The sequence below is a fragment of the Mustela putorius genome, unplaced genomic scaffold (genome assembly GCF_011764305.1).
Source record: "Mustela putorius furo isolate JIRA1106 unplaced genomic scaffold, ASM1176430v1.1 tig00000430_pilon_pilon_pilon, whole genome shotgun sequence".
Taxonomy (NCBI): Eukaryota; Metazoa; Chordata; class Mammalia; order Carnivora; family Mustelidae; genus Mustela; species Mustela putorius.
In genome coordinates this window covers 16,967,732-17,039,820 of record NW_025421377.1, presented here as the reverse complement: position 1 = coordinate 17,039,820, position 72,089 = coordinate 16,967,732, and the positions used below count along the sequence as shown (strand labels likewise).

The 72,089-nt window shown below is 35.0% G+C and overlaps 2 pseudogenes; one reads left to right on the top strand and one right to left on the bottom strand.

Annotated features, from left to right (window-relative positions):
- Window positions 1–37,239: 37,239 nt before the first annotated feature.
- On the top strand, window positions 37,240–37,644 carry LOC106007020 (annotated as a pseudogene).
- Window positions 37,645–37,920: 276 nt separating this feature from the next.
- LOC123392034 lies at window positions 37,921–39,832 on the bottom strand (annotated as a pseudogene).
- Window positions 39,833–72,089: the final 32,257 nt, after the last annotated feature.

Below are 72,089 nucleotides of genomic sequence, written 5' to 3'. Positions count from 1 at the left end.
AGAAAATATTTGGAGACATAGACTGAATTCAGGTAATTTGCAGGAAATGAAAATTTTTGAGGGTCAGAGATAAAGTACAGGGAGTCCAGGTATGATTAATGTTTTAAGGCATGCTATCAAGAAAAACAAGTCAAGGGGTGCCTGGGTGGTTAAGTGTCTGCCTTCGGCTCAGGATATGATTTCAGGGACCTGGGATCGAGACCCACATTTGGCCTCCCTGCTCAGTGGGGAGTCTGACTCTACCTCTTTTGCTTCCCCTGTGCTCTTGTTCACACACACACTCTCTCTCTCTCAAATAATTAAATAAAATCTTAAAAAAAAAAAAAGAAAAAATCAAGGTTGCTCTTTCTAAGTATGTATTTAAATGTAAACTTAAAATATATTTTTGTTTTCTCTGACAAAAACATATGGAAATCTTTTGACAGAAGTAACAGTTAAGGATTGTGGGAAGGTTCCTTGGATGATAATCTTGCCTTTTTGTTTGTTTGACACCCAGTTGTCATCTTGTTGCCCGATAAGTTTGAAGACTGCACTCTGTCTGATTCCCCATACAGACTTTCTTCAGTGAACAAACATGCCTTGGCATAGCTCTTACTTTCTTGAAGAAGTCGGCCGCCTTGTCTCCAGGTATGTGTCTAATGGGCAATTTTTATTTGAATAAATCCCTTACATTCAGTATTAAATATATATATAAATTTATATATATATATATATATATATATTTCCCAGCCATACATTGTGGGCCAGTAAAATTATAACTGCCCCCTTGAAATCTTAGGGTTATAACTAAATTGGGAAGCCCCTTTTGACTATAATTATAATAAAGGCAGCACCAGGATAGCAAGAATTTTGTCTTTTTCATATAGTCTCAAGCCTTTGTTAATGCCAGATTTCAGTCTGTGATCAAAATTCTAGAATCTGGCTTATTTTACTACTGAATAAATCACTAAATATGATGCTAATTATAAAAAAGATTGCTGCTATTTATGGCCAAATATATGTCTATAATCTCAACAGACTGAATAGAAAAATTTTAATCAGGAAACACTAAAAATATGTGACATATAAATAGACATTTTGTTAACATATTTTCTCCTAGGTTTTCCTTCAATGTCATTAAAGTTATTTAAGAGAAAGTCACAAATTTCTAGGGAATACAATTCCAAAATTTAGGACTAATCTTATTATTAGCAATGTGATCATTGCATTTCAAATTAAGATAGGCTTAAGTCATTTTGCTTTAATGTCAGCTTATCAATTTTTTTAGCACCATATGAGCATTATGTAATTACAGTGAATTATACAATTATGTGATATGAGATGCCTTGGTAAGTTTTACTTCTAAAAATGGCATCATTTAATTTGAATTGATTGTTGTTTATATACCACTTAACTACATGCATGAGCTGATCACATCATAAAAAATAGTGCTTGCCATGATGGCAATTAAAGAACATTTAGTCTGATATTGAAAGAATAGTGGCAAGTTTAAAATTATAGCCTTTAATGCAGCAGTTGTAAAATATGTGTATCCTGATTTCTGCCTCAGTTTCTCCATTATTCATGTGAGGATAAAAAATTAGTGACATTTATATGTCATGTCAAAATGTTGACAGTAACTATAGGGAAGAGAACTACTTGAAGCTAAGACTTTTTAAAACTCTTTTCTGGGGGCGCCTGGGTGGCTCAGTGGGTTAAGCCGCTGCCTTCGGCTCAGGTCATGATCTCAGGGTCCTGGGCTTTCTGCTCAGCAGGGAGCCTGCTTCCCTCTCTCTCTCTCTGCCTGCCTCTCCATCTACTTGTGATTTCTCTCTGTCAAAAAAAAAAAAAAAACTCTTTTCTGCATTTGAATGTTTACAAAACTCTAGTTTCAAGGGTCACTAATGATAACCTGATTGTCATACTCAACATTTCTGTTAGTTTTCTTAGCATGTATCCCACCGGATTTTGCATTGTAGGCTCCCATTCATGGACATTCTCTTCTAGATTCTGATTATCATATTTTTATTTCTCTCTCTCTTTCAGCACCTTCAGTTTATTGCAACTAATGTGTCTTAAATATCTACGACAATGTACCTTCCATGTCCATCTATATTAATTAAGTCTCTAAACACCACGCCCCAAGTTTCTATATGAAAGGAAGAGATGGTTAAAAACAACACTTTTTGGTAGGTCTTGCCTTCTTCCCTTCCTTTCTTTCCTACCGCTCTCTGGATAGTTCTGAACAACTTTCTTCTCTACAAGAGATCCAACCAATCTTACAACAATAATTAGCCCATCAATCTGGGTGAGTTTCAAAACTTACATTTTTAAATTTGTTCTCACCTAAACTTTCACTTCATTTTCAACTGGCTACCAGACATTTCCACATGAACGTTTTTCTACTATCTTCAAGTCCAGCACACCTGAAATGGAACTCATCCTCCGTGCACCAAGTCGAGCTTATCTTTCTGATATTCCAAATGCAACACATTTTAGATAGTCGCTCAGACAAGAAATATTAAATAGTCCTTAATCATCGCCTCTTCTTTATCTCTTATAGCAAGTGAGATGTCATAAACCAAAATACTCTCTTTTAATTATCAACCACAATTATTTTTGCCTTTTAACTCCTACCACTATATATTTGGCTCAGGGCTCTACCACTTTATGTATTCAGCTTGTTAAAGGACACCCAGACTTTATTCTTTGGCCCTACTCTTTCTTCTTGATCAACCTGTTGTGTAAATACATTTTTTAAAAATAATTTTCACAGAATGATTTTTGCATTACTTTTCTTAATTAAAACCCCTCAGTAGCTCTTCCATTGATTTAAGCATAAAATTTATCTTGTACACACTTGAACTTCTACCCTTGCCTGCAGGACACTTCCAAGTCCTTTACAAATATCATAACCACTCCTCAATATGAATCCTTCAATCCAAACTTGATAAAATAAAAAGCTTAAGTAAAAAAGATCAAAGACATAGATGTTGTATTAACCATGGATCAAAGTGGACCTATGGAAACCTAGATGAGAAATATAAAAGCATAAATCAAGAACAATTTTTATAAGATTTTGATGTAAGCACAGATTAAGAATTCAGGCTAAGAATTTGGACTCCAAAAGCAGTCAGAGAAAGAGAAACCCAACTTCCAAAGAGTAATGATCTTGAATAATGGTTAGAAATTCCACTTGTAGTAGACTAGCATTGACCAACACATATACAAAATGAACTCAGAGCTTCAGTCAGGTAGCCCAGGAGAAGTAAAGGTAGCATGGGACAAGAACATGACCAGGATGGGTTTCAGGACAACAAAGCAGGACGGAATCAAGTTGGAATGAATGAATACAAATGGGAAGTCTGTCTGAGAGTCAACATCTGGTAGTCAATGAACTTAAACAAATGGAAAGACAAGCAGAAGTGATGTCAGCTTACAAATGGTCAGAAGTAGAATATTTAAGTGAGAGACAGTAGTTTAAGCTTGCTATACTACTGTTATTGTGGCTTGCACTGCCTTTGGTATCCAGAGTATTTGGTTTGACACTCAATTTCTTCTATTTCCTATGTATACTAGCTTTATGTTTTGTATAGAAAGTGCTCAGCACAGTTCTGGGCACAAGTGAAATAATTAATAAAGAGAAGTTTTTAATATCATTTTTCCCTGCATGCTTCAATTGGAGGCTTTCCAATCTCTAAAGAACAGCTTTGCCTTCTGGCTGTATCACTTCTGTCCCACTGAAGTAGTCATAAAACTGTTTATGTGTCAAAAACCTTAAGTTAAAATCAATTGTCCGAAGAAAAGTTATCTGTAATATTGTTCTTACTTTGGGTAAGTAGTGATGTAATAAGGTCATCCTTCAGCTAATCAGGAAAACTTGTTACATTATGGAAGATACATTCCTTTATTCTGCTATATGCCTGAGATGATGGGCCGCTCAATGTTATGAATTTGTGTCAACTGATTGATTATGTGACAAAATCCTATAGCAATTTCCTCTTGGACTTTATGAAATCCAGCTGTATGGACTGCCACATATGAAATCATGGGGAGTAGTCAGTTCTTTGTGGTTTAATTTAAAATCACCCCATTCTTGAAGAACTTAAAAAAAATCTACATTTTCCTTTTAAATTACATAATGTATTCCAAATAGATAGGAAAACAAGTTACAAATAGGTAAAGAGCCTCAGTGTTTATAAGTATATATTTAAAATGGCTTTATATTTTGTTCTAAAATTAGAAATCTAAAATACATAGCAAAATAAAATATTTTTTTATAATTTTATATACTCAGTCTAATAAAGTATGTAAGCAATCAGATGAATTGTTGATATGCTGTTCAGAGCAACATTCATTTCAGTGTCTTCCATTTCTTGCTGTTTTGCATATATGACTTGGATTTAGACTGACATATTGATGTCTTTTCAGAGATTTGTAAAAATCCACGCAGTGGTTCCAGATATGGAAATATGCCTAATAAAGACAATTAACCCTGAAGTGTTTCCAGTGGTGATAGAAGTATGTCAAAAGGGCATGAAATACACCCATGATATCCTGGTGATAAAGCTTCTGTTACATTGTTATTGAACACTGTGATAATGTCAGCAGGAGAAATGCTTTTAAAGAGTTGGACAGAAGTACAGATGGCTTCTCACCAGGTCATTCTATATTCCTCACTAGTCTATCTAGTCAATCAGTGTATCATATAGAGCCAGCACAGGTAATTAATCATTTTTCTTATATTTAAATTTATTACCATTTGGATATGGTAGAGCTAATGATGCAATAATAACAAAAGAGACTGAAATTTCTTTATTTATAAGATTTTTTTGAAGAATAAATTTAAATCGACTCATTGCCGTTGTGGTTTCAAAAATCTTTCATGAAGTTATTATAATCCCTTTTATGCAAAAAGGAAATATTCTGCTTAAAATGTAATATGTAATATCCTTTTAGGTAGATATGAAGATGATTCCTCTAATACCAGCCTTGATACTTTTCATCTGAATTTGACTCATTCATGTTAACATTTTGTTATTAAGTAATTGGCTTAGATTGTATAAACTTCTGTAACACACACACACAATTTTTAATACTTAGGTAAACAATACAATATTTTAGAACAAATGAGTAAAAAAACCCAAATAAACAGACATTTGACATATTTCCTTTTAAAAGTCTTATGCATTTTTCTTTTGTATTTTATTTTAAATTTTTATTCATTTAATTTTATTAATTTTATTTTATCTTCATATTTTATGTATGTTTACTTATGCATGCATACATAGATATATACACAGATGCATAATTTAAAAAATAATAACACCCCACTGATTATTTTTGTTTTACATAGCTTTCATTCTAATTTCTGTATTATTAATGCTGTTTTACATTATTATGTATATTTATTCTACATAATTTTAATAGTTACTGATGTTTTCTTAAAGTATTTTCTATAAATTGTAAATAAAATTAAATGTTATCTACTACCTCCAACCCATATGTTCTCTAACCCACAAGGAATCTTTATTTCCCCTTATTGTTCTTTTGAACTCTGGTGGAGACTACTCACTGCTTACCTCAATATGTGTTCTCACCATCTTTAGGCTTATCCTTGGTTAGACTTATTGTGAAACAAAAAAGATCATATTTTGTAACTTGCCTTTATAGGAAAGACCATTTAATTAATATTTGGTCTCTGAGATATAAATAGAAATTTGTGATAATTCCAAGAGACATTCTTAATGGGAAGAAACACATTTATCTCTGTCACTTCCATTTTCTTAGAGAATTGGATTCAATATTTATGCTTTCATATTAGCATATTCATTATAACTAAAAAAGCATTTGTCTTTACTTCTTATAAAAGCAGAAAATCTAAAGAATAAATATAAAAGCAAAGATAAATAAGATTTAAAAAAAAAACATAAATCAAAGGAATGAAGCCAAAATTTAGTTGTTTGAAATAACATTTGTAGGTTCACAGTCCTCTTGGAAGCTTTCCTGGTGTACTATGAAACCAGTCCTCTTATGCAGATCAGGAAGAGACCAAAGAGAGGCACGTGACTCCATGCTACCATGCTACTAAGTGGCAATTTTGATCGTAGCAAAGGGAACTTAGGTAAGAGGACTGTCTTGGGAGACAGAAAAACAAATGGATTCCCACACCTGCCCTCCTAATCTTAAAAGCTTATTTTCTTTAAAGATTTTACTTATTTATTTGTCAGAGAGAGAAGGTGGATGAGAGAGAGAACACAAGCCCGGAGAGCGGCAGGCAGAAGAAGAGCAAGCTTCCCACTGAGCAAGCAGCCAGGTAGAGAATTTGATCCTAGGAACCCGGGATCATGACCTGAGCCAAAGGCAGATGATTAACCGACTAAGCCACCCAGGCATCCCTTAAGAGCTTATAAAGAGGTCCTACGTGGGCTTAGTTATTTTTACCATACAGGTGTTTTCAACCCTACATCAATATCTCTATGTTCTTGGAGCAACCTCTGGGAGCAGAAAAGGCAAATGAAACCCACATTCTAAGGACAGAAGGGGGTGAAGAGCCTCCAAAGTGCCCAAGGCCAGCTCACTGGTCTGTCGTGGTCCTATCTTTTTTGATCACATTCTCCAACCTATTATTAAAATTGATAAAAGATAACCAAGTCTGATATAATATGAAAAAATGGATGGTATTACTGCAATATTGCTACAAATCTTCAGATATCAAAAGATATTTAATCTTTTTTTAAAGATTTTTATTTATATATTTGACAGACAGAGATTACAAGTAGGCAGAGGCAGGCAGAAAGAGAGAGGAAGGGAAGCAGGCTCCCCACTGAGCAGAAAGCCTGATGTGGGGCTCAATCCCAGGACCCTGGGATCATGACCTGAGCCTAAGGCAGAAGCTTTAACCCACTGAGCCAGCCAGGTGCCCCCATCAAAAGATATTTAAAAGAACATTTTGAATAATTATATGGCAAACATTTTACAATGTGTATAAAATGGAACAATTTCTAGATAAATACAACTTAATAAAGATGATAACAGAAATAATCAGTCTGATATCTATTAAAGAAATCAAATCTGCTGTTAAAGACTTTCTACAAAAAGTAAAAAAAAAAATAGAGAGAAGAAAGAAAACAAAACAAAAATATGACATCTATAGGCACAGATGAATTCAACTACAGCTTCTTCTAAACTAGAGAATTGCCCAAGTTTTGTCAGAGATATGGGAAAAGAGATAAGGTTCTTACTTTATGTTCTTCTTGTAAACCAGTTGTGTAAGTAATAACCAGGAAAGGAAGTGTTCTGTAGTCTTTATATATTCAACTGTGTTGTGAGAATTTTCTAGGCTTGCTACATTGCAGTCTCTTCCCTAAGAAATATAGGAAGCCAATCTTCACATGTTTGAAATGAAAAAGAAAAATTGTAATATGGTTATCACTGTTGATTATTCAGTTGAAGGAGACTGGTCACCACAGAGAGAAAAAATAGTAACGTGATTCTTTGCAAAGAATTTTGACTACAGATGAACTTATTATCTCTACATCCCATAAATGGAAGACAGTGGGGGGTAGAAAAGCTTTTTGCTTTCTTTCTCCTACAACTTCAAGGCCTGAAAAAAGAGTACCCCAAATTCACTGCAGTTAATATCTAATTAAATATGTAACGCTGCCTTAGGTAGAAAATAAAGCTTTTGATGAAAATTTCTAATTGATACCTCTTGGATTTCCAAACCTTTCACAAAAGCTAATGAAACACTTTTAATTAATTTGGGACTTGGAGGGGACATTTGCACAAACATTTGCTTAAAATAATCAAGAGGTATAGTGTGGACTAAGGTCATAACAATAAAGATGAAAAATAAAATATATTTCCAGGTTCTGTTTTAGAGGATGAGTCAGCAAATCTAGCCAGGAATTTGAATGACGAGGTTGACAGCAAGAGAGGAAGATAGACCTCTCCCTAAGTTTTTGACTTTTCTAAAGCCACACATTCTAGCTTTCTTCATTCACCTGGATCTGTTCATACATCAGCCCTCTATATTAGTGTTCTTTAAAGCAAACAACAGAAAATGGCTCTGGCCCATTTACACAGAACACAAATTTATTGAATGAAATTTATGTGGATGGCTAACAGTGTCACTGGGAAGGTGGTGAACCAAGTTTAGGAACGGTCAGAAACAAGAGACACTAGGCAGCAGCTAGGCCAATAGAAATCAGATCCCAGAAGGAGGCCCACAAGGACCGAGGTGTCCTGCGCCAGCTGCTCCTGCCTTAGCAGCAGGGATAGGACCGTGAACTGCTGTTCCTGCTCCCCCTGGACCCTGGATGCTGCCACTTCTGCAGCCCTCACCACCAGGATGTTTTCTTTACTGTCTCTTTTCTTTTGAAACTAGCTCCTCATTCACAGTTTGGAAGTAGGATGGGGTGGGGGGCAGATCTGACCAGTTGAACCTACGTCATGTACCAGTCTCCTTGCTTTAAGGAAGAATGGGGGAAAACAAACCTGTGGCTGGTCTTTTTACTTCTCCAGTGAGATATGGGCTTAATCTCCTTGTAAGATTTATATATTGAAAAATTCCCCAGTGATAGGGTTGCAGATGTTCCAGAGGCGAAGCTGAAAATATTTGTAAGACTCCTCTTCCTTACCTATATGAATAGTGTTTTGGTCAGGAAGTCACTTGTAGACTGTAACTCTTTCCTTCCTCATCTTGTTTTTTTCTAGACATTCATGAATTCTAAAGTCTCCATGCTGAAAACTGTAGCCCTTATTCAAAGAGTTTTTTCTGAATATCTACAAGGTGTCAGCCTACAAGTCTTTAGATAGACAACACTCTCATTTAGGATGCTGGAAAGACAAAAACAATACAATTATCAGAAGGAATAGTGGTAATTGTTACATGTTCAACAAACACTATGGAAATAGAAGAGACTTTAGTGCAACTTCAGAGAGAGAACAACTCAATCAAGGTAGGTAATACTAAAGTGAATCTAGAAGGATTAGTGGGGTTAGGCAAGAGGAGAAGGGGATAGGGTAACAGTTTTTCCAATATAAATCTCGTCCTTAAGAAATTAACACTATGAGTGTTTGTCATAGTGACTGGTAAAAGACATTGGAGGAAGCACAGTATGATTGCACAGCTGCAAGATAATTTTGTCAAAAACACTCAGTGTTTGCACATGATGGCAGAGTGGGCCTTCTGTGGCACATTAAAATGTTCAAAAGTTACACGAAGAAATTTTGGTAGTCTATAGCAGAAATATTAGTGAAAGTAGACTGGATTCAAGGAGACCAGATAGGAGGATATTGTACAATGTAAGTGGGAGAGTCAAGTTTTAAATGCAGTTTATGTCTGATTCCCAAAAAGTTTTCACTCTCTCCTCTACATCTTCAATTTTTATGTTTAGTTTAAACAATGAGTTAGTGTTTTGGGTGTACTCAAAGACATAGTTTATATGTTTTATTTTTAAATCACTAAAACCACAAGCCAGTTCAATTTAGTTTTAAGTGTCTCAATATGTAAAAGATAGAAGTCACACTTGTGTCTTCTGTCCACCTTGATCCTATTCTAACTTCTACAGATCAAATCTCACTGGCCCACATCAGTGTTCTTATTCTCTAACAGAAAACAATGACTTTCTGAACCTTCTGAACTGAATACTCACCATAATATTTTCTCAAATGTTGCTGGCAGTAACCATCATACCTTAGTTCTGGAATCTGTCTCACTGTGTGAATTTTTCTGTTAGTTTCTTAAGGGCAAGATTTTTATGGGAATAACCAATGTAGACAACAGACAGCCTTGAAAAAAATCTAACTTTATACTTTAATTCTAAAAAAGAAAAAAAAAAACAAACACTTATTTCGATATGTATAGAAAAAAAATGAATGAATGAATGAATGAGTGAAAATACCATAAAAACTATCTGCAAGAAGTAATGAACATTTATTTCAACTGATTATAGTGGGCCACTGAAATTAGGATTTTTGACAAGCCAATATTGAGACAAAGTTGGTAGGACAAAAGGTTTATTGAGGTGTAACTTGTAAAATGAGAAAGAAAACGCAGCATGATCAGAGGGATTATCAGATCGAGATAAAGACCTAACAGAATCTCTACCAACACAACCATGAACTGGAAGGAAAAAGCCTGTTAGATGAATTCCGTGTTGGGTGGGATCTCTATGTCACGGTACCACCCCCTCGCTCAGCCGTTACATGGTTACCATGCTAAGATGAGCTTAACACTGGCTACCTTGACTTGATTAGTCTGTCATTGGCCAGAGGTTGTCCCCAGGAAACATGGCCTCATCTTTTCATTTTTTGTTTTTTAATAATTTTTTAAAACATTTTGTACCTTTTTAAAAAAGTGTTATTTATTTGAGAGACAGTATGACACAGAGAGAGAGAGAGCGCATGAGCCGAGGAGCAGAGGGGAGAGGGAGAGGGAGAAGCAGACTCCTTGCTTGCTGAGCAAGGAGCCTGAAGGCAGATGCATAATTGATTGAACCACCCAGCCACCCATGGCTGTCATCCTGAATACTGAAGCAGACTCTGAGGGAACTAAAGGCTAGAAACTGTCAGGTAAGTGTATTACTTGTAGCTGAGCAGCAAGTCCTTAATTATTTTAACCAGATCCATTTTTTCTATCCACATTTAAAAAGAATCCCCTCCAGAGCGAGTTTTTCTTCCTGAGGGAAGATTTAGAATAGGGATGTTAGTAGGATAAACTTCAGTGCTCATCACTGTAGTTGGTCTCAACTTCTTTTTTTTTTTTAAGATTGTATTTATTTATTTGACAGATGGAGAGAGATCACAAGTAGGCAGAGAGGCAGGCAGAGAGAGAGAGAGAGAGAGAGAGAGAAGCAGGTTTCCTGCTGAGCAGAGAGCCCGATGTGGGGCTTGGTCCCAGGACCCTGGGATCATGACTGAGCTGAAGGCAGAGGCTTTAACCCACTCAGCCACCCAGGTGCCCCTGGTCTCAACTTCTTAAGATGGCACTGTCATCTCTCCATTCTATTTCTTTCCAAATTTTGCCCATTCTTAGCTACCATCTTTGTGGTTTTATTTAGTAGTGTGGAATAAATTCCTAAGGGATCTGATATCCTGATATCCTTCAACCTCTCAGGTAAAAGCTGATGCCCCTGTCCACTCACATATTGGCTTGGAGCACCAATAAAAAGCCAAATGTATCAGCTGAATTAGGTGCATAATCCTCCATGCTCCCGCTGTGAAAGAGGAGTTCCTCGTGTTCCCAAGGTGATGACTCCTGTTGTCTGCTGCTGATTGGACATAAAGAACTCAAAATGACAGGGTGACAGTTACTGCTGGTAGTTTGGTGACCCCCCCGATAGGAATTATAACCATGCAGAGCCCAGAATTGCAGAGACAGGTGGCACAAAGTCTTAAAGTGAATCATTAGGAGAAATGGTACCTTTGCTGACTACTGCTTCTGCCCCTTGGTTCCTGAACTCATGTGTCCATCTTTTTTGGGGCACGAGATCATGCACAATTCTCGAATTCAGTGTATGCACATGCCCTGGGGGATGGCATCCCATCTTCTAAGAGTCTGGCTTCCAAACTGGTGCTTCAGCCTTATTTTCAAGGGGTCTTCCCAGGGCTTTATTGGGTTAACAGATACTGGGTGGTGTGATATGCGATAGGATCAGAAGATCCCACAGTAATGAATCTACTGCCACACCTTCTTCCCTGTGAAGTGGTTTCTCTCATCAAACATTATTTTGCATCTGATTCCTTTCATGTGGATCCGGCATTCTGAACACGCAAAGTGAGTGATACTGACCGTGATCTTAAAGGCTGTAATGTCAAATCCATATGAATAATATGTATCCATTTTTGTGAAAACAATTCATAGACCCTTGATGTTGAAAGAATTCCAAAGAACTCATCTTGTCATCAATCGGCTAGTTACACTTTACAAGGAATTCTGTCATCCTGGGAAATCAATAACCTGCTGCCAGATAATCAGAGGCAGCAGTTGTCAAATTGGCCTTGCTCTGTGAAAGTCCATGCTATAGGGCCTATGTATAACCTCTGTCACTGTCCCTGTGGCCATTTTTTTTGTGTGTGTGTGCCCATTGCATTAGCCCTGGAATGTTTGCTAAAAAATACTGGTTAAAACCAACGGGCTAAGTCATTGTGTCTACTTGCATGTGGTACTTTCTGGTGGGTCTTAACATACGATTCAAAGATCTCCACACTTTGTGCCCACTTTCATATGTTTATTCACATTCCTTTAACAGGGGCCTTCTTTTCCCTGTTCTTTCAGTCTTGTCCTGCTCAGGCTTCAATCTGACCAGGCTACACACTACTGCCCATGGACCATATATATTTTCTTTGGAGGCTGTTTTGCCTGTTACACAACATGGAAGATCAGATGCACCTTCCAAAGCTCCATTCACTATAAAACTTTGACTTCATCGCTGTCTTTCAAGGCCATTTATGTGCAATGCTATAATATAGTCCTTCTCCATTTTGGGTTTATCCCATTTAATGAGAAATTCATGTAGAAATCCATTTAATGAGAAATTCATGTAGAAACAAAGCTCAGGTTTTTTTTTGTTTTGTTTTGTTTTGCTTTTTCCCTGTGGAACCACCAAGGGAACCACACCCTAGGTGGAGTCTGAGAAAGGGCTCTTGTGCAGCCACATTATGACATGTGACATGGAGGTCACATAGAAGATATGTGATATGTAGTACTACTCACTCGTGTAGCTTACTTATACTCTCCATTCCTGCTTTTGCTTGGTATTGAGCACTCCACTTACATCTTATCTTATGAAGAGTCACTGCAGGGCTGGCCCAGAGATAAGACTCGATGGGTTTCAAGGACTGAGTTCACATTGGTCAGTTCCAGAACCACAGCCACGTGGTGTTCCACGTCGAGTATTCCATTTCTGCCAGTGCTCAGTCACGTCCCAGTAGCTCTCTTTGCTACAGATTGGATAGCTTTGCTCTGGGGGCCTATGTTTTCAGTCATCCTCTAAGGCCTGTCATAAATACCACACAGGCTGTTTTTCAATAATGATTCCTGCAACACAGAATATCACATTCTGATGGACCATAGGCCTATGGGGCAAGGCTGCTTTCATCAGAAGCTGGGAGTGTCACAGAGCCTTCCCATTTCCTGGCACACAAGTCAGAGCAGCATCCCCATGCATGAAGTGTCACCTTCTTTCTTTTTTTTTTTTTTTTTTTTCTTTTTTAATAAGGGAGAGAGAGAGACAGTGTGCACACATTCGCATGAGTAGGGGGGAGGGGGAGGGGGAGAGAGAGAATCCCAAGCAGGCTCCACACCCACCATGGAATTGAATGTGAGGCTCAATCTCATAACCATGGGATATGATCTGAGCCAAAGTTGAGTTGGATGCTTAACTGACTGAGTCACCTAGGCACCCCTGAAACATTACTTTCATGAGGTATAGGCATCTATTAAGCACTGTGCCTTCTTCTTTGTAGTAGAGGATATAAGGTGATGCAGTTTGTCGTAATTTCAAAGGGATATCTGACATGCTTCTAACCACTAGATCTTCAAATAGGTACTGAAGCATCAGGTTCCTGAATTGTTATTGGATTTAATCCCACCCTTTGAATCAGACGAGTCTCAAAAGTCTTCCAATACTGTAGCTACCTCTTTCTCTTCTTGTACAATCAGCATGAGGCCATCAACATAGTGGATCGGTGTGATGTTTCTTGTAATGTCTGGAAGATCCGGATTTCTTTGGAATGTGGTTTAACTCGGTTTATAAGCCTGATGTCCACAAGAGCAGGAGGGAGTAGCTCATGAAAGGGAAACCTGTTACCGTGTTGAGGAAAACTTTCTCTATTGGCTTTTGGTGTGTTAAAAATACAAGGAACTAAAATCTTTGAGTTATCATTGTCCTCTTCGTCAGCAGCTTGATCCTTCTCATTAAGAGACCTAACCGTAGCGTAACTGACTTGCTTGAGCCGAGCATTCAATCCTCTTGTAAGCTTAACACTGTTTTAAATCCTGGAGTTGGTGTTCATCATTTCCCCTTATCACTAACACAAGGTGAGAGTTTCTTTTAAGTTACCAAAAAACAGAAACAAAAACAAAAAGTAAACAAAAACCTCTCTTGATCTCATATTTAGTTTTATTTTCCTGTTAATTGCTCAGATTTTTTTTTTTTTAATCCATCTCTAGGGAATCAATGTAGTCATGCTAACCCAAAGGGGAGCTCTGAAACAAATATTGCTTGTTAGAGGAATGCTATGTTGGGCAAAGATGGTTAAGCTTCTATACCACTACCCTCCTTGTTCATTGACTAGGAGTCTCCCTAGAAGAGAAGCATCTCTACTAATAAACTGAGGCACATCCTGAAAGTGTAGACTGTTGGAGTCAGTAAGCTAGCCACTCACTTGTAGCTGTGCAGAGACTGCATTCTGGAAAGAAGGCCCAATATGTGTGTGTAGGGCATGATGGGAGCCCCAAATAAGTGTCCGCCACAGAACGACTCACAATGCTCTCTAAATACTTTTTTAAAATGTCACCTTCTTTAAAAGCTCATTTGAATGAAAAGAAAAGACATATTATCAGTGAAATTAACAAAGGCCCTCTGAATTTTGGGAAATACAAAGATTAAACAACAACAGAAAAAGCTTTCAACAAATTTTAAAGTATTTTATTTTTGCTTTTGCATTTTAAAGTTTGCATTTAAAAATTTAAAATGTAGCAAAGAATGCTACGCTCCCTCTTTGCCAAATATATTTATTTAACACAAATCTTTTCTGACCATATCATAAAATATATTAAATTTTTGTTACTAGATGGTGGTATATAAATACTTGCATTCTAAATATGTGAATAGAAAGATTTAACATAAATGGAAAAATAAACTATAATAAGCATAGAATTCGTTTGCCCAAAGTACTGGATAAAATTTAGTACAAGTTTATAAACATTTCCTCCCTCAGCCCTTATGGTCCAATAAAATGTGCTCATCATGGTTTCCTAATTACTGCAAAGCTTATTTAGGGGTGGTTATGTCTGGGAATACTTGATTTTTATTCCTCTGGCATGTGACGAAGAGGATCTAAGTGGATTTTTAAATCTCATGGTGGGCACTTACTATTCTTACTGCATTCAGTAAAATATAGCAGGAAATCAGCCCCTGCCTCCTGTTTGGCCTGCGACTACGTAATAAAAGCATTCTATTGTAAAGTTCACATTGATTTTACCTAGAACTTTTCTATTTAAGGAAATTAGAACCTAACATTGAATTCAAAGCTCATTAGAGCTTCAGGGAAGTTGAATGTAAACTAAATTTCCCTTTGAAATGGATTTTTCTTATGACAGATACCAAATTTAGGCTAACATTTTAGGTGATCATTTGCATTTGCTGTAAAATCACTTTTATTGTATGTGTCTCCTATTAATCTCCTGAGACTGGGTAATAGAAACATTATCCTGATTTTTCAGTTGAGAAATTTAAGTTTCACAGAAGCTCCTGGCTTGTGACTCTTATGTAGCTCATTAGCATTAGATCTAAAAACGGGGATGGATAGCATACAAAACGGAGTCTTCCTTCTGAGTCTGTTACTTCACTTTTTATGTAACTATGCAATTTAGGGAACATTAGGGATTAACGTCAAATGCTCACATTTGAATTTTATCTCTTTTCTTATTCCCTTCAGAAATTCTTTCATTTCATCAATTGTAGATTTTGTGAAGACAAGAAACCTATTTCATTACTTGTCTTAGTTCTATCCCCCACGGTTAGGTAGTGATACTTTATAGCCAAATAGCTATAGACCTCTATGAAAATGATGAGTCATTAATATGTTTAATTAATAGTTTAAAATGTTGCCATTTTATCAGATTGACAATGAATTCCCTATTTTAGTTGGACTTTTACTACATTTTAAATTCTATTTTATCAAATAGGTTCTCAAAATAAAAAATTATTCATTTTAATTTATCTTTGTATAAAGCATGAGTTTATTCTAATACAAAATGCCATAGTATTTCCTAAGTCACCCTTGGTTAGTTTGTCCTTTAAGACATTAATTCCAGAGGGAAGAGAGAGTTTCAAATTTATATATAACTTTATTGCTTCTGTAGTGAATAAATCATTTCTGACAAGGTGTCTACAATATAATAGAAAGCAATTTCAGTATGAGTTTAACTTAAATAGTTTGGAATAATATCACATAGTCTAGGTTCCCAGTTACACATCATGCCCTACACACACATATTCTTGTTTATTATAGCAGAAAATTTGCTTAAAATAAGTTTATATTAGGTAGGATTACTATCTTAGAAGACCTTGAGCTTCCTTCTAGTATACCAGAAAAATTTATATAAAGAGTAGGAAGAATGAGTAGTTAAAGAAAAAACAAAAAGAAGGGTATACACATTTGTAACTAAAATTGATATCAGACAAAAATAATGGGGCATTTTAAATTTTCTCTTTCTCTCTCTGGTTTTCCAAGATCCAGGGTTTCCATACTCTCATATTGATCGATTAAAAGCAAAACTTACCACTTTTTTTTTTAATTTCTGACTTTTTAATAAAAATATTTCTTGGGACACCTGGGTGGCTCAGTCAATTAAGCTTTCAGCTCAGGTCATGACCTCAGGGTCCTGGGATGGAGCCCTGCATCAGACTCCTTGTGCAGCAGGAGGGCTGCTGCTCCCTCTGCCTGTCATTTCCCCTGCTTGTGCTCCCTCTCTCTCTCTCTGACAAATAAATAAACAAAAATAATGAGTACTGTTATGCTGAAAATAAATAAAAAATAAATTAAAAAAAATATATATATATAATTATTTTTCCTCATTTTTTGGGGGGTGGAGGGAAGATAGGTGCAAACAGGTTGTATTCATTTTTAAACATTTTCAAACATAGTTATTGAGGTATAATACACATACCAACAATTTTACTAATTTGAGCATTTAATTTCCTGAACTTCTATGTACTGCTGAGTATGCTCTTCCTATCCTATTGAGATCATATGTACTGTGAAGCTTTTATCTCACCTTTTATTAACAAAAGTGATCATTTTTATATGTTCACTTCTTGCTTAGCAAATAATCTAGAAATAGTTTTCTCTAGAGTTCATATTTTCTTTCAATAAAGCTGCTTAACACTTAAAAATAATTTTAAAGTACGGAATTTCTTTTCTTTAAGTTTATCACTTTCTGTTTTTCCATTGACTAAATATTAGCTGAATATATATTTTAAAATTACAGAAAGTTAAGAGTACACAACATTAGTTTTTTCTTGTATCCAATCTTATAAATTCATTTCTTATTTTAGCTAAAACTACTTGAGATATACAGAGGCTAGCTAGAGTCGATGCTAATTCAGAGTAGTTTAACATTTCTTTTGGCATTGGAAAAAATTCGCTTGGACCTACTGTCTATAGTATATTAGGGATTACTTTAAATTAATAAGACAAAATAATGTATTTCCTTGTTTCTTAAAAAATATATTTTGACTATATTTGCCTCTTTTTAAATAAAATATACAATTCCTTGATAAGTACATAAAGCCTTTCATGAGTCCCATTTCTTCTATCCTTTTAGACTCACCTATTATGGAGTCTCCACAAGAACTCATTCATCAGTTATAAGAAGCAATTTATTTTTTCTGAATAGATCATACATTCCTGAATGGTTCCCGTGCTTGATACCTTTTCATGTGCCATCCTATCTACCAGGGATGCCACTTTTCCCTGCATTCACTAGACTTATCATTTTAGATATGATTCAGGTGTTTTGTATACTTTTGCTAAATCCCTAGATTAAGTCTTTTTCTGAGCTCCTATAGCATCCTGTTCCTGTCTCTAGAATGGCAATCAGCATAATATTAAAAATGGTAATGTTATGCTATCTTCAGTATCCATAGCACGTAATGACATATAAGCAACTAATGCACTACATTTGCAATTAATACATCTTTTCTATTAATTGGATGGATATGTATACATTAATCAGTTCATCAAACATGAGAGCTAAGATAAGGGGAGAAGATATAACAATAATTATCATTTATGGAATGTGTATTTTGTGTATTAAGTTTTAAACATCCTTCTAAATGTAGAGTGAGGAAACGGAGGCAAAGGAAGTTAAATGACTTGCCAAAAGCATATAACTAATAGGAGAGTCAAAATGTGAACAGAGGAAGAATCAGGGTATGCACCCTCAAAGATGGTGCAGGGATTTATTTACAGCAAAGATATTTATTTACAGCAAAGGTAAATGCAGGAATTTATTTACAGCAATCAGAAAAAAATAGAAACCAAAATCAATTTTTAAAAAACAGGTACTCCTGAAAAAAACAAAATCTTAATATATAAACTCGAACAGATCCTGAAGCATCTCAATAAAATCTTGTACTGTTTACTAGCTTTGGACAGCTTATACTTTATATGAGTCTGATCTAAGTCAGAAATCCCTTAGCTACTCATTCATCTCAGGGACTTATTGTTTCTAGATTATGCCTTAATTTATAACATTATTTTATAGATCTAACATTAATTCCTAAGTTTCCACTTAATTTTTTGGAAACTAAGAACATGTTTAAAGTATTGCTTTAAAGAAGTGTCTTAGGCAATTATCAAAGATATTTCTCAATGCCCTTGTGAAATTCCCTATCTCTGTGTAGGCTGGACGTAGTGACATCTAACAATAGAATACAATAAAGGTAATTTGGATGCCTCTACTGTGATTAGTTTACAAAAGATTGTAACTTTAACAGAATACAATAAAGGTAATTTGGATGCCTCTTCTGTGATTAGTTTACAAAGGATTATAACTTTATCTTGGTGAAGACTCTCTCTTAGTGGCTCTGATGAAGCTTGCTGCCACTTTGGGCACCTGGCAAGGAACTCTGAGGAACTGAGTGTTGCCAATAGCTATTGAGTGAGATTGGAGGTACGATCTCCTCCACTTGATGCTTCTGAAGAATGCACGGACCCTGGGCCCACACCTTTACTGCAGCCTTCAGAATGACTGTAAAGCAAAGGACCCAGATAAGCACTGTCTGATTCCTAACCAACAGAAGGAAAATCTGAGATAATAAATATCTCTGTGTGTGTGTGTGTGTGTGTGTTTTGTTTTCAGTGATTAAGTTCTATATCAATTTGTTACACAGCAATATATAACCAATGTAAATAGTATTCACAAAAATGTTTATAAATATAAACACATTGTTTTACTTATATTTATGTTTTGCACATATGTATATATTATATAAATGTTTATTTTAATATATATACTTACATATTAAGTGTGTATATATGTGTGTGTGTGTGTGTGTATATATATATATATATAAATATAATTTCTATGTATATATTTTGGTGTGGTTGTTCAAATCCAAGGCCAGTAGCCTAATGGGACATTTCATAAAAAGGATATGTATATTCTTTATTATTGAGCCTTTTAAATTTAATTTGGTCCAAAATATAATCATTTTGGGTAGCACAAGTATAAACTACATTTCACTTGAAATCATTGGGCATAAATATCAGCTTTCATTTTTCATCTTAGATAAAATAATAGGTTATATCTCCATTCTTATTTTTAAAATATGCACAATTAACCTGGACTTCAGTTAGTTGTGTGTGCAGATACATTTTAGCATTAAAACTTATCATTTTATATCATTTTTAATAAACTACAATAGTCTATTTACTTGAATATCCATTATGACCCTTTTTAGGCTATTCTTTACTCTGCCGGGTTTTCCTATGAATAAGGCAAGAACATTTATTGGCATATGCCATCATTTTATTTAGTACTAATATCCTCTGAGAAAAAGCAAATTTGAATTCAAAGTATGCATTGTATCATCCAAGGTTTTTTTCTTCCCCCACCTCAAATCTGCATTCTTTGGCTTAATGGAATGAGAGAAGAATAAGGGTTTCCCTACATATTCGACTAACCTGATGAAACTTCTCAGTAAGAATTTCAATAAGATTTTCGTATCTGGTAAGGATAGTAACCACAGACATTAATCTGTAAACAGATTACATGGTATAAAAAAAGATTATCAAATTATTTTCACTTTAATGTGTAAAGCACAACAAAGGACAAATCTGACACCTCCCAAAGGAAAAAGAAAAAGAGAATTCCAGAAAGTAATCTCAGACATTAGACAACCCCTGAGATTCTATTTGCAGTAAGATTTAAGTAATTTTTTGAACCTGTAAATGGCATGTTAAGCTTAGAGTTCTGGGTGCACAGTGCAGAAGATGGAATCTGATTCCTCATTCTGATATATGACAGTATATGACTATGAACAAGTCACTTAACCTCTGCACTGTGGTGCACTGGTGTCTATTCCAAGTATAACAGAAAGGGGTTAGACAAGTTTGTCACTTAGGCATTTTTTAGCTGAATGTCACTTAATTGATAAGCTTAATTTTATTCCCATCACTGAGGAAAGTTAAACATTTTCCTTCACACTATTTTTGTCAACCAATCACTGCTTTGTTTTCTCCATGAAAACTAGAAGTTATCCATAAATACTAAAATGCTAGTATTTTAATAACCACTTAAATAATGTTGGCTTACTGATGAAGCTATCTTATTAAATTTCTTCATTTTGTAACTTAGAAAAACTGGGGAAATGCTATAAATTTCCAAAGAATCCTAAAATTGATGTCGAAGCTCAACTATAGTGTCTAAGTCAGGGTTGATGATATGCAAGTGTTCTCATCTTAACAAAGCATTTTGAATCATAAGTATAGGATACTAACTACTGAATATGGAAATTATTTTCAAATTCTCCAAGTGATGAAAAATAATCATTGCTAAAATAGAGATGCATCTTATATTCTGTAAGTTTATCTCTTAAGAAGAATTAGCCATTGAAATGCTGAAGTTATGGATTTCAGGACTCTCCAGGAAGCACAGCAATGAACGTTGGAAGAACAATACCCAATCATTGTTAATTTGTGAAAATTGGTTCAAGAGAAGGTACACAAAACATCAGGAAATTTCAGCATTGGTGGATCTACTCTGAAGGCAGTTTTTTATTTTTTTCTCTAAGACTAATGGAATATAACTGCCTATCAATACTCTATCTTTGATCTTTATCTTTAGGACTTCATAGCTAACCCAAACTTGGAATTTCACAATTATTTTCCTACATACAGAGAAAGTGAACGAACCTGCACTTTCTCAATGAAGAACATGCCACAACATTTTCTAAATGCCTCTTTAATTCTCTCAGAGATCGGATTTTACCCTAACCCGAGATGTACTTCTACCACCATATTGTTGACACAGTCAAAATCCTAGCATCAACTCATCTTAGGCAACATAGACACAGCTAAAACATCACCATGGTGGAAAGATTGCATGTAAGCCTATATGGAAACCAGCTTTAGCAGATTTATAATGACTATGGTTGTGTGGTACATAAAGGAACACCCATAAATTTGTGGGAATTAGGAACTGGTCTAGGAAGAAAACCAAGGCAAGTTACAGCCACCTTGTGTAATCAAGCAACCTGCAGGAGGTTGCCTAGGAGGCACAGAGTGTATTGCTTTGTGCAGTGGAGGTCTCACAGCGTTGTAGTCCCATTACTATTCTCATCACATACAGATATAAAGATAATTGGGTCTCACACATAACTTTCTAAGCCTAAGTTTCCCTATATGCAGAATATGGTTATTGGGTCTATGTTTTCTCACAGAGCTGCTTTGCTCATTAATGAGATCATGACTACCGCTTCCTTTGAGCTCTTTGAACTAAGGAACTCTATAAATAAAAGACCCTATTATTTCACCACTCTTGTTACTCACTAAAGAAACGTTCCCTGAAAATATAGCCTTTCACTTGCTCTGTGTGTAAAATCTCCGTTGCCTGCGATGGGAGGGTTTGTGTGGCATAATTACAGGAATCTGCCTGTTCTGCTGGGTATTGTACAGTAGCGTTCCAAAACATTTTTAAGAAAAGGGATGCTAACACCCACCCACACTTCACCGAACACGGCTAATGCAGAACACTGACTCCAGATGTCTGCAGCTTGCTTCCAAAAACCCTTCGTCTCCGGATACTCTGAAATTTAAATGTTAAAAAAGCATCCCTGAAGAGTGGGTATTAGGGCTTTATCAATAACTCTACTCGTACTTTGGGGAGTCTTGACTATGTTTTCCTCAAATTTTGTTTTAGGGGCTTGCTTTTTGTACTCTTTTGAATAGAGAGAGATTAACAACACTGGCAGTACCATTAATGCTGACAGGCCGAAGAGCTTTCTCCTCATTTTCCCTATTTTTCTTTAGTTTATAAAAGACTAAATTGGTGACGAATAGAGACAAAACAATAATGCTTATTCATGTAGGTTTTGCATCTCCAAATGCTATTATACTATATCATGAATACATTTTATTACAGTGATTTAAGTAAAATTCCAGAATATAATTTAGCCATGTGCAAATGATGTATACACAGTATATTTTTAAAAGCTGTGTGATACTAAGTGTAGAAGCATGCCACAAGAGAATGGGGTTTTAAGTTATTTTCATTTAATATTTATACATTCTATGTATTTAGTACTATGTCATAGCTTTGAGCTATTTTTTTCTGTAAATAAGATAAGTTAAAAGTGATATTATTGATATTATTTGCATTATTTTAATTCCTGGAAATTAGCGGTCAGGATTTATTTATGTATTCTCCCTTGCCACTTACAGGCTTAAGTGTTCTAAGAAGGGTTTTCTTTATCTCCATAATTTCAATATTTCTTTCCTGTAATCCTTAAGATTTGAATGTATTTTACTTCATTAAATCTTCTGATGTGCAATCTCTAATGAGCTACAAGTTTAGTATAAGAGTTCATTTATATGTGAGCATACTAAAAAATACTTGGAAGTAATCAGCATTCTAAAAAGCAGTTCCTAAATTCAGATAACTAGGCATCCTGCATTCAGTCCACCTGTTTTTTTAACTCTGAGTTAAAACCTTTTTTCTTATTCACAAAAGTTAACAAATGTGAATTATTAGGAACAACAAAAAAGTAAAATCTAATCTATTTTTCGTAAATAAAAGAATCACATCTTAATGTCCCTTGAAAATGTTCATATTAACTACCTTCATTTTGTACAACCTGTTTTTGCATATCTGCTTTTCCCCAACTCCTTTCTTATTACTATTTTAATTTATTTGAACAGGTTTCAATATACTTTTTTAATAATGGAAAAATAACTAAATTAAACTAACTTCATGTCATGATCTTCTAAATGCCAAATAGTTAAAGCCCACTAATTCCAAAACTTTTTTAAAGTCAGTATTAACATACATATGCAACATAAAAATGATATATATAAATATACGTATATGTGTAAATACATGTGTGTATGTATATATATACAATATATTCAATATATGTGTGTATGTATACATATTTTCACACAAGTATATTACATCTATAGTCAATATAGCCACATTGTCCTGTACAAAAATACACAGTCCAGATTATTGAGAAACTTGTGTCTGTATGAATGTGTGAATACATTTCTGCATATTTGCTCTAATATATACACATATGTATTTGTTTTGCAATCAAGTTTGCACATATATATATATATTTAGTTTTTATTTATTTATTTATTATTTTATTTGCTTGTTCATTTGTTTGAGAAAGAGAGATAGAGCATGAGTGGGGGCAGGAGAGAAGCAGGCTCCCCATTGAGCAAGGAGCCCAAAGCCGAACTTGATCCCAGGACTCTGACCGACATCATGACCTGAACTGAAGGCAGATCTTAATCGACTGAGCCACCCAGGTGTCCCTAGTTTTTATTTTAATTCCACTTAGTTAATATACAGTCTTATATTAGCTCCAGGTGTATAATTCCGTAATTCAACATTTCTATACATACCTGTGTTCATCTCCAGATGTGCATTCCTAAACCCCACCACCTTTTCCCCCATCTTCCCCACCCACCTCCCCTCTGGTAACCATCAGTTTTGTTCTCTATAGTTCAGAGTCTGTTTCTTGGTTTCCTCTCTCTCCCTCTCTTACTTTTTTCCTTTTGCTCATTTCTTTTGTTTCTTAAATTCCACATACGAGTGAAATCATATGCCACTTGTCCCCAAGCTCTGACTTATTTTGCTAAGCATTATACTCCATAGCTCCATCCACACTATTGCAAGATTTCATGGCAAGATTTCATACTTTTTTGAGGCTGAATAATATTCAGCCTCTTGTTTCCTGTGTTGTTCATTTCAGCCATTCTGACTGGTGTCAGGTGATATCTCATTGTAGTTTTGATTTGTATTTCCCTGATGATAAGTGATGTTGAGCATCTTTTCATGCACCTGTTAGCCATCTGGATGTCTTCTTTGAAAAAAATGTTGGGGCGCCTGGGTGGCTCAGTGGGTTGAGCCGCTGCCTTTGGCTCAGGTCATGATCTCAGGGTCCTGGGATCGAGTCCCGCATCGGGCTCTTGCTCAGCAGGGAGCCTGCTTCCCTCTCTCTCTCTCTCTCTCTGCCTGCCTCTCTGCCTACTTGTGATTTCTCTCTGTCAAATAAATAAATAAAATCTTAAAAAAAAAATCAGAGTTGTTTATAAAAAAAAAAAATGTCCTTTCACGTCTTTCACCCATTTTTAAACTGGATTATGTGTTCTTTGGGTATTGAGTTTGATAAGTTCTTTATAGATTTTTGGTACTAATTCTTTACCATATACATCATTTGCAAATATCTTCTCCCATTCTGAAGGCTGTCTTTTAGTTTTGTTGATTGTTTCCTTTGCTGTGCAGAACCTTTTTATTTTGATGTAATAATTTCTTTTTGCTTTTGTGTCCCTTATCTCTGAAGACACAGCTGGAAAGAAGTTGCTGATGTCTAAGAAGTTACTGCCTGTATTCTCTTCTAGGATTTTGATGGATTTCTGTCTCATATTTAGGTCCTTAATCCATGTTGAGTTTGTTTTTATATATGATGTAAGAATGCAGTCTAGTTTCATTCTTTTGCACATTGCTTTCCAGTTTTCCCAACACTACTTGTTGAAGAGACTCTCTTTTTCCCATTAGATCTTCTTTCTTGCTTTGTCAAAGATTAATTGACCCTACGATTGTGGATTTATTTCTGGATTTTTTGATGTATGTGTCTATTTTTGTGCCAGTACCCTACTGTTTTCATTAATATCACTTTGTAATGTACCTTTAAGTCTGGAACTGTGATGCCTCCAGCACTGCTTTTCTTTTTCAAGGTGGCTCTGGCTATATGGAATCTTTCATGGTTCCATACAAATTTTAGGATCGTTTGTTCTAGCTCTGTGATGATTGCTTTGAGTAGTATAAACATTTTAACAGTATTTATTCTTCCAATCCATAAGCATGAAATGTCTTTCCATATCATTGTATTGCCTTCAATTTATTTCATCAAAGTTTTATAGTTTCCAGAGTTCTGTCTTTTATCTTTTTGGTTAGGTTTATTTCTAAGTATCTTATTATTTTTGGTGCAACTGTAAATGGGATGGTTTTCTTTTTCTTTTTTTAATTTAATTTTATTTATTTGAGAGAGAAAGTGTGGGGAAGAGGAGCAAAGGGAGAGAGGCAGACAGAACCAGTCTCCCACAAGGCAGGGAGTCTGATGCTGGGCTGGATCCCAGGATTCTGGGATCATGACCTGAGCCAAAAACAGACAATTAACCAATAGACACTCAGGTGCTCCCATGATTGTTTTCTTAATTTCTTTTTCTGTTGCCTTATTATGGTGTATAGAAATGGAAAATACGTTACTGTTTTTGTTTATCGGTTCTAGCAGGGTTTGGTGGAGTCCTTTGGGTTTTCTATGTATAGTATCCTGTCATCTGCAAATAGTGAAAATTTTATTTCTTCCTTACCAATTTTGATTTCTTCTACTTTTTTTTGTTGTCTGATTGCTGTGTTTAGGACTTCCAGCACAATGTTGAATAAAAGTGGTGAGTGGACATCTTGTCTTGTTCCAGAACTTAGGGAAAAGCTCTCAGTTTTTCCTCATTAAGGATTATGTTAGCTGTGGGTTTTTCATAAATGACTTTTATTATGTTGCAGTATATTCCCTCTAAACCTACTTTGTGGATGGTTTTTATCATGAATGGATGTTGTACTTTGTCAAAATTTTTTTCTGTGTCTAGTGAAATGATCATGTGGTTCTTATTCTATTATTGATGTGATGTATCCCATTGATTGATTAGTGAATATTGAACCAGGCTTCCAACTCAGGAATAAATCCCATATAATTTTAATTGTGAAATTTTCCTGAAGTGATAATATTAGTTCATGTTAGCTATATTTTTAAGTAATTGATATATTTCTGAATAAAAAGCAATATAATGCATGTAAAATTCATACATTTCTATAATACTAAATGTACTTCAGAAATATTAAGTGGGTCTTTTTCCCTACTGATGTGAAATGTCTTTTTTTAATATGTTAAATTCCCAAACAGGCATGAGGAATAGTAATAGAGTCATTCTGACATACTATGTGTGAGATTACAAATAGTCTTAATATTTAAAGAAAGCACATGTTCAGGGGACCAAAAAAAAGAGAGAGAGGAAAACCATTAAACAGACTCTAAACTATAGAGAACAAACAGAAGGCTACTGGAGGGGAGACACAGTGGGATGGGTATGAAGGAAGACACTTATGATGAGCACTGGGTATTATATATAAGGGATGAATCACTAAATTCTACACCCAAAACTAATATTACACTATATGTTAACTAACCAGTATTTAAATGAAAACCTGAAAGAAATGTAAAAAAATAAATAAATATAAATAAATAAATAAACAAAGCAACAGAGCAACACGTTTAGATATACTTACATTACAATCAATAATTACAATCACTAATTACAATCAGTAATAAATATCAAAAATAGGGTCTGAAGAACTTTTCCATGATATCGATTCATTGGTTCATGGTGTATTTTTTAAGACTACAAAAATGTGGAATAATCTTAATTCTAAAGGTAAAATGTCACTTAAATGAAGCTTATTTTATATATTCAGATACTTAAAATAATGTCTTAGGAGAACAATTAATGAAATGCCCAAAATACAATCCAAATTAATTGGAATAAGATGTCAACTTAAAAAGATAAAAAAAAAAAAGGAAGAAAGAAAAAGATTAAACCATACATAACTGGTATCTCAAGGCCCAAATGAAGTAATCTTAACATTCATATTTACCTGATATGTATGGGATATGAAGTGTTAACGAGAACCCAGGCAGCTTGCTAACCCATCCCAGACTTTGTGACATGTTTTCCAAACCCCAACAATATAGCTAAGGGGGTTTACCCATCAATTTATTCAGGGAAAAAAAAAATACACACACACACACACACACACGATACACACGTATGCATGCATGTACACACAACACACATAAATGATATATAAACATGCATATGCCTACATATAATACATGTACATGTGTGTAAATGTGCACACATATGTGTGTACCCTAGATACACATACATATGTGTATCATATAGTCTATAATATATGTTATATGTCTATATGTGTGTACATATAATATATGCGTGGTATATATGTATTTGCATGTGTACATATATGTGTGTATGCATATTATATGTGGCTATGTGTTATATATGTATCCTTTCCTACTTAACAAAGTAATTCCCAGTATTTTTGTTACCCATTGTAGTGTCCATGAACAAGTTTCATGAAGATAGGTACTCATAAACAAATGTCTGTCAGATGGCCATCATGTTTGCTTTTCCAGAGCTCCTACCAAATAAAGCAATCCGGCTTTGTGTCATGGTTTTCTCAACGTGGTAGTCAGAACTCGGCAACATCAAAGTCTATGAATCATTGTTTGGCAACTAAGTTGCTTGGTCCTGCAGTTCCCACCTGATGCCTAGCTGCACAGAGAACATATTTGTTTTGTGGAAAGCCTTTCCCTTACAAAAACATGCACTTTCTTAATACCTCAGTAAACTCCTCAATAATAGAAATGAGGTTTTCATTCAAGCATTTTGAAACACATAGAGAAGGGCTCATGACAATTCCACATCAAACAAACAACAGAAAACAGTATATAGTTTCAGGATATTTCAGGAGCTTTTATGATAGAAATTTTTATATTTAGATTTTTCTGATATATTCATATTGCTTCTTTGGTATTTTTCAATTGTACAGACCAGTGATTTAAATTTAATAAACAATTGCAAATTTCTGAAGATACTAGTTTTGTTTGGAAGCTGACATAAGATAATGAATATTATCTACAAAAAAAAAGAAAATTTCAAAAGGTATATTCTTGAATTTAATCTAGTGAGAAAAAAGGTCACAAAATAGTATTTCCCAGTATAAGTTAACAAGCTTTCTTACTTTCTGTATTAAAATTTAAATTACAGGAAAATCAAACCAAAATAGCAGTGATTATATTATCACTTTGAAAATAGCTAGTTTCCAGTAGCAATTGCATATATAACTAAAAAAAAAAAAAAAAAGTATTCCATTACTCCACACTTAACTAAATATGGACAGTTAATAGAACAGAGAATGCTAAGCTTCAAAATCCTTATAATGCTTCAATCATTTTACAAGAATATGCTAGAAAAATACATACTTTAAAATACATATTAGCTCAACAGACTAAAATATTCAATTAAAAAGTAATCATATTGACTTGAGCAGATTAAAATCACTTTGTACATTACTTTTGATTCTGGGAAGGCATAATTACAATAGTAAAACACTGTACTTGGCAGCTACTGGAATTCATTTAAAAATGCGATTAATATCAAGGGAAAATGAAAAATATTTCCAACAAACTGAACAATCATGAGTTTTCTTCAACTCAGCCTATATACTAAATCTTAGCTAATCTGCTGAATTACATAACTTATTTGTTCCAGCATTTCCATAATATGGGCGTAAAACTATTTACTGCCTGGGTAGGATGAATCTTTCTGAAGAGCACTGGTAATATTATAGTTGTTGGTCATCATTGCTGACCAGAGCATACATACAGCAAGAAGAAAAACTAAAAGCTTTCCTTCTTTCTCAGTTTCAACCCCAATCCCAACCAGCTGGATAACAAGAAGTCCCTGCTCCTGTGGTATATGTGAAATTCTTATTTGAGTTGCAGTCAAGTATTTATGCTCCTTTTCTATAAAAAGTTTACATTCACAATCTGAAAAAAAAGTTCTATATGTATAACTTGTAATAAACATGTAATAAACAACTTAATAATTCATACAATATATTTAAAGTTGATTTGCATTATCTTGGAAGTTAGAGCTATTTAGTTTCTCTTTGATCTTTTAAAAATATACCCTATAAGAGACTACAGACACACACACACACACACACACGCACTCACACATATATACATGCACATAGGAAACATTGAAAGAAAGACAGTCTATGATCATGAATAACTTCCACTTCTAGACAGAAGATAAATAAAATTTAATCCCAAAAATTCCTTGAAATTTTACCCATAGTTAACTTCAACAAATCACTCAAATGGTCATATTCTAAACTATATTATAGTCATAAAACTCCAACTTCTGGAATTTATTTAAAATTTTCTTCAAATTGGTCTTGGGTCTTTTGAGTTAATATCCAATCCTTCTCATTATAATGCTCCCAGAAACTATTACCAGTACCTCAGCTTGGCTCACAAGAAAAAATTTACTTACCAAAAAAACCTGTATTTGTTTAATGAGTGCCCAGTATGCTCCACATTCATTTCTAAGTGCTAATAGTGAATCGAGAAATTTAATATTAATAAAAGCACTGTGAGGTAGGGCATATCATTAACTCCATTTTACAAAGAAACTGACAAAAGAGGTTCAGTGATTTGCCAGAGGTCACTGCCTACTAAAGGTCAAAGACAGGCATCCACACAGATCATCTGGATGCAAAGTTCATACCCTCAATCCCTAGTGAGGTAACTTCTCCATGACAATAGGTTGGATTTGAGTACTTCTTTCTTCCTTTTGATATGTCCTACCCAGGGCAGCTCACCACATTCTGGCACTACTCTTGACTACATTCTCTCACAGGGGTCAAAAAAACTTATGTTTGCATTTCTACTTCCCATGTATATATGAAAATACGAATACATATAAATAGGAGGAAAGAAATACATAGATAAAAATAAATATAAATATGAATACATCTAAATAGGAGTAAAGAAATATACATATTTCTTTATAGATATAAAGCACCTTATTATTCCTAAAATAAGCAACATCATATTTTATATTATTAGGATGGCCACTGTTAAGACCTGAGTTTGCAACCCTTACTTCAGTCTTTCCAAAAACTCCATACTCTTACTTAGTCAACAACTTTTTCTTCAACCTCTTAGAGACCTCAAGTTATAGGACTTTCCCTTCAGTCAAAATTCCTTTCCACTGTTGGGTTTTATTGTCTTTTTTTTTTTTTTTTAAAGATTTTATTTATTTATTTGAGAGAGAGAAAGAGAAAGAAAGCACATAAGTAGGAGAGGACCAGAGGGAGAGGGATAGGCAGACTCTGCACAGAGCACGGAAGTCAGTCCCGTGACTGTGAGACCATGACCCGCACCAAAATCAAGAGTCAGAAGCTTACCTGAGCCATCCAGGTGCCCCTTGTCCTTTCTTTCTAAATGCTTTTCAGTTCTAATGGCAAATGCTTCAACATTAAACTTGTTACCTTCTCAGTCCAACTCATTCTACTTACTCTGCGCTTACACTCCCAAATTGAAACATTCCAAAATAATCTTGCTTTCTTGTCTGTTGGTGCTAAATACACTTCTTTCTCAAATCTAAATGATGACTGAGCCTTGCCTTTGAAACTTTCATTGATTTTTACCTTTTTAATATTCTCTTCCTACTTCTCAGTTAATCTATCCCAATAATTTGCATCTTCTCTAGATCCTATCCTTTCAACGGAACAATCTTTGAATAGATTGTTCATTGCGCTGAATTGTGTCCTGTAGTCTTGTCACTTCCTGTTCTTTCACACTGCTGACTGAGGGATCTTTCAAAAATGCAAGTCTGGGGCACCTGGGTGGCTCAGTGGGTTAAAGCCTCTGCCTTCGGCTCAGGTCATGATCCCAGGGACCTGGGATTGAGCCCTGAGTCTGACTCTCTGCTCAGTCTGCTTCTCCCTCTCTCTCTGCCTGCCTCTCTGCCTACTTGTCATTTCTGTCTGTCAAATAAATAAATAAAATCTTAAAAAAAAAAAAAAAGCAAGTCTGATCATGTTGTCAACCTGCTTATAATATTCTGTGACTGTCTGCGGCCTATAGAATGAAGGTCAAGTCTTTTAATACTCAGGTCACATTCCAAAGTCCATCACTCAAGCTGTGACTAGAGCAAAATTCAGTCTCTGTGTATTAACACCGAGTGTCTAGAATATAGAAAATTTCTGTCTCAATTTTATAGAATTTCTTGATAGTTTAATAATTTATCCATATCTGGTCCTTTCACAGAAATCAGCAAAATTTCAACAAATTTAGAATATGTAGTCTAAATGGTATCTGCATATTTTCCTTTCCAGAATTCTTATGATTGCCCTAGAAAGAATTCAAATACCAATGGATTCTCTACATATAGTGACAATGGCTTTTATATAGAGAGTATATTTAACCTCAGATTTTTATGGACTAGTCCCCTAATTGCTCAAAAGCTGTCTTACAAAAAACATACATATTATTTTCCTTTTTCTTAAATATAAACAAAGCAAAACAAAAACTTTAGCCATTTCTTCTACCCCTCAATCTCCTACCTTTAGCAATCATCAATCTGTTCTCTGCATCTATGACACATACATATATATGAAATATAATTCATATTATAGATATTGCATGCAATATATTCCACATATAAGAGAGATTATACGCTTCTCTCTTCTGTCTGCTTTATTTCATTTATCATAATGCCCTTGAGGTCTATTCACGCTGTCATAAATAGCAAGATTTTATTCCTTTTTTATGGCTTTCTTTATTCATTCATCCATCAGTAAACACTTAAGATTGTTTCGATGTCTTAGCTTCTGTATAATCCTGCAATGAATGTAGGGGTGCATATATACTTTCAAATTAGTGTTTTGATCTTCTTCGGATAAATACCCAGAAATGGAATTACTGGATCATATGGTAGTTTTATTTTCAAATTTTTGAGGAACCTCCACATTGTTTTCCATATTTACACCAATTTACATTTCCACCTGGAGCGCACAATTATTCCATTTTTCCACATCATCACCAACACTTATTTCTAGTCTTTCTGATAATAACCATTCTAGCAGGTATGAGGTTATATCTCTTGTGGTTGGATTGGTATTTCCCTGATGTTAAGTGATGTTGAGCATTTTTTCAAGTGTCTGTTTGCCATCTGTATGTCTTCTTTGGAAAAATGTCTTCTGCCCATTTTTTAATCAGATCATATGGGTTTTTGTTGTTGTTGTTAAGTTGTATGAGTCCTTTATATATTTTAGATGTCAGCTTCTTTCCCATTGCATATTCTTGGCTCCTTTTTCATAATTTAATTGACCATATATGCATAGATTTATTTCTGGGCTCTCTATTCCATGCTATTGATCTACATGTGTGTTTCAATGCCAATAACATACTGTTTTCATTACTACAGCCTGGTGGTGGGCATTAAGGAAGGAACGTATCGCATGGAGCACTGGGTGTGGTGCATAAACAATGATTCATGGAACACTGAAAAAATAAAATAAAATTAAGATGTTAAAAAAAATTTACTACTGCTTTGTAATATAACTTGAATTCAGAGATTGTCTTGCTTCCAGCTTTGTTCCTCTATCTTAATATTGCTTTGGCTATTCACCATCTTTTATGGTTCTATACAAATTTTTGGATTGTTTATTCTATTTCTATGTAAAAGTACATTGGCATTTTGATAGGAATTGTATTTAATCTACAGAATTCTTTGAGTATTATGAACATTTTAGCAATATTTATTCTTCCAAACTGTGAATAGTGAGTAGTTTTCCATTTATTAGTGTCTTCCTCAATTTTTTTATTAATGTTCTATAATTTTTCAACATACACATCTTTACATCCATGGTTATATTTATTCCTAGGTATTTTATTCTTTTTGATACAGTTGTAAATGAGATTTTTTTCTTAATATCTCTTCCTTATAGTTTATTATTAGTGAATAAAACAACATATTTTTGAATTTTGACTTTGTATTCTTCAACTTTTTTTATTTTTTATTTTTTTATTTGTTTATTGTTTCTTGAGTTTTGATGGAGTCTTCAAGGTTTTTATAATGATATCATGTCATCTGTGAACCCAACTTGGGTTCCCTTTATTTCATTTTCTTGACTAATTGCTCTGGCGAGAACTTCCAAGACTTTGTTGAATAAAAGTGGTGAGTGTGGACATCCTTGTTCTGTTCATCTTATAAGAAAGGCTTTTACCTTTTCACCTTTGAGTATGATGTCAGTTGTGGGGTTGTCACATATGGCCTTTATTATATTGAAGTACATTCTTCCATACCTAATTGGTTGAGAGTTTCTATCAAAAATGGATGTTGAATTTTATCAAATGCTTTTTTTTTGCATTTATTGAGATGATCGTATAATTTTAAAAATTTTTAAGTCTTTTAATTCCAGTATAGTTAACATACAGTGTTATATTGGTTTCAGGTTATGATATAGTTTTTTTAACGATTTTATATCTTTAAGCAACAATTTTACATACAGCTTGTCATGATAAGTGTACTCTTTAATCCCCATTACCTATTTCACCCATCTCCTCCATCCACCTCCCTTCTGGTAGCCATCAGTTTATTCTCCATAGTTAAGAGCCCATTTCTTGATTAGTCTCTCTCTCTTTCTCTCTTACTTTTTTTTCCCCTTTGTTTATATTGTTTCTTAAATTCCACATAGGAATGAAGTTATATAATCTTAATTCTTTATTTTGTTAACATGGCATATCACACTGATTTGCAGATGTTGAAATATACTTTCATCCCTGGATAAACTCCACTTAATCATGATGTATAATCCTTTTAATGTATTGTTAAATTTGGTTGGCTGATATTTTGTTGAGGAATTTTACATCTATGTAAATAATTAAGGATATTGGCTTGTATTTTCTTTTCCTGTGTTATTCTTTGGATTTGGTATCAGGATAATGCTGGCCTAGTAAAATGAGTTTAAAAGATTTCCTCTTCTGTATTTTGGGAGAGTTTAAGAAAGACTAGTATTCTTCAAATGTTTGGTACAATTCACCAATGAGACCCTCTGGCCCTGGGCTTTTATTGATTGGGAGTTTTGATTACTAATTTAATCTCCTTACTAGTAACTGCTCTGTTCAGTTTTCTATGTAATCATGATTCTTTCTTGGCAGATTATATGTTTCTGGAAATATATCTATTTTCACAGCTTGTCCAATTTATCAGTATATAATTGTTCATAACAGTCTGTTATGACCCTTTGTGTATTTCTGTGGTAACAGAAAATCTCCTCTTCCATTTCTAATTTTATTTAAGTCCTATCTCTTTTTTGAATAAGTGTAGCTAAAGGTTAGTACATTTTGTTTTTCTTTTCAAAGAACAAACTCTTTCCCAGTGTCTTTTTATCTCTATTTTACTCTGCTCTAATCTTTGTTATTTCCTTCTTTCTAACTAACTTTGAGTATCACGTGTTCTTCTTTTCTAACTCTTTGAGGTATATAGTTATGTTATTTTAGACTTTTTTGTTTCTTAAAGTAGGCATTTATCACTATGAACTTTCCTCTTAGAACTACTTTTGCTGCATCCCATACATTTTGGTATGTTCCATTTCCATTTTCATTTGTCTCAAAGGAACTTTTTAAGAAGGCATTTTTAAGTTTATTTTTTGATTTCTTCTTTGTCTCATTTAGTAGCATGTTGTTTCTTCACATATTCATAAGTTTACCAGTTTTCTTCATGTAAGTAACTTCTTGTTTCATACCACTGTAGTCAGATAAAAAAAGTTGATATGACTTCAATCTTTTTTAATTTATTAAAACTGTTTTGTGACCTATCATATGATCTATCTTGGAAAATGTTCCATGTACAATTGAGAAGAATATGTATTCAGCTTCTTTTGAATGGACTGTCTTGTAAATATCTGTTTGCCAATCTGGTCTAATGTGTCATTTAAGGCCAATATTTTCTTACTGATTTTTTGCTGAGATGATCTTTGCATTGATGTAAGTGGGGTAATAAATCCTGTACTATTACTGTATTGCTGTCTATTTCTCCCTTTAGGTCTATTAATATTTGCTTTACATATTTAATTGTTCCTATATTGGATACATAAATATTTACAAATGTTATATCTTCTTGTTGGATTGATCCCTATATCACTAAATGTTTTTCTTAATTAAATACTTTAGGTCTTTAGATGTCAAAAGACTTTTCTTTGAGTGATAAGTTCTATTCTACCTGGAATGTGATGAGTTTGCTATTTCAAGTGTGGCTTGAAGCCTGGTGGCATCTAGGGTGGCTGCGGAAGCCTGGTGGCATCTAGGCTTCCATGAGGGATGTCTGCATGCCTATCATCCTCTTTGACCTTTCAGTCAGAAGTAGTCTGCCATAATTCTCATAGTAGAAACCAGAATATAAGAAAGCCCCTGCCAACGCTTCCTAAGAATTCAGACTATTCTTTGGTTTACAGGATCTTCTATTACCTTCTTTTACCTTTTAATTTCTCTGAACTTTCAGTTTTACATCCTTGTTCCTAAACATTTACATAAAACTCCTCCCCATGTTTAATCAGCAGGTATAAATAATCTATTTCAGAAATCTCACCTCATTTTTCTTTCAACAACCTTCTTTTGTTTTCTATAAGAATACCATGTCTTATAGGAAATAGCAAATGATCAAGCAATTCTCAAAATTCATAAAAATACAGTATTCGCTTAGCCATAGGCCTTTGAGACCTGAACATGAAGCAATTGTTCTACATGAGCTAGTCCAACATGAACTAGTGGGTCCCCATAAGTAGATGGGAATTAATAAACCCTTGCCTCTGCTGGAAACATTCAACATTTGGCTAACTCTCCTGCATTTGGTTCTCTTTCATGAGAAATATACAAAGTCAGTTATATACTAAGTAGGAGTATTTATGGGAGAAATATTCCCTGATTTATGAATTGCTTTGCGACTCTGAACTTTGGCTTCCCTAAGTGCAGTGACTCTTATAATTGATATGACCATTGCAGGGATCTTGTTTATGTGTATAAAGTTGTTATGCATACTAACTCCTGAGAAGTATAGGGTTTTTAAAAGAGAGAAGATACTGCATTATATCTCCTTGTACCTGAGCTATCTGCTGAGTGACTACTTCAAAAACTTCTGATGAAGAGCTATGCCTAATATTAGCCTGGTATCAAGATGGGGTTTTTGATCAATACCCTTCTGGGCCTACTGTCTAATATAGCTCTGTGAGCTAAGAAATTTCCTCGTAGGACCTGCAGAAACTATGAGTGTTTAGCAAACCAATTTTAAATTAATTTTGAGATACATTTATTTCAAATTTAAAAAATCAAGTAAAAAATTTAAAAATTTAAATATTTTGCTACAAATCATATAATGCATTTCAGGGTCACTTCAGGGGCACTTGGATGGCTCAGTTGGTTAAGCATCTGATTTCAGCTCAAGTCATGATCTCAGGGTCTTTGGATGGAGCCCTGCATTGGGCTCCAACATCACCAGGGAGTCTGCTTGTCCCTTTTCCTCTGCACCCTCCCCTGCTTGTTCTCTCTCCCTCTCAAATAATTAAAAACTTAAAAAAAAAAAAGTCACTTCAAAATGATAAAAGGTTCAATACACCTAATAATATGATCTCAAAAGTAAATAAAATACTGGAAAAGTCATAAGAGAAATAAATTTATAATCATAGTGGTAATTACTCTCTTCTTTCAGTAATTACTGGAAAAAGAAAATTTTACTTTAGATAAATTTTAAAAACATTCTTAACAGAACATCATCACTATATTATAGAACTCTATGTTCAACAACCATAAACGTCACATTTTCTAGCACACATGAGGAAGACAATTCAAAATAACATAAATCAAAATAACAGAAAAGGAACACTTACCACTAGGATAATGCTGATATATATATATATATATATATATGAATATATATATATATATATATATATGAAAAACATGAGAAATAAAAATTACAGAACAATCTCACTTAATAGCATATATAAAACCTAGAGCACCCAAACCAAAACCACATTAAAAGAACATTGAGCTCTTTTGGTCTCTGGCTGCTTGAAGCTCAGCCGCCATCATGAACAACACAGTAACTATCCAGACCAGGAAGTTCATGACCAACCGACTACTGTAGCTCAAATGGTCATTGGTGTCCTTCATCCTGGAAAGGCAACAGTACCTAAGACAGAAATTTGGGAAAAACTAGCCAAAATGTACAAGACCACACCAGATGTCATATTTGTATTTGGATTCAGAACCCATTTTGGTGGTGGCAAGACAACTGGCTTTGGCATAATTTCTGATTCCTTGGATTATGCAAAGAAAAATGAACCCAAACATAGACTTGCAAGACATTGTCTGTATGAGAAGAAAAAAGACCTCAAGAAAACAGTGAAAAGAATGCAAGAACAGAATGAAGAAAGTCAGGGGGACTGCAAAAGCCAATGCTGGTGCTGGCAAAAAGAAGGAGTAAAGATGCTTCAGTGGTTTTATGTGTGGGATTATGCAGATTTTTCATGAGAGGATTAATATATTAAGAATGTTAATATAAAAAAAGAATATTGAATCATGACCAAATTATGCAAACATAATTTAACAAAAGAAAATAAGTTAATGTCTTCTAGTATTAACTAACGTTTGAATATCAATCTAATTTTATTTCTTTTATGATATCAGTTTTGTTTTGATTATTGTTTTTTTTTTTTTAAGAAAAGGGTGGTATTTAATCTTTATTTATAGGACACTGCAGGAGAGGAGAGTCCACATAGAAATAAGAAACCCACTGGCAGGAGGAGCTTCATACAGTTTTTACAGTTTGGAACTGGTCAAGTAGAGTTTTGTTGTAAAAAGTGCTACAATAACAAAACACATTTAAAAAGAGTTATTAGTAGAGAAACAGTAAGACAAACTTCTACCAAACAAAGCACACCACAAACAACTTTCTGCGTCGGCTGTACAAGCTAAAAGTTAAAGGTCCCAGCAGTGCCATCCTGAACTGGAACGTATAGCCTTCAGAGGTAGTTTCTGGCACAACATTCTGATCTTCCTCTTCCTCTACAGAGAAATACTTCTCAATCAAGTTTAATGAAGCTTTGTACACAGACTCATTTTCATGGTTTTGTAGAGCCTCGATTTTGTCCAAACCTCCACATTCTTCAATCATTATACTAAGTTTCTCAGTTTCACCTAGTTTCTCAGCAGCCTGAAAGATGTTGGAAATGGCATCCAGAATGACCAGAATAATTTTGGTATCCTTTGCAGTTAAGAGGTTCATCAATGGTTCTATTATGCCACAATGGACGAGGTATACAATCTGTTCAACTGTCCCACCACTTGTATAGTTGGTCACAGCCCAGACAGCTTCCTTTTGTGTCTTAAAGTCTGCCTTAGAGAGAACACCAACGAGGAACGGGACTAATCCATGATTCACAACTTGCTGTATCTGGTCCTGGCGGCCAGCTGTGATGTTTGACATTGTCCACGTGGCTTCCTTCTGAATATTAGTTTTGGGGTTTGTTAGCAGGCTGGGAAAGATAGCAAGCGCTCCTGCGTCTATTACAACCTGAGTCTGTTCATCTGTCCCAGTGACAATATTTCCTATGGCTCTTAGCGCAGGAGTCACAATGGGCAATTCGGTAGCTCCGAGAAGCTTCACAAGCTGTGGCACAACTCCTGTTTTCACGACCATTTCAATCCGTTCGTTTGGACCATCCGTCAGGTAGGAGATGGCCCAGCAGGTATCTGCCAAGACCTCTGGATCATTGTGATGCAGGAGACGAACTAAGGTAGGAAGCATCTGCTCGACCGGCATCTAGCGGGGGTGCGGGGTTCTTGTTGCGACAAAGGTTTGAAAGTGTCCAAGTAAGGTTACGCAAGTAGCCACATGCTAACGATGACATATCAGGAACCGCGAGGAGAGCCAGAAGCGGATCAACCGCACCGTACTTGATAACCAAGTCTCGAAAAACGGAACCATCCCCTGCAATGTTTCCTAGAGCCCACACAGCCTGTTCGCTGATGTGGGCGTGGGAAGATGCCAACAGGGAAATGAACGCTGGGATCGCGCCTCCATCGACCACAGCCTTGGTCTGTTCTGAGGTCCCGGAAGCAATGTTGGTGAGAGCCCAAGCGGATTCAAACTGAATGGGACTACAATCAGTTCTGCCCAAGAAGGACACAAACTTTGGAATCAAACCAGCCCGGATTATGTTGTCTATGGGGGGCTGCTTTTCCCGAGAAAGCAGTTTCCTAGCAGCTTGAGTAGCCTGGAGCTGGCTTTCCAAATTGTTGCTATTTATGCCCTTGACAATGTCATCAACTGACCAATTTACAGTGCCCTGGTTGTTGCGGTTTTCCTGCAGTGGAGAGGTAGCATCATCGGGAAACGAGCTTACGTTTCTCCTTTTCAGCATCTGGTCATCCTTCTTCGCTTTCCTCAGCTCCACATTAACTTCTATTCGACGCCGCCTCATTTCTGGACTGTCTTTCCCCTTGTTCTTGAATCTGTTAAGGCGGGCAGCTGGTGAATTAGCATTCTCGTTGGTGGACATGGTTATGAGACAAAGGGAGAAAGCTACACGGCCGGCTCAGGCTTCCACGGGAGGCGGTCCGGGACGCGCAGGCTGCAGGTCAGCTGCCCTCAAAACGTCCACCACGAATCACCCCAAAGACGGTGTCTTGATTATTGTTTTTGTTTGTTGTCCTTTTTTCTTCTCTGATAATGTCTGATTTTTATTGTTGTTGCTTGTTTTTTATTTTTTTAAGATTTTATTTGTTTATTTATTTGTCAGAGAGAAAGAGAGAGCATAAGCAGGCAGAGTGGCAGGCAGAGGCAGAGAGAGAAGCAGGCTGAGCAAGGAACCCTATGTGGGACTTGATCCTAGGACTCTGGAATCATGATCCAAGCCAAGGTAGACGCTTAACCAGCTGAGTCACCCAAGCCCCCAGTGTTTTCTTTTCTTTATCCTTATGTCCTAAAAATTCTCTGGATCAGTTTATTTTTCTTTTACTTACTCTGCTTTAAGTATTAGTATATTTTATTGACGCCTGTAAGACTTCTGTTGTTCCGGTCCTCTCTCCTACTGGAAACCCTCCAATGGCTTCCATCTCACCTGAATAACTTCCATAGACCACAAGGCCCTCCCCTGGATCACTCAGCTCTAGCGCACTAACCTCCTACTCTGAAAGAATTTGTCAGATAGCTCAGAGAGTAAGAGAGAAATTACAGAACAGCTCTCTAGTAGTACAACTACTGGAGGGAACTGAGTACAGGCTTAGGTAGCCAATAGGAAAGCCACCCGACCTAGTCTTAGAAAAATACCCACCCCTCAAAAATCCCCAAGAAAGTAAAATGTAAAAATAAAACTGAAACAGATAAGAGTTATCCAAGCAGAAAGAAATTTCAAGTAGAAGGACTATCCTGTGTAAATGAGAGTGGTGAGGTGGGCTGTGTTGTGTCTGTGGCATTGCAAGTCACTAAGTAGGGCAAGAGTTAGAGCAGAGAGATAAATGGGAGATAAAGCTCGAGATGCAAGCCTGGGCCAAAAATAAAGAATTTTCACATCATTTTAATGAGTCAAACCTAAAACAGCCACAGCAAAATGATGCAGTCATTGAAGTGTTTCAAGCACTGGGGTCACACAGCTAAAGTTGAAATTGTGAGTGACCACTCTGACTACAGTGTGGAAACCTCCTGAAGGGGAGCCAGCCTGAGGCAGAGATACCAGATAGGAGGCCGTTGACATAATTCAGGTCATATGTAATTACAGGTAAAATAATTCAGAGGAAATGAGAGAGGGAGAAAGAGAGAGACAGGTGGAAAGACAGAGAGGAAGGAGGGGCAGAGGGAAAGAGAGATCTGAGAAGTTTAACGGCATAGTGGTGATTAAGTCTTGACAACTGATCGGAACTAAAGGTCAGAAGTTGGATAATATCTCTATGTATGTTAGACCATCTAGAATCAGGTGTAGTCAAGAAAAAAGTCTGGAACAGATGTTAAACGCTGCACACCACATCACAGAGGCAAGGTGTTGCCTTTCTTTGACTAAGAATGAGAACATGACAAAAAAGAACAAGTACAAAAGTTCAAAATATAGTTAATCACCCAAATGCCAGTCCCAAATAAAGGCCATCATTTAGATGCCTGACATGACAAGAAGACAAGAAGCCCTGTTTTGTCAAAGTCTCATAGTTCCCATGAGATCCTCTCAGGCAGTCACCAAAACCTATTGCTGTAGTTGGCCTTGAATTCTCCCTAATGGATGCCATTCAGTTACCGTTCTCTGATCATTCTGACAGAAAACTGAAGTCTGAAGAGACCTTGTTTGTTTGTCCTTTAATATCCAGGGGGAACAGTGTGCTTCCTGTTCCATCTGTGAAGCATCCTTGTTTTAATCAGTATCTCTTACATAAGCTAAAAGAGAAATTGATTGAAGCTGTTACTTTGGTGACAAAGAAAAAAAAATGTTTGCACAAACCTCAAGAGAAAAATAATGCTTTTGCACAGGCACAGGCAGAGCACTTACCTTTGGAGTATCAACACATTATATTATTGCATTAAAGAGCATACCTCAAAAAGTGATACAATCTGGATATTGTTTAGGGAAATTGGAAACTCTCTGTACTTTGCCAAGTGGCATAAATATTTTTCTCTTTCAAATTCTCTTTCTCTCTCTTGATGACATATAATGACATCTTTGGTAATTAATAAACAATCAGTATTAAACCTCTGCTTTCCCCTTTTTAGTCTCTTAAGCAACAGAGATCTCATAGAGTTTGGACCTTGCTCTGTGGCATAAGGAGAATTTTCTTCCTGGACAATGCAACTACATTTGATTTTCTTAACCCGACTGAGCAAAGAGTCAACCAAGTAGCACTTTTGAAATGAGCGTTTTGTAATAAGAAGTCAAAACAAAATATATTTTAGTCTTGAATTCTAAATGAGGTCATTGATCTGTAACTTGACAAATCACTAGCCAGTTTCCTATTAACAAAACACAAGAAGCGGAGCACAACACACAAATAATGCCATAGCAAAGAGGGTGACTTGGTCAACCTCGTAGGTCACAAGGCTGCCCGTGTGGAAAGGTTTAGATGCATAGAGAAAACAAGGGTGAATGTGTCCTTTGCTTCTTGTGGTAACTCACTTTTCAGGGGACACAGCACATTTTCAGAAATCATAAAACAGCTCCTAAGAGAGCAAAGGAAGAAAAATATCACTGTATAGGTCTAACATAATATTGGGGATGAAGAATGGGGAAGATAGTCAAAGTGTTTGGTTTTTCATGTCTCACAATTTAACATATTTAAATACAATTTTTTTTCTTTTCTTTGCATTTTGATGTCAGTCTAACTTGTTCAAGTTTCTAGAAGAACATTCATTACATGTTGAATTCTCAATAAAGAGCAGAGCTATCCTATCACTGTAACCACAAAGGTTGATAGTGATTTTTAAGAAATTAAAATTATTGTTATTTCTAATACTGTCCAACATAAAGCAGTCAAACATGATATAAAAATGAGTTCTAGGGCACCTGGGTGGCTCAGTGGATTAAGCCGCTGCCTTTGGCTCAGGTCATGATCTCAGGGTCCTGGGATCAAGTCCCGCATCGGGCACTCTGCTCAGTAGGGAGCCTGCTTCCCTCTTTCTCTCTGCCCGCCTCTCTGCCTACTTGTGATTTCTCTCTGTCAAATAAATAAATAAAATCTTTTAAAAAAAATGAGTTCTACATGTAATATTCCTATTACAAAAGCATGTCAATTGGTACCATAAATATGCTCAAAAAAATAAGCAAGAAAATAAAAAATAAGATGTTCACTGAGATTGTAATGTAACACAAGTAAAGATGAAGTGATGATATAATTTAATGTATTTTACTTTGATTTTGTTCCTTTAAAAATGTTATAAATATAGTTGTTCCCATCATTTTGAAAAAATTTCCTTCTTGAGAATATTCAGAGGTAGGCACTCTCAATGAATGATCAAAGAACTCGAATTCTTGTCTAAGTTCTGTAATTACTATTGTTGGGGCCAATTTCACATTAAAACCTGTTAAACCCCTAGGGTCTGCCTGGGCTTACTTAGCCATAGTGACTCCATGTTGCCTAGGGAGCCATTTTGTTGAATGCCTCAGCGGTTACTGATACCGGTATGCCAAAACACATACCTATAACAAGGCCATTTTGTTGTTTAATAAATGCCTCCGCAGTTACTAGTATCGGTTCTGGGTAACCATTACTAAAACACACAGGTAGGAGACATCCAATCAGCCAAAGCCACAAAGTGTGCGGTTGCACCCTATAAAACTAACCTATAAGACCGGGGAGGGGGGAGGTGGGAGTCGCTCTCTTCGGAGGCAGCCCCGGCCGGTCAGTCTGACTTCTAATGCTTGTCACAGAATAAAGCTTTACATAACTTTCACTTCGTCTCAGTCTTGTTCCTTTGATAACGGACCCAACAACTATAAGGTATATCTTTGTCACTTAGTTTTTCTGGGTGTCGTTTCTTTACTCCTTAAAGGAGGTGGTTGAATCAAATAAACATACAAATCGCCTTTCAGCTCTTTAATTTACCCAAGTATTTTATATCACAATTCTCTTAAACTGTTTCATTTCCTAAAGTCTTCTGGTCTTCCTTCTTCCTTGCTCAGATCCACTTGCTTGTTAAAGTAAAATTACAGCTTGTCTAGGACCTTGTTATCGTTTCTTGGGGAAATATAAATTTAAGGTTAAATAAATAAATGAGTGCTGTGCTGCAGTTGACCCTGGTGCTAACACAGATACTCTTCATCCTTAGTGTCTACCATCAGTTCCAGAATCTCTTCATGCCCAGAGAGCAACTGATGGGATGACCAAGATCAAAAGCCACTGGTGGCTATGTCCTTCTCAGGCCATGGCTGCTGCATCCCTATTTACTGTTTCAACTGGGAGCCTCAAGTGACTCTCTGGTGATTGTCCTTACCACCAAACATACCCCTCATCATACTTCAGAGTAGATATCAGCTGCTGGCAATAGGATTCCCCCAGATCCTAGGATTAGCTGAAGTATCAGTTCCCACTGCCGAATGGATCAGCTCTCCCTCCTCCCTACACGGTTTCAGCCTCCTCACAAGTGTGTCTCCCGAGAGAACTCCCTGATAAACTCCTCAAATGTGACTCCACCTATAACAGACTGATCATCTATTTCCAGGGAACATAGGCTAGGCCAATATCAAACCGAAGTATTAAACAGAACAAAGCTTATTCCAGTCACATTATAAGTTCTACACATTTAATTTCTTTGTTTCATTCGCAAATAACATTCAAGTTACAGTAATGCTAATCCTCTGTATTTTAAATGGGGCTTTAAACACATCCAAAGATATATAATTTTTAAGATTTTATTTATTTATTTGACAGAGATCACAAGTAGGCAGAGAGGCAGGCAGAGAGAGAGGAGGAAGCAGGCTCCCTGCCAAGCAAGGAACCCAATGTGGGACTCGATCTCAGGACCCCAGGATCATGACCTGAGCCGAAGGCAGTGGCTTAACCCACTGAGCCACCCAGGCGCCCCCATCCAAAGTTTTCAAATAAAATGTCGGCAGCACATATACTAAAATGTCATCTATAGATATTTGAGAATTGTCTCTCAATGTTATAGGGTAAAATCCCAGCTTATTTTTTGTTGTAATGAAACACTGAATGCATGCTATGTACCAAGACTAAGTATCTCAGTTTTAGCAAGAAAAAATACCAATAAATTTAGTTTGATCTCTGAATTGGGTACAAGTATGCATTGTGACTTCCAACTGACATTAAGAATAGAAACTACCATGATAACAATTAAAAGAACTATATTTTGACAAAAATTTTTATTTCAAATCTTTTGGTACTAATGAAAAAGAGCATGTGATATTTGAGGCATCTTTTTTTCCCCTGAACTAGCACCAAGTGGAGATTTCTCCAATAATTGAGGATCTTATTTGTAGTTAAAAACCTGACAACTTTTTCATTAAAATGTAATATCTGAAAGTGTCTCATGACATCCTTTTAAACCCACATCATAACTTTAATGCTTCTATTTATCATTTTTCTTCTATCCACTCCACTTATTTACTTTTAATAAGATTTTATTTATTTATTTACTTGCGTGCGTGTGTGTGTGTGTGTGTGTGTGTGTGAGAGAGAGAGAGAGAGAGAGAGAGCGCAAAAGCAGAGGGGAGGAGCAGAGGGAGAGGAAGCAGCACGGAGCCTGACCCAGGGCTGGATCCGAGGACCCTGCGATCCTAACCTGAGTCGAAGACACTTAAGCATCTGAACCATCCAGGAGCCCCCTACCAGCTCCACTTCTAAATACAGATACTTAAACTTTTCACTTCTGTCTGATGAGATTCCAGCCTAGTCAAAATTGAAATGTGGGGCAATGGAGAGGCTAATTTTGATGATGTCACTCCATGTGACTTATCCCCATCCTACCATCAACACATACTCTCTGCAGGCGTCTAGTCTTCCCATGTTGTTCTAGACCTCTTATCCAAGGTAAAATGAATATAATGAGTCTATGACATATCGTTTGGATAGGAAGACTTGTAGTTTTTTAAAAACCCCTTTTTTTTTAATATAATTTTTTATTTTTTATAAACATATATTTTTATCCCCAGGGGTACAGGTCTGTGAATCACCAGGTTTACACACTTCACAGCACTCACCAAAACACATACCCTCCCCAATGTCCATAATCCCACCCCCTTCTCCCAAACCCCCTCCCCCCAGCAACCCTCAGTTTGTTTTGTGAGATTAAGAGTCACTTATGGTTTGTCTCCCTCCCAATCCCCCTATTAATTCTGATGTAGATTAACGTGCTCCACTCTTAAGAGCCACTGTACATTAAAGTATAAGGAATGTAGTGCATGTACCACTTCAGATGCATTTGCATTGGAAGAAAGAACCACAAAAAAAGCAATATTTAGGATTCAGGTATAAATTTCTGCTTATTGAATTTTATGCATTAATGAGGGAGATATATTTGAGGGAGGTTTATCTCGGAACCCATCAAGTTATAACACTAACCTTTTTTCACCACAAACATGAAAATCATCCCCTTCATTGAATATTGGTTAAACAATGATCAAAATAGTATCTTTTTTTTAAATAAACTTTTAATTATCTCATTTTATAAAGTAATGTGGATTAAACATCAACATGCCCTAACCAATTTTAATACTTTGTGGACATGGAGGCCCTACAATACCAGGGCATATTATATATTAATTTCTTTAACACTTTTACTAATTTTAAAATTCATATTAGGATCATAAATGGAATAAGTGAAAAATAATGATATTTTGTTTTGTTTTTTGTTTGTTTGTTTTATCTAAACACACTATATAAATGTAAAGATAGTTAATAACAATTGTAAAGAATGTTTACTTCTCATGATCCCGAATCCTTAATCCTTAATCCTTAATCCTTAACCAGTATTGTGCTAGACCATCCTTGGCTTTTTCCCTAGTCTCAGGAGTCTTTATTTCATTTGGGAAAGTGCGGTATTGTCCATTTCATCCTATATGTATGGCCTTCTCAATCAATAGTTACTAAACAAAGGAATGGCTTATGAGAACTGACAGGAATGTTACAGAGACAAAATTAAGATGTTTAAATAGATTCTATTTTTTTCTACAATCTGACTATGCATTCCATGAAGTTAACTTGAAAGGATAAATTCTGCATCCAGGTTTACCCCAGACTACTCAGTTAACTGTTAGAGCAAGAGTCTGCTACCCACATATTTTCTTTAAACATACTATTTCTTATGGGATGTCCCCTAGGCAATAAATATGGCAAACATTAAAATTATGCTTTGTGCCCTCTAGGCAACCATATACAAATTCACAGTGGTATAATACCTACGAAAATTTATCAATATTACCTAGGCAATTCTTGGATTTCTGAATGTAAATGGATTTTCCTTAGCTCCATTAAGCCCCTGGTGTATCTGAACTCTGGTCATGAGTCTAGGGCAAGCTTCTTAAAGATTCAGTTGATTTAAAACAAAAACAAAAACACAGCAGAAAATGTTTCCAATGGGACATATGTTTTTGTACTTTTTTACAGCCACAACTTGGTTTCCTTCTAGTCTTTCATCTATGTATTTATTCAGTGACCATTCAGGTTTTGCCAGGTGTTAGGCATGGTTCTTGGTGCTGCAGATAGAGCACTGCTGCAGATATAGTTAAAATAAAGAAAAAATTATCCATCTACTACCTATCTATTTTCTGTCATCCATCTATCTGCTTGATAGCTTCAGAAAACAAGTACAGTGAGTGCAATAACAGTGCAATAACATAGGGAGTTATTGTGATGATGCACTGTTTAGACGCCCCAGATACACTACGTTCTGTTGACACAGTCTCAATTTTTGTAACAATAGCTCCAGCTTTACTCATGGAAATAAACAGGTTGAAAATTTATATGATGTTGCATTTTGAGATCATGAAAAACATATTTTATAATCGGGCTTTCATTTGTCTTCAGGCACTGAAGGGCCGTCTCTCAGCGGGGCTGCCGCAGTTTCACAGCTTATGTGCCTGGAACTAGGAAATATGGCATTAGAATATTTCTTTTTCATTCTACATAAGGCTGAATGAGCAGCCATCTAGCTGATTGTCCTTCTCTAACATATTCCATGTATCCTAATATCTTGTGTTCTATATGGCCCAGAAAGAGTAGCCTATGCACATCCTGCTCATGCTCCAGAAGGACCTGACCCTTCCCCTTTGGAGTCTGAACCACTGCAGCTGGGACATGCCTGACGGTAAGCAATATACAAATCCAACCAAAATAATACTCACTGAGCCTGAAACAGGGAGAGATATTGCTGTACAACTGATAGACCTGAAACAGACTGAGTGAGCTCATCTCTTGGTAAGAAGCTGTTCTAGGCCTAAAGCCCAACCTTATGAAAACGGGTTCAAAAAACTGTGCCTCTGAGATTCTCTTTCCAACATCTCTTGACCCTACTTTGCCAGTCACCACTTTGACATCTTCATTCCTTCTGAAAGCAGAATACTGGGATGAAGAAGTTTACACTTACTATCCTCAATCTCTCTAGGCCACTTAAAAAAAAAAAAATGTTGCTCTATCTTTCAATCTGATAGAATAAGAAGTAGCAGGCAAATGTTAGTGTTCCCATTTACCTGGTACACACCCAGTCCTCAAGAATCACCAAGGCACAAGCATACTCATTGTTCACAGTAAATGCTTGCAGAATGTGCACCATAACTTTCCACATCGTGAAGGGTGCGTCATCCAGATTTTAAATTTGAAAAACTACAAGGCTTTTGCACGATATAAAATTACTATTATTTCTTACAGTTCTGAGCATATTAAAATTCTATTGGATTTCAGAAAGGGACCAACTGACTTAGTATGCAGATACCAACCTGTAAATCTCAATGAAATTTTCTACTATTTACACTTAACACCAATAGCTACCTGTGGTTTTATTTTGCATTTCCCTAATGATCAATGATGTTGAACATCTTTTCATGTCTTGGGGCTATCTGTATGTCCTCTGCCCATATTTTAATGGAATTACTTTTTGGTCTTGAGTTGTAGAAGTTCTTTATATATTTTGATATTAACCCCCTCTGAGATATATCATTTGCAAATATCTTCTCTCATTCAGTAGGTTGTCATTCTGTTTTGTTGGTGGTTTCTCTCACTGTGCAAAAGTTTCTTATTTTGAGGTAGTCCCAATAGTTTATTTTTGTGTTTCCCTTGCCTGAAGAGACTTATTTAGAAAAGTGTTTTTATAGTCAATGTCAAAGAAATAACTACCTCTATTTTCAACTATGAGTTTTATGCTTTCAGTACCACATTCATTTTGTGTTTATTTTTGGTAGGGTTTAAGAAAATAGTCCAGGTTCTTTCTTTTGCATCCAGTTCTCCTAGAATCATTTCTAGAAGAGATTGTTTTTTTCCCATTGAATATTCTTGCCTCCTTTGTCATAGGTTAATTGACTACATAAGTCTGGGTTTATTTTTGGGCTTTGTTCCATTGATCTGTATCAATATTTTGCGCCAGTACCATACTATTCTGATTACCACAGCTTTGTAGTATGTCTTGATATCTGGGATTGTGACACCTCCAGGTTTGTTCTTTGTTTCAAGATTGCTTTGGCTGTTCATGGTCCCATACAAATTTTAGGATTATTTGTTCTAGTTCTGTGAAAAATGTTATTAGTATTTTGATAGGGATTACATTAAGTCTATGAAGATTCCTCAAAAAATTAACAATATAATTGCCATATGATCCACTAATTCCACTACTGGATATTTACCCAAAGAATAGAAAAACACTAATTCATATAAATATATATATATATATATATATATATATATAGAGAGAGAGAGAGAGAGAGAGAGATCCAATGTTTACCGGAGCATTATTTACAATAGCCAAGATATGGGGGTGCCTGGATGGTTCAGTGGGTTAAGCCTCTGCCTTCCGCCCAGGTCATGATCCCAGGTCCTGTGATCGAGCCCCACGTTGGGCTCTCTGCTCATCAGGGAGCCTGCTTCCTCCTCTCTCTCTGCCTGCCTCTCTGCCTACTTGTGATCTCTCTCTGTCAAACAAATAAGTAAAATCTTTAGAAAAAAAATAGCCAAGATATGGGCGCAAATCAAGTGTTCATGGATGGATGAATAAATCAGAAGATGTGATACACACACGCGCACACACACACACACACAGACCTCATATTACTCAGCCATGAGAAAAGAATGAAATCTTCCTGTTTCCAACAACAACATGAGTGCACCTCAAGGATATAACACTGAGTTAAATAAATCATCGGAGAAAGAGAAATACTTTATGATTTCAGTCATATGTGGTATTTGAAAAACAAAACAAACTAACAAGCAAAGAAAAGCCAAACAAACAAAAAAAGACCCTTAAATATAGAGAACAAACTGACGTTTCCAGAGAAGAGGTGGGAGGGCAGATGGATGAAACAGATACGGGGACTGATGAGCACTGACGAATGTACAGAATGGGTGCAGGACCATATTGTACTCTTGAAACTAATATAACACTATATGCTAAATATACTTCAATTAAAGAAAGATTCTATGACTCATTTCTATATATATTTTTTAATTTGCAAAATTACTTAAAACAGTATAGACATTGTAATAATTTGAGCAGCTTTATTTTTAAACATTGTATTCTATTAAGTACATGTTACCTGATAAAAACTATTTGTGACTTTACTATTTTGTACCGTATTTGGTGCTCTTATATCCTTCCTGAGTATCTAAGCTTCTATCTACTATAATTTCTTCCCAGGATTAAGACCTTCCTTCAGCATTTAATACATTACAGTCTACTAGAGGCAAATCCCATTTTTTACTTATGCTTAATTATCTTTATTTCACCTTCCATTTTTTGTGAGATTTTTTGGATATTAAATTATAGATTCATATTTTTCCTTTTGATACTTAAAAAATGGTTATCCCACTTTCAATTGTTCTTTAATATTTCTTTGGCCTTTAATGTTTTTGATCAAAAGAAAAGTGATATTCACATTGTTGTTCCCTTATATATATTCTGTCTTACATTTTCATAATTTTTAATTATTTCTTTTTATCTTTGATTTTCAGTAACTTGTCTACAGTTGTACACAGGTGTTTTTTTCCTCTTTATTAATCAGCTTAGAATTTGCTGAGATTCTTGGATCTGCATATTGTTTTTAAGATATTTCTGACCATTATTATATCAAATATCTTTCTGCTCATTTGTTACCTCTTCTCCTTCTGGAACTCCATATATATTATACACACACACACACACACATATATACACACTATATATATATATATAAGATTAAATGATGTACTACAAATCACTGAGGTTCTATTTATTTATTTTCTTAAACTTTATTTCTTTATTCTTCAGGTTGAATTTTTATTGGGTAGCATTCAGATCAACCAATTTTTCTTCTGAATTTTCCAATCTACTCTTAAACTCATCCCAGCAATTATCACTTCATTTATTATTTTTAATTAATATAATTTTCATTTTATTTTTATGGTTTTAAGTTCTTTGCTGAGATTCTAAATATAGTATTTATTATTATGAGTTGAATTATATTCCTGCCAATTTCATATATTAAAGTCCTAACTCCTAGTATATCAGAATGTGACCTTATTTGAAAATAAGGATATCACAGATGTAATTAGTTAAGCTAAGATGAGGTCCTTGGGGTAGATCATAATTGAATATGACTATTATCCTTACAAAAGAGAAAATTTGGACACAGCTATTTACAGAGGGAAAAAGTCATATGAAAATGAAGGCAGAGATTGGAAATACGCTTCTATAAACCAAGGAATGCCATAGACTACCAGTAAGCCACCAGAAGCCAAGTGAGCGGAGTGGGAAGGATTCTTTGTCAGAGCCCTCAGAAAAAAAATCAGTCCTGCAGTTACTTTGATGTTGGCTTTCTAGCCTCCAGAATGAGAAACAACGTATGCCCATTGTTTAATCCACAAGGTTTATGGCACTTTGTTATAGCACGTGTAATAAATTAATAGATTCTTTATTTCTTTTTTTTTCTCTTTTCATCATTTTTTTTAAGATTTTATTTCTTTTTATTTGACAGAGAGAAAGAAATCACCAGCAGGCAGAGAGGCAGGCAGGGAGTTGGGAGGGAAGCAGGTTCCCCGCTGAGCAGAGAGCTGGATGCTGGGCTCGATCCCAGGATCCTGAGATCATGACCTGAGCCAAAGGCAGAGGCTTAACCCACTGAGCCACCCAGGCACCCCTCTTTTCATCATTTGAATGTATTTTTAATAGCTGCTTTAAATCCCTTGTGTCTTTTCAACATCTCCATCACTTGGAGTTATTTATATTTATTGATCTTTTCTTGATTCTAGACATTTTCTTTGTTACATGTCTAGTAACTTTTCTATAATGAATATTGAGGATGGTGTACTATAGGAGCTCTGAATTACATAATATTCCTGTAAAGGATGTTTGGTTTGATCTTGGTAGGAAGTTCAATTATAGATGAATCCTTTTAATTTTAAAAAGCTTCTATAAATGTTTAGTCCTTAGTTCTAAGGCATATCACTGACCCTACACTGTGATCCTTACTCCTAATATGTGAATTTTCTTAGATCTTAAGTGAATGCCTGAGGAGATTATCTAGATTTTTCCAATTTTAGCCAGGCTGAACTCCAATATCTCCGAGCTACGAGCAACCTCTCTAGCAGCCTCTTTCTTCCAGATCTACTTCATAGAATATTACTCTGAATATGTTCCGCCTAATTACCAGCCAAAAACCAATAGGTGTACCCCTTACAAACCTCTGAGTATCCTATTCAACACATCTTCTTTTCCTTCCCAGCATCCTTTCCCATAAATTTTAGCTGCTTCTCTTGCCACAGACTCCATTCTTTCTCTCTCCCTAGTTTAACAAGTTTCCTTGCTGTGCGTGGACTTTTTCTCTCTCTGATATAGTTGGGAGAGGGGGAGAGCCTAGTAACATTAGACAGACCCTTGTGTATTTCTTCTTTCTTAAGGATCATGGTGCTGTGCTCCCCATTGTCTAATACCTGAAAAGTATCACCTTTTATATATTTTGTACTTTTATATATGTTTATTGAGGAAATGGAAGAGCAAGTTTAGTGTCTGTAAATGTGTCTTGACTGGGAGGTAAAACAATAAAATACATTTGTGATAATATCAGATATTATAACTAATAAGCATAATATTTTTGATGACTGACAAATATCATTTATTGGGCATAATATTTTTATTTCCTTTAGATGTTTCTAATTTTCCCCCCTTTAAAGGGGAATATTTTGATATTCTGGATAAATTTTTATTTGTATGAATAATTTTTAACAATAAGATTTGAGGAAACATACCTCTGGTAGATATTATCTTTCTTCTGATAAATAGTTAGGACAAATCACTTTAATCCAATTAGGTCAAAATTTCCTTAATTTTTGATTTATATCATAAAAAAGGAAACCTTAAACTTCATGGAAATCATTGGTTCACTTTTTCAAAAGGTATTTATTAGTACCTTTATATGCCAGCTGCTGTTCTAATCTGATTTTTAAAATATGAATAAAACAGACCTACTATCATAGAGCTAGTGTTTTATTGGAAGGAAAAATACCTGAAAATGGAAAAAAAATACACAAAATAATTTCAGATGGTTACTAAATGTATGAAAATTAAGCAAGTAATAGAAAAGAATAGTGCAATTGTGTGCGATGAGATCTTACTAAAAAGAAAGTAATCCAAAAGACCTCCTTTGATACGGTGACATTTGAGCAGAGATCTACCTGTAGGATGAGAAGAAACAGGCCACTGGGAGATCAGAGAGATGTAGGCTCCAGGCTAAGGACAGACAGGGGCAAATTACCTGAGGAATAAAACCAACTCTACTAGATATCTCCTACATGAATGGCATTATTTTGAAATAATCCAAATATTAGGCTAATACAGTAATTATGTTTATAAATTTCACATATTTATATTTATATAATTAGTAAAAATAATCATCCTGATCCCAATGTCAAGACTATACAATTTTTTTAATAATGTACATGAAATATATTTATAGAAAGTTGTTAATATCTGTAAGGTATTCCACCAATTTCTACCATCTATAGGGAGAATATAGCTTCCTGTCTCTGCCTTCAAATACGTTAAAATCTTTCTGGAGAAAAAAGAAAAGATAATTATATAAAAATAACTATCATTAAAAGAGTTGCTGACATTAGATTGACAATATGAGTGATGTCATCTTACATTATACAATTGCAAACTTATAGAGAGTGAAAAAGCTATAGTAGATCTGAGAAGATAGAGGAATTTTGAATCCTACAAACAGCTAATCCTTACTGAAGACTTATTCTATTCTAGTCATATACTGATTGATTTCACTCTGACAACTCGATGTGCTAGATACTATTGCTTACTTCAAATTCACAAATTAAGAAACTGAAGTACAGAATTATTAACAATTTCCCCCAAATCACAGCATTAATGTTTGAACTGGTTTTAGAATTTATATTAGATGATAAATAGATAGATAGATAGATAGATAGATAGACAGACAGACAGATATCTAAATACACTTCATAGATGAATGGAAAGGTGGATTTCTGACATCAGGCAAACAAAACGAAACAAAACAAAACTGGACAAGTGATACAAGTAGAAAGTGAAATGACACAGATTAATCAGATTCTTTTTTTTTTAAGATTTTATTTATTTACCCGACACAGAGAGATCACAAGTAGGCAAAGAGGCAGGCAGAGAGAGAGAGAGAGAGAGGAGGAGGAGGAAACAGGCTCCCCACAGAGCAGAGAGCCCGATGTAAAGCTCGATCCCAGGACCCCGAAATTATGACCTGAGCAGAAGGTAGAGGCTTTAACCCACTGAGCCACCCAGGCACCCCAATTAATCAGATTCTTATGCGGGTCTTCCCAACTATAACATTTTATGAATCTGGAAATTCTAATGAAAAAAAAAATATATATATATATAAAGTAGAATCTACTACTGAAACTACACCAAAAAGAAGCTTATCCATTGTGAACAAAATCATTAACAAAACAAAACAGCCACCTACTTAATGGGAGAACATATTTGCAAATGATATATTTGTTAAGGGGTTAATATCCAAAATATATAGGTAACTTACACAACGCAACACACACACACACACACACACACACACTCTCTCTCTCTGATTAAAAAGTTGGCAGATGACCTGAATAGACATTTTTTTCAGTGAAGACATACAGATGGCAAACAGACACATGAAAAGATGCTCAACATCACTAATCTTCAAAGAAATGCAAATCAAAACAACAAGGCGATATCATCTCATAGGAGTCAAGAGTATCTATTATAAGGAAAAGAAATAACAAGTCCTGGTGAGGATGTGGAGCAAAGGGAACCCTTACGTGCTGCTGGTGGGAATGTAAATTGGTGCAGCCACTCCGGAAAAAACTATTCCTCAACAAACTAAAAATAGAAATACCATACGATCCAATAAGTCTGCTACTTGGTATTTACCCAAAGAAAATGGAAACGCTAATTCAAAGAAATGCATATGCACCCTTAAGTTTACTGCAACATTATTTGTAACAGCCAAGATATGGAAACAAAACAAATACCTGTTGGCAGATTAATGGATAAAGAAGATGTGGTATGGATATACAATGGAATATAACCCAGTCATAAATAAAAGAAGGAAATGTTGCCATTTGTGACAACATAGGTGGACCTATGGAGTATTATGATAAATCAAATAAGTCAGACACAAATGAGACAAATATCATATTATTTCACTAATACATGGAACAACAACAAAATGACAATCAAAAAAGCAGAAATAGACCTATAAATACAGAGAACAAATTGGTGCTTGCCAGAGGGGAGGAGAGCGGAGGAATGTGCAAAATGGGTGAAGGGGAATGGGAGATACAGGATTCCAGCTATGCAATGAGTAAGTCATGGGGATAAAAGGTATAGCACAGGAAACAGAGCCAATGATGCTGTAATAGTACTGGAGAGTGTCAGATGGTAGCTACCTTTGTGGTGAGCTTGGATAATGAGTCACTATGTTACACACCTGAAACTAACGTATATAATATTGTGTGTCAACTATACATCAATTTAAAAGTTAGAATATTTTCTTGTTTAGCAATTAATAAAGGATATACTTTTAAACATAATAAAGAAAAGTCTTCCATTATATTTTTCTTCAAAATTTGTCTTTGGCTTATATAACAGATGTCACTAAAATTTAGACCTTTGTCACTATTAGCAACAATAACAACAAAAATTCACTGGTGTCTTGTTTATACCCGTATTGAAAAAGGGCATAGGGGTACCTGGCTGGCTCAGTGGGTTAAGCCGCTGCCTTTGGCTCAGGTCATGATCTCAGGGTCCTGGGATTGAGCCCCACATCCGGCTCTCTGCTCAGCAGGGAGCCTGCTTCTTCCTCTCTCTCTGCCTGCCTCTCTGCCTACTTGTGATCTCTCTCTCTCTCTCTCTCTGTCTGCCTCTCTGCCTACTTGTGATCTCTTTCTCTGTCAAATAAATAAATAAATAAATCTTTAAAAAAAATAAAGAAAAGAAAAGGAAAAAGGGCATAGATTATTACATATATATGTATATGGTCCCCAGAAAATATTTTCAGTTGTTTTCCAATGTTCAACCCTTACATTTAAATTCCACTCCTACATTTGTTTCCATTATCTAATAGCTCATTTTTATTCAGCATGAACTCAACAATTATGTTAATCTGTATTTTCAAAAAACAGAATTAAACTTGTAGTTCCCCACTCCTAGGTCAAATCTATTTCATATATTTTTTCAAAAGCTTCCAGCTCAGTAACTAGATGGATAATAAAACAAAATCTTTAAGAACAAACATAAAACTTATTATATGATTCAAAACATATGAAGTTTTTATACTTTTGAATCTCTGAATCATACATTGTTACTGTCTTTACTGTCTTCTTATTTGTAATGATAAAACATGTAAAACCTAAAATAACACATGGTTATATTTCAAGGAAATAGGAAAATAGAGGCCAAGATCATCCCAAAATCTCAAAACTCAAAGCTGGCATTAAGAAAGAACTAGGGATGAAGCCCTATACTTTGGACTGTATTTACTTCAGTTAACATGCTTGTTAACTTATTTTTTTTTATTATTTTTTTAAAGATTTTATTTATTTGTCAGAGAGAGAGTACGCACAAGCAGGCAGAGAGGAAGACAGAGAGAGAGGAGGAAGCAGACTCCCTGCCGAGCAAGGAGCCCGAGGCGGGACTCAATCCCAGGACCCCAGGATCATGACCTGAGCCGAAGGCAGTGGCTTAGCCCACTGAGCCACCCAGGTGTCCCAACACGCTTGTGTAATTTAAATTTTATAATTTTCTTTTTAATTTTGGCTTGTTCTCCCATACATTTCTCCTTTAAAACTTGAACTCAGATTAGATCTCAGAACAAAATAAACAAATAACATGTGCCATTAAGGAACTTTCAAACTTAGAATATCCAAATGTCACATATTTGTGCAAAGATCGTTGTTACTAGAGTCCTTTTGTGGTTCTGTGTATCGCAGGCTTTAAACAATTTCTAAAACCTTGCCCTAACTTCCAAAACTATTTATGAACTTGCAAGTTTATGTTACTAGTTTTGAAATGCAAATATTTCAAAAGAAGATAAGCACAGAATTTACTGTTCTATGTAGAAGTTTAAAAAAAAATGCACATATCTGGGGTGCCTAACTGTGTGGCTCAGTTAAGCATCTGCCTTGGCTCAGATGGTCTGGGGACCCAGTTCCAACCAGGCTGCTTGCTCAGCAGGGAGCCTGCTTCTCCTTCTGCCGGCTGCTCCCCCTGCTTCTGCTTGCTTTCTCTGTCAAATAAATAAATAAAACCTTAAAAAAAAATGTCCATACCTATGACTTCCTAGTGATGTCACATGTTAAGCAAAAGAAAGGGTTTTGTACTCTCCCAGGATGGCCTGATGGCTTAGGTGACTGTGTCATAATTTGTGGTCTTGATCTCTGCCTTATTAGCTGGTAAACTCCTGTCTTTCTTTTATTTTTTCTATCACGTGTCACCCTCTCTCAGGAGAAGTCCATATAATATTCTTGGACTTTATTTATTTATTTTTTTAATCCTGGGACATTTTTAACCTCCCCCCCCCCCGCCCCAGCAAATATTCAGTTTTCTACTGCTGCTATGTGTAAGTTAGGAATGGTGCATGGCACACCGGAAAAGGAATGGTGATCAAGCCAGACGGTTATTGACTTAATAAACTTATCTATCATGGGGGAAGGAAGACAGCTATGCAGACAACCTCAACACCCTTAATACATGTGTTGATTAGAGAGACTGAGAAATTATAGGACAGCATAAGATGAGAACCTCTGCCAGAAAATGGATATCAGGAAATATGTTTCAGAGATGTGTCCTAAAAAATAGATCTGAATATAATTATCATATGATCTCTCTGATATGAAGAATTTGAGAGGCAGAGTGGGGGCTCGTGGGGGAAAGGGAGAGAAAAATGAAACAAGGTGGGACTGGGGAGGGAGACAAACCATAAGAGACTGAATCTCAGGAAACAAACTGAGGGTTGCTGGGGGGAGGGGGGTAGGGGTACGGTGGCTGGGTGATGGACATTGGGGAGGGTGTGTGCTATGGTGAGTGCAGTGAAGTGTGTAAGACTGACGATTCACAGACCTGTACCCCTGAAACAAATAATACATTATATGTTAATTAAAAAAAAAATATATATATACACAAAAAATATAGATCTGAGTAGAGGATACTATAGAGAGTAGAAAAGAAAGCATTTTTCAGAGAACATCATTTATGTAAAAATCTAGAGGTCTAAAGATAATTCTCGGTGACCAAAGTCTTGTCAATGGGGTAAAAGAGTTAAATTCTCTTTGGACAGTGCTTGGATGGAAATTATTAGTACCTTTCTAGATAACTGTACTCTCTTTTTAAATCTGCAAGTTGATAACCATTCTCACTGTAATAATGCTTTAAATGCAATTATAATTTAATTTTAGTGGTCTGTAACACATGTGCCCTGTTGGGGAGGAAAGATAATTTGTGAATCTAAAGTATGATATTATAAACTTCCAATTTAAGAGTCTGATTATAATCTTCCTTCTTATAGCACTTTATTATTTACCAGACTTTTTTTTTAGACTTCATGTAATCTTAACACTCAGAAAAATAATGCAAGTGACTGGACACAGTAAAAAGGTAATGTTGACTTGAAAGCTCTAATACTATCATCTATACCTGAAAATCTTGTTGGAAAGTCTGCTGAAGATGTTAAGCAACCATTTGATTACTATGGTAGACCTGAACGTTTTTCAAGTTTTCCGACCTTTTTGTTTAACCGGAGAAGATTTAAAAGATGAAGAATTTCAAACTAAAATATCAGAAAGCACAGATCCAGCAGAACATAACTGACATCATTTCAGAGGACAAGAGAAGAAAATAAATTAGATTCTATAAAAGAAGATCCTTTTATGACAGATAATAATATTTTGTAATTCTACAGAGAGAATTCAATTGAGATACTGTAGAAGACAGTTTAGCTAAGAGCCAAGGCAGTTTTCTTAAAAGTAACGGTCACCAAGAAGAAGAAGAATAAATGAAAGAAGATGGGATTGGGAGGGAGACAAACCATAAGTGACTCTTAATCTCACAAAACAAACTGAGGGTTGCCGGGGGGAGGGGGTTTGGGAGAAGGGGTGGGATTATGGACATTGGGGAGGGTATGTGATTTGGTGAGTGCTGTGAAGTGTGTAAACCTGGTGATTCACAGACCTGTACCCCTGGGGATAAAAATATATGTTTATAAAAAATAAAAAATTAAGATTAAAAAAAAAAAAAAGTAAGGGTCACCAAAAATTTGACTTGCTTACTAAGGGGCTGGATTCCATTCTCTGGAAGTCTTGGTAAAGCTTTCATGATAAAATCATTTACTTCTTCTTCTTTTTTTTTTTTATAAACATATATTTTTATCCCCAGGGGTACAGGTCTGTGAATCACCAGGTTTACACACTTCACAGCACTCACCAAAGCACATACCCTCCCCAATGGACAAATCATTTACTTCTAAATGGGTTAGGCGTGTCACTACCTGAGGGTAATAAGAATGGGAGTGTGATCTCCTTGGTGCCCCCGGGCACATGTTTTCATATCACTACAGTTTTTCTGGACTCCTGACAAGCCAAGCAATGCTGTGTGCACTTATACACTCATTTTTTTTCCCCATGCAACTTTCGTAATATTTTAGAAAATAATATAATCAGCAATCTAATTTCCTAAAGATTACTTGAAATAATATAAAGGCATAACTAAACCCCATTCCTTGTCCAGGCCAGTTAGTGACCTCAAATGAAATTGAGCACATGAAACTACAAAAATAGTATAAAAATACGTTTGAAAGTATCAATAGTTTAGTACTGAATGTTAGTAAGGGACAATGAATATGCAACCAAAAATACTTTATTCAGAGTCCCAAGATCAGTACTTTATAAATGAAAATGGGACATTGATATATTTTCCAAAGGAGGCACTAATACAGCTTAAAAATAACATATGTATAGTTGAAAACATGGCTTTCCTATTTTTTTTTTAATTTTTTATTTTACCACAAATTTAAGACCCTGTAATAGAATTTTTCAAGGCAATAAAATTAATAGTGAATATGTGTATTCTGCTTATCATATAACTAGATTATGATGGCAGGTGATATAAAGATTCAATTCAATTCCTAAGAACCAAATAAGGCAGATATTTTTTCTTCTTAAGCAATTGACATTTCAGTACTTCATAAGGTAGTAAGAGGGTTAAGACATGTGAATTAGACTAGTCTATAAGAAAATGAAGAAAATACAAATACAGAGTAAGCCTGTTGTAAATGGTTAAATAAAATCCTTCAAGCTTAGCTTGAACTCTGGTAAGAGTCTGAGTTCAAATGTCTTAATCGCCATTCTCAAATTTTTGTGTAATCTCCAACAAGTGATTGGGCTAATCAGCCTCTTGCTATATATAAAATGAGGATAATAATTCCAGACTGTACTCTGAAGTTGATATATTCTATACACTAAGTGTGCCTACTAGCATAAATTAGTAAAAATCACATTACATTTTTATTGTAATAATCCATTATGGTAAATTCAAACCAATATTACTGAAGTGTTGTAACTTGTAAAAGCTGTGTTACCAATGGAAATCATATCTATACATTTTATTTTATATTATGTAAGACACTATTAAGTAACAATTTTTAGAAAAGAAAAAATGATGACAGTTAAAAACATGACAATTCCTTGTTATCACTTCAAATTTATTGTTTTGTTTTACTTGTTTTTATCTTTACTTATTAAAACAGTTCTTTTGTAATTACATAAGCATTGATTTTCGATATATAATTCATCATTTTTTTTCCACTCTGAAAATACCACAAACTTTGCTTTCAATGTCAAAACATGCTTCTAATTTAAATTTTTTTTTTATTATGGAACATTTTGAATATAAATAAAGGTAGAGAGATGTATGCATAGTGAATCTCAATGTACCTATCACTCAGCTTCCATAATCATGAAGTCACTGACATCCTCATTCATTTCCCTCCTCCATAATTTAATAATTAAACTATGTAATTTGTCTATGGTTCAATATAGGTATATACATATATAATTCAATGTATACCTCTAAAATGTATCTTTAAGATATTTAATACATAATATAATTATCATACCTAAAATATGGGTACTTCTCCAATGTTACAAAATTTCTGCACAGTGTGGAAAGACATTTTAAATGTCAATTACATTTTAAAATGCAAATAGTATAGTAATTCATAAAACCCAAATGATGTAAAAATAATCATTTGACTATTTTTAGGTTTGGAGGCAAAGACATTTATATTATAAATGATACTTATATGAAGTCTATTTAGGTTGCATATCAATTCCTGAGATTTTAAAGAGAACAAATGTGTTTCTTAAGACGGATACTTGATTTAAGTACAATAATTATTTTTCTCTTCCCATATAATTTATAACACTCTGAAATTATGTGGACAATAATATTTTTTGAAATGATGGATGCCTGGGTGGCTCAGTTGGTTAAGCATCTGCCTTCTGCTCAGGTCATGATCCCAGGGTCCTGGAATCAAGTCCCACATCAGGAAGCCTGCTTTCCCTCTGCCTGCTGCTCTCTTGTGGACTGTCTCTCTCTCTCTCATTTTCTCTCTCTGACAAATAAAAAAATAAAATTTTCAAAAAATATATTTTTTGTGAAGAATGAGTAAGCTGGGCCCTCCAAGGATACAACCACTGGCTTAGCATTGTCTAAACAGCATGGTTGCCAATATTTGACATTCGTTTAGTAATTCCAAAGTTTCATACAAGAAAACATTTTCAATATTTGTCATCTCTATAGTACCCAAACTAACCATTAATCATAGTTCATTAATTCATAAGAATTATTATGTCATTAATTCATAAGACATTGTAGTGAAGAATAATTAGTAGGTGATAAAACCAGTTAGGTGTCTTCTATGCTTGCTATAGATACAAAATTTTCAACTATGTTACAACAAATTCTCTGAGTATGCCATCTCACAAGGGCAAGTATGGGCAAATGTTACTTCCTCAGTAACATTTTTTCGGAATATCTCGTCAATCTGCTGACACAGCATCCATTTCAACTTTCTCTTCGTGTTCATTTCTAGACTACAGAGGACAGATGCTAGAAAACAAACACTGAAAATCTTGAATCATACAAAGTCAATATATAATCTAACCTATAATCCTTTATTTTTGTTGTTTTTATTCTCAACACTTAACATGAGAGCTACCCTCTTAACAAGTTGTTAGGTTTATGATGCAGCAATGTTAACTATAGGCACAATATTGTATAGCAGATCTCTAGAACTTATTTGCTTTATGTAACCATAATTTAATGCCTGTTGAACAGCAACTCCTAACTCTTCCCACTGACAACCCTTCTTAAACACTCTACTTCTGTTTTAAATGCCTCACATAAAGATATCATACAGCATTTGTCCTTCTGCGACTGGCTTATTACACTAAGCTTAATGTCGTCAAGTTTCATCTATTTTGTAGCATAAGGCAGGCTTTCTTTTTTAAAGTTGAATAATAATCCATTGTAGTATTTGGTTATTATAAATGACAATGCAAACACCGTAATCATTTTTAAATAGAGAGTTTGGGGGAAAAACAGTTTTTGAGTTGAAATAACTTTAAATACTAGGTGTCTACGTGGAAAACCAATTGGGAATATGCACATTATAAAACCATAGTGTTGTATCTTATTTTCTTTTTAAGATAATTTTGTTTATTTATTTGGGAGAGAGAGGGAGCACATGAGCATGATCAGGATGAGGGACAAAGGGAAAGGGGGAGCTCACTTTCCGCCATGTGGGGACCTGATGTGGGGCTTGATTCCAGGACCCCCAGGATCATGATCTGACCTAAAAGCAGATACTTAACTGACTGAGGCACCTAGGAGCCTCCAGAGTGTTGTATTTTAATTAACAAAAGAACTCTTTATTTATGATAAATGTTCTACTTTGAATTGCTTTAACTTTACTTAAAAATTTTCTCTGAACTGTAAAAGCATAAAATGAAACATATTTTGTATCATTAGATTCAATAATTTGTAATGTTTTATATTGTTATAATAATTCAAGTTGCAACACCAAAACTGTATTATACAATTCTCTTGTTAAAGTATACAGCATATATATTATTCACAGTATAAACTGTTTTCAATATTTCTGTGGTAACCCTACCTAACCTCTTAAAATCAATGCCACATCAAATATTAATATATATATTAAATAAGTTAAAACACTCACTTTTTCAACTTAAAACATCTATTTCTGGTTTTATACTTGTTATCCAATCTCAATCTATATGCATGCTCAGTTACAGGTACTCAAGTTCATATTATATGCGCCTTTTTTTTTTTGGCTACTTTTCCTTCAATACCATGTTGTTAAATATTACAGTGACAGTGTAAGCTAAATAATCATCATTTCCAGTAGCTGACCAGTAGTACCTCACATGTATCACAGTTTAATAAACTCTTCCCCTTTTCTGTTTATTTAATCAATAGAAAAATAATGCCGTATATAAATTTTTATGAACATCAGTTTTCCTTCGTGTTTTGACTTCAATTCAAGTATTCTTTTAACTTACATTTCTCAGAGTGGGATCCTGGGTCAAACAATAATGCTATCTAAATGGTTATATCTATGTTTCATACTGAATTTCTGTGTTTGTAATGTTCTTAAAACTCAACAACAGTATAAGTATGCGTCAGTTTAAGAACAGCATGACATGGAGTTATCACTTTCTCTCCCCTAATTTAATGGTAAAGAAATGGCCGTAATCTTTTTTTAGCTCTTAAAGTATACCTACTTTAGCCAAATTCTCTATTCTAATATGTATCATTTCCTTAGCAAGAAAATTTTACTGCATTATGATGGTGTCAGCATTTGCATTTAAATAACATGATAGTATTAGAACGAATTTAATAGAGCGGTATTTTCATTGCATGATTGAAAATGCTTACCCTGTAAATGCAGATGTTCGTTACAGAAAAAAAAAAAAAAGTACAATAAAAAACTAATGACTTCTGCCAAAATTAAACATTGACCAGACATGTCTGTAAACAAAAAACTGGAAAATTTGAACTTATGCTGACTAGATCAGCATATTGGGAAGAAGATACAAACTGAAATTGTTCCATGATCGCTGGACAATATTTCAGTTCTATGACAACATGTTAGGAACTCAGAAAGTTAAACAGTTAAAATGGGCAGGAAGAGAAAAAATGCTGAAATAATTCTTTATAAATGTTTATGAAAATGATTATCCTTCAAACAAATATATTTGATTCTATAAAAATCTATAAACATATTAAGAGGACAATAGAATTTTGAGCATTAAGCAGCATGAGGTTTATTAAGAACAGAAATGCCCCAGAAGCTTAATAGTTTCTTTTGATTCATTGTTATTTACAAAATTAGGGCATGCTGTGAATAGGTCCTTCTTCAATATTTGGACTGTAATAAGTGTTTTAGATTACTATTTTTAAAGTACTCTTTACCATTGTAACATCTAATACATTATTGGTGTGGAGTATGTTTGGAGCTAGATACTGTTGATAACCTACTGAGTAGAGACAGAGGTGAAGGTTAAGTAATCTTTTGTAAGACTGGCCAACAATTTAATTAGGGTAGAACCCAACAACGTTCTAAGACTATTATAAAATTATCAATTTGATTACTATATATTATTGTATTGTAATAATAATTCAAGTTGCAACACCAAAACTGTATTATTACAATATTATTATATTGTAATAATAATTCAAGTTGCAACACCAAAACTGTATTATACAATTCTCTTGTTAAAGTATACAGCATATATATTATTCACAGTATAAACTGTTTTCAGTATTTCTGTGGTAACCCTACCTAACCTCTTAAAATCAATGCCACATCAAATATTAATATATATATATATATATATTAAAAAAGTTAAAACACTCACTTTTTCAACTTAAAACATCTATTTCTGGTTTTATACTTGCTACCCAATCTCAATCTATATGCATGCTCAGTTACAGGTACTCTTTATCAGCATAAATTATCAGCATAAATTCATTAAAATAATTTATTCAATTAAAATAATAGTTTTCAGGAAAAATGAATTAAAATCAATAAATGTAAAGTATTAATATCTGAAAATAAGTTCACATATACATTGAGAGTTATATATATATATATCAATACCATAAAATAGTAATTAAAGGAGAAATAAAACAAATACTGAAAGTCGATTTTAACTTCATCTTTTCATATAAATTATAAGAAATTAGACAAATTTTAGCTATGATACCAGCAAAGCAGAACATGCTGATATAACAAGCGAAATCATTTTGTATTTTGTTAACAAGATAGGTTTTAGGAAGTCTTAGTGTCATTCCAACCCAAAAACATTGTATTCAAGACTATTTTTGAAGAAATAGTATCATTATTATTAAAATTCACAATTTAAGTTTGATACATTTTATATATTACATTTAAAAGGAGAGATAGAATGTTTAGAACCCTTCGAGTAAATATAAAACAACTTCTAAATCAAATTATTTCCCTTCCTTGTTCAAAACTCTGTAGTGGTTTCCCACTGTGGCTTCAGCTTAGGTCTCTAAACTCATTTCATGCTACTTTCCGTGTGGCACAGCATATTCCACTATCAGCTCACTGTCTTCTTGCCAATTCTTTTTTTTTTTTTTTTTTTTGACTTTAGCAAAAGAAATTTATTTCCTTGCAGTTCTAATGGCTGGAGGTCTGTGATTAAGGTGTCAGCAGGTGTGGCTTTACGAGAGAAGGTTCTTTTCTTTCTTTTGTTCTTTCTTTCTTTTTTTTTTTTTTTTTGACATTTTTTTTTAATTTTTTATTTTTTATAAACATGTATTTTAATCCCCAGGGGTACAGGTCTGTGAATCACCAGGTTCTTCTTGCCAATTCTTGAACCTATAAAGCTCATTTCTTCCCCAGGGCATTTTCATACATGGTTCCTTCTGTTTCTAAACTTTCCTTAGCCATTTGAATGATTCACTGTATCATTTCATTGAAGTCTCTGCGAATATATATCTTCGTCCCAAAGTCCTTCTCTGAGCACCATTTCTGTCATAGCAACATGCCTGTCACTCTTTATTCCCATTAGCAGGAGCAAGTAACCCATAAATAGGGGCACCTGGGTGGCTCAGTGAGTTAAGTGTCTGCTTTCATCTCAGGTCATGATCCCAGGGTTTGGCTCAGGTTCTGGGACTTCAGGGTTCTGGGGTGGAGCCTGTGCTCCAGCTCCCAGCTTAGCAGGAAGTCTGCTTCTCCCTCTGCCTCTCCTCACCCCCTTGTGCTTGTTCGCTCTCTCTCTCTCTCTCTCTCTGTGTCTCACTCTCTCAAATACATAAATAAAATCTATAAAAAAAAAAGTAAACCATAAATATTTGTTGAAAGAATGTGTGAATGAGTTTCAGTTTTTCATTGATAAAGTGAGCAAGTTACAACAGGTGATTTCTAGAGTTCCTACTATTAATACCTGATCATAAAAATTAAGTAGCTGCCATTCACACCTAGTAACTACCACATGCTATATACACTTTTACTATATTTAATAAATTTAAGAGTAATTTTTATTGTCTCCATTTTATATACCAGCAAACTAAAGTTTGAAAGGTTGAAGTACATGGCTCAGCAACACAATACTAGCAAATAAAAGAATTAGAATTAAAATTCAGGCTTGCTAGACTGCAAAGCTAATAAACTTCATACTTCCTAGGATTTATAAAAAATAGTCTTGTTTCAATAGGCTCAGGTGGAAGCCAACGTGTAAAAGCTGCTCTAATAAAATCAGGATGGTTCTAATTGCAATAAAAGAAAGGGGACTTACAATGACATCTCTACAAATTATTTCTCTATCCCTTCAGAGGAAGCACCTAGAAACATATTTGTAGACCAAATGTGCTACTTAACACTGCCTCTCAAACATTAACTAGGAAATACTGGTGAGAACCATTTCCACTAAGCTTTCTAGCTCGTATCAGGTTTTTCCAATAACAATCCAGAGATGTAAATTGTCTGGAATATCTTGCAAATAAATATTAGAAGAATTCAAAGAGTCCCCAAATAATCAGAGCAGTAAAATATGTACACGAATTGGAAAACTCAATAATTTTTAAAAAGTTCCCCTATAATAACCTATGAATCTATTTATATAATATAATATAAATCAAAATATTATAACTATTTTCTGTCTATAAATAAAATTTACTTATAAAACTATGTGGAAAGATGGAGTGAAATATGGCTTGGTAAAATGCTGTTGAAGGAAAAAAAAAGTAAAGATGGGAAGTCAGTACCAGTTATCAAAAATATAGTAGTAAGATTGTGTTGTTTTGATACAAAAACAGATAAAGGAACCAGTGGAACAGAATATAAAGCTCAGAAAAAGGTCTGAAAATTTATGGATACTTGGTTCATCGCAAAGATGGCATAATGGTACTAGCTGGAAGAATACAGAAATAATCATGACCATATTGCACCACAATGTTCACAAAAATGGTGCTTGGTGGACTACCAGAAGTACTCGGATCAAAAGAATGCAGGAAGAAAGAACAGACATAGCAATACAATGATATGAAGATTTGAGCCCAAGTAATTACATTAAATATACGTTATCTAAACACACTAATTAAAGAGAAACTTTAACAGACTGGATTAATAGCAAGATACATCTGGATACCACCTTTAGAAAAGCTACTTTAAATCTAAAAGAGGCGGTGCAAAGGAAACCATGGAGAAATTACAATATACAAACACTAACAACAACAACAACAACAAAGCTAGAATGACTGTCAGTACCCAAATATTTAGACTTCAAAGTAAAGAATATTTTCAGGGATAAAGAGGAATTTGTCATATTGATAAAAGGGACAGTTCACCAAGAAGAAATAATAATGCTAAATATATGCACCTAATAACAAAGCAAAAGTTGAGGTAAGTTTAGAGTAAAATAGACAAATCTACAATTATGTTGGCAATTACAATATTTCTCTGTTAATCATAAAAAAACAGAGAGAAAACTTATGAGATATACAGATTTAAATTGGATCGAGGTAACATTTATGGAATATACCATGAAAGAAATAAAATATTTTTAAGTTCAGATGTAGCACTCAACAAAATAAATGATTTGATGACCAGTAAATAAGTCTCAATGTATTCAGAATGACAGAAATAGTGTGAGACATAGTGTGAAAAACTGGAATTAAATTATAAAACACATAAATTAATGGAAATTTTTAAAAAACACACTTTAAATTATATGTGGCTTAATGTTTCTGAAGAAAAATTAGAAATATTTTGTATTAAATGAAAAATTTAAAAAATACATCCAAATTTGGGGTTTGCTGTTAATGCAGTGCATATAGGGAAAACGGTAGTCAAAAGTATTTATATTAAAAAGAAAAAAGTGAGTGACGAGCTACCTTTACAGACCAATACAAGTATTGTAATTAAAATTTTAAAAACTGTGGCGCCTGGGTGACTCAGTTGGTTAAGCATCTGGCTCTTGGTTTTGTCTCAAGTCATGATCTCATGGGTCATAAGATCGAGCCCTGTCTCATCCAGCTCAGTGAGGAGTCTGCTGTAATCTTCTCTCCTTCTGCCCCTCCCCCTGCATGCAAGTGTGTATGTGCTCTCTCTCTCAAATAAACAAATCTTTAAATACTTAAATAAATAAGTAAAATTTTAAAAACTGAAAATAGTAATTTTGGTAAGATTATGGAGTTAAAGGACACCTAATATATTGCTGGTGGGAAGGTAAAATTGTACAATAATTTTTTAGAACAACTTCTCTTTCTCCTCCTCTCTCTGGATAATAGATACAACATATATATCTTATTACAAGAAACCATAAAGGAGAAATTCAATCCTATGCATTTATCCCACAGAGTAAAGACATGTTGTTGTTGTTTTGTTTTTTTGGGTTTTTTTTTAAGAGTTATTTATTTATTTATTTTAGAGAGGGTTGTGGGGACAGAAGGAGTAGGAGAATCTTCAGTAGGTCCCCAATGAGAGAGGAACCCAATGTCGGCTTCATCCCACACCCCTGAGATCATGACCTGAGCTGAAATCAAGAGTTGGATGCTTAACCCACTGAGCCACCCTAGACATGTTCTTTCTTCTTTCTTTTTTTAAATTAAATTAAATTTTATTTATTTTGTGTGTGTGTGTGTTTTAAAATTCTTTGTTTATGTACCTCACCTGGTGCTCCATGCAATATTTCCCTCCTCAATACCCACCACCAGGCTCACCCAACCTCCACCCTCTCCCCTCCGAAACCCTCAGTTTGTTTCTCAGAGTCCAGTCTCTCATGGTTCGTCTCTTCCTCTGATTTCCCCCAACTCCCTTCTCCTCTCCATCTCCCAATGTCCTCCATGTTATTCCTTATGCTCCACAAGTAAGTGAAACCATATGATAATTGACTCTCTCTGCTTGACTTATTTCACTCAGCAGACATGTTCTTAATAAAATTGTACAAAAATGTTTAGTGCAGCTTTACTGAAAATAGAAAAGACGACTAGGGAAAGGACTTGGAATATCATAATTAAGGATGTCAGAGAAAGAGGAGGGCAAGAGCAAACCCAGAAGACATACCCCCAAGAACTGGAAAGAAAATGGGCATATATAGATCAGGAAAGAAAAAAAGATAGAAACTTTTAAGAATGCAGTAAGTAGCATCGCTAAATAGTACAGTGAGATCGAATAAGTTAAGAAAGTGATCATTTGCACTAGTAACTAAATGTCATTGATAATTTTGGCAGGGTTATTACGCTGCTCAGTTCAAAGCCACTTGCAGGTTTTCAGAAATGAATGTTAGTAAAAGCATACATAAAAGTTATATAACTTGGTGGCCAGTGGGATGCTGTAATGAAAGTTATGAAACTATATAGGGACACTTTTTATGGCAAGATTACTGTGGAAATTAAAATGAAAAAGACTAGTGTTGAAATGGTATCTTGTTTAAAAGGAATGTTTCCCAACTACATAAGGGAAATGAATAAATACTGAGACGAAAATAAGGCATAATTCTAAATCTTACTTTTGCAATTCTGAATACATTTCATTCTTCAACATTTTATATAATACCTAATCACATGAAAATACAAGTTGTCATGTTGAATTTTGTAATCTGAAAATCTGTCTTATCTATCTTTCTAGCCTAGCATTATCATCTGAAATGTGTTTTTGAAATTAAAACCACGTAGTACCAACTTTAGGATGGCATTAAGCCACTGTACATATGTTTCTGGAGAGTGTAATTTACAATTACATACATTTATCTCCTTCCTTGTTAATGAGCATTAATTTAGGCACAGATACATTTCTAGGAATTTTTGAAAAAAATCATTAAGTAACTCACGAAAATGTCACGATTCATCTGTTTCTGGCATGCAGTTTTCACTTGTCAACAGTAAGACTGACACAGATAGTAGTTTCATGCTTCTGCTAAAGCGATGATCTGAATACCGTTTGCGGATTTTGACTGCAGATGTTAGGAGCAAAGCACTTCTAACAGATGTATAATCTGATTAAATATGCAATGCAATGATATTGTCAAAACCCATTAATCACTCTTTCAGGACACATTAGTGTAGGCTTTCCTGACAGCTGTGAGGATTGGAATGTCTCTGCCCTTACAGGTACTGCTGTGCAACCACACCAACCGATGGAGTTTAAAGGGAAAAATACCGCTGTAGGCAAGTGCACTGCACATTTCAAATGCTGGATGTTGTCTTTTCTTCCCATCATCAGAGAGAAGGTCCACATACTCTTTTTCCTCCAGTAACGTTTATCCTACCTGTATTTATTTTCTCCTTACCCCCAAATTACAGGGATTGCCTTCTGTCATGCTGGGACTAATTCAAAAATGCAGATACAGAGCCGAACCTCCAGCATGCATGTATTAGGATGCAGTCCCATGACTGATGATTGCACAATATGTGTTCACAGATGAATAGCAGCAAAGCCTTTTTCCCCACTGAGAATGCTAACAAGTATTGATTTCTCGGCCATTGACACACACAGGTGCTGCAATTTATTTTAGAAAGTCTAGCACCTTAATTTCATAATCATCAGCCCCCAGGTTTTATTTTTGTCCTTGGTTCACCCTTACAGTTTGAGATTCCTGACAGTATTAATGATCTTTAGTAAAACTAAACAACTGTTTGCCAATATGCGATCCAAATGTTCTCACACTGGGTTTTTCCTGAGTTCCAGAATTTTTATACCCTGGTCTGTTATGAATGGATAAATTAATTATAATGAAAGTTTACTCTTTTCCTGTTCTCTTATACTCATTTATTAATTACAGTGCACTAGAAATGACCAAAAGTTTCAAAGATGAGGCTGTTCCAGTGTTGTGAGACCAAAAGATGTGGCAGCGAGTCTCTGAGATAGCTAGTAAAATCAAGGGGAAAGGAAGGACAAAAATGCACTGCCCATTAAAGCTTGAAATGACCATTTTGTATTCTATATGAGGAAGATAGAAAGTAGAGCAGCAGCAGCAGTAGCAGTAGTGGTAGTACTGGCAGTAGTAACAGTAAAAGTAATAGTAGTAACAGTCGTAGTAATAGTAGTAATGTCCATCCCTTCTAGGTCTCTCCAGGGAAGGAAGATCTTCCTTTCCACTCTCCTCTCTTAAGATAGATGTAACTGGTCATTGATGTTATTTTGCAGTTTTCTATACTATGACTTGGTTATG